A 61,081-nucleotide genomic window follows, 5' to 3' on the forward strand; every position below is an offset into this window, starting at 1 on the left:
TAGGGGGCGTGCAGGAGGCAGCTGATTGATGTTTCTCTTTTATTGATGTTTCTCTCTCTCTCTTCCTCTCCCTTCCTCTCTCTGAAATAAATGAAAACATATTTTAAAAAAATACAGTGTAATTATTTAAAGATAATTATCACATTGCCCCCAAATCTTAACATTCCCACTTCCTTCAAATGCTCCTCTTAGGATATGGTTTGAAGGTCCCTGCTTCAGCATTTTCATCTCTGGTCCACCTGCCTTGGGGTGTCACATCTTCTCTGCCCCCAGAATCAAGCGTGTATGACAAAATGCAGTGGCACTGTCTCCTCCCCTCTTCTGAACTCTTTAATTCCTTTAATGCTGCCAACACTGATGGGGCCACACCCCTTCAAACTCACCAGTCTCCCACGCATTCTACTGTTCAGTAGCGTCTCCCTCATCCTATATCTGTAGGTCAGTGTTGAGGAACTAAGATTAGGAACTTGATTTTCTATTTGTATATATATTGGCCCATTGCTTCCTTTGACTGCCGATTCTGTCATTTGGCCTCTTCCCTACCCCTCTCAGTGCTGTGTCATTAGTAATTCAATCATTGTGTTTTCAGCTAAAAGTGTCAACCAAGAGAGGGAGGAAGACAGAATCACGTGGCACTCCACTAGAGAGCTCCTTTGAACGAACCCTGATCCAAACTCTTTTGGGCCCAGTTGGTGTGGCTCAGTGGTTGAGTGTCGACCTATGAACCAGGAGGTCATCGTTCAATTCCCACTCAGAGCACATGACCCGGTTGGGGGCTCGATCCCCAGTGTGGGGCGTGTAGGAGGCAGCTGATCTCTCTCATCGTTGACATTTCTATCTCTCTTCCTCCCTTCCTGTCTGAAATCAATTAAAATATATTTTTAAAAAAGAACTCTATAATTGTCCTACAAATGACAGGTGCCACATACTCCTCTGTGAAGACCCCAGGGCAGGCTTGGTTATATGTCTTTCTGAAATCCAGAAACTCTGTATCTGCAGTATTTGACTGTTTTAACAACCTAGTAACCCTGACAACAGTTGAAACCTAGTTAACTTGTCCTGACGTATTGTTAGAAGATCCTTGCTGGTTTCTGGTCATCTCTGCTTCCGGTCTGGTAGCTGCAAGTGTCCTCTACCAAAACCTGTAAGAGTTCTGCTCTGGTCGGTTCTGGCTATTGGCTGCTAGGCCCCCATCCCACTGAGCACCCCTTCTCCTGGCCCCACTGCTTCATACCCCAGGTCTCATCTAGTCTTGAGTTCCTGGCCTGATCCCTCCTTCTTGGGCACAACCGTCATAGGCAGCCCTTGTCAGGCCTGGCCCACACTCCCCAGTCTCTCCCTTTCTGTAAACTCCAACCATAGAGGCCTGGGCCCTCTCCATAATTGTTTTCAGCGAAGACTTTATTGAAGTTCTGCACACTGTGGGCCGTGACTCACTAGGAAAAGATTGTAGGGGCTGCTTAGACACACATAAAGTTTTACATACCTAATAAATAATCTGTTGGAGGTTTTTTTGTTTTGTTTTTTTTTCCTGTTGGAGTTTTATAGAGGATGAGTATGGAGGCCCCTGTGATCTATGGTTTTGGAATTTTCTACCACCCCCCTCCCCCCTTTTCTTCAGCTCAGGACATTTTCTGGACTTCAGGCTAGATACTAGAAAAGGCAGGGTTGCTCCACACACCTCCATCGCCCGGAGGCCCAGGAATAGCACCTACTGGCTTGGTCCAAAAAGCTGGAAGGAGAAGCCTCTTAGGTAAGAGCCATTGTTTCCTTTCAAAGCAGAAAACAGAGGGATCGGTTGAGAGCAGAGAAGAAGGTGCCCTCACGGCCCCCAGCCTCTGCTTCCTTCTCAGCATCTCCGGCCAGATTTCCTTTTCAAACTGAGGTGACAGCTCATCATGATAAGAAAGGTCACCCCTTCTGCTGGCCTCACGAAAGCCAGTTGGACACGGACAAAGCTAATCACTCGCTAGACTGAGAACCAATCCGGTGAGTTGTGTTTTACGTATTTTAAAGCATTTTTCTCTTGTAAATTCCCAGAGCCTATGTACGGAAGTGGGCAAGCCCTAGAGGGGTGATGGGAACAGCAGCTGTCAGCCAACATTCTGTCTTACTTTCTGTGTTTTCTGCTACTCTTCCTCAATCCCTAATATTAAAGTATTCAGGGAAGGACGGATACCTAAAGCCCAAAGCTTGAGGCTTAAGAAAGCCAGTTGGATAAATGGCTGCTACCTTCTCCTGGGCCACCAGGTGAGGCTCGGGGACTCATAGAGGCGGGGGTCTCCAGGCACTGATGGGTGATGTGAGGAATGGGGGCATTGTTCCTGTTGGTAAGTACCATGAAAAAGGGGACGAGGCTCTATTAAACATGATTTTAAGTTATAGGCATTGAACTTAAAGTGATCCCGGCACATGGGCAGCTGCCAAGTCCCACCTGCCCCTGGGAATAAAGGGGTTCAGAGCTCAGACACTGAAGAGACTTGGGGCTCAGGCTGCTCACAGTAAATGTCTTTTGGGGGGACTTTTAAAAATTAAATGTATTGGAGTGACATTGGTTAATATGATCATATAGGTTTCAAGTGTACATGTCTATGATACATGATCTGTATATTGCATTGTGTTCCCACCACCCAAAGTCAAATCATCTTCCATCACCATATATTTGTCCCCTTTTACCCTTTCCCCCCTCTTTATTTTTTCCATTACTATTTATCCCCCCTATACCCTCCTTCACCTCCACCCACCCCCTCCCCCTGACAATCACCACACTGTTGTCCATGTCCATGAGTTCTTTCTCTCTTTTCTCTTTTTTTGCTCAATCCCTTTATCCCCCAACAGCCCCCCACCCCACTCTGAGCTGTCAGCCTGCTCTCCATCTATGAGTCTGTCTCTGTTTTGCTTGTTAGTTCAGTTCATTAGATTGCACATTGCTCACAGTCAAATTCAACCTTATTGTGGGTAAATAGTTTGAGGGGGGCTGACCAGAGAATCTCATTAGTGTTCCCTAGATTGTTGTTGAGTACATTTAGCATTTGCTCAACAACCTGTTTTAAAACAAACTCTTTCCTGGCCAGAGTGGCTCAGGGGTTGAGTGTCGACCTATGAACCAGGAGGTCATGGTTCAATTCCCAGTCAGGGCACATGCCTGGGTTGCAGGCTCAATCCTAGTAGGGGGCGTGCAGGAGGCAGCTGATCAATGATTCTCTCTGATTATTGATGTTTTTATCTCTCTCCCTTTCCCTTCCTCTCTGAAATCAATAAAAATATATTTTAAAAAAAGATAATATACCTCATTAATAAAAAACACAAAAAAAGAAAAATAAACTATGAATCGAAACCTGAAGATAAGCTGGAAACTGCCTGTACTTTAAACCTAAGTCACTTTTTGTACCTAAAATTCATTTTGTTGGTCTTTAGTTAAACCACAACCATTCTCCACCCCCTTCCCACCCTCACCCCCCACTTCCCCAGGAGTTTTTTCTGGCAGGGTAATGTCTCTAAGAACTTATGATAAACCAATTAGGGTTTCCTCTTATTTTAGTAAAGTTTATTCATCTTGGATAGAAAGGTCAGGAAAGGGAGAGCAAGGACCAAAAATTATTCTATTACTTTTGGTTGTTGTTATTATTATTATAATTACTGCTGCTATGACAGTATCAAGAGTAGTCACTATCTAATGGATGTGTGGATTGCCAGTACTTCTGGGTTTTATCCACATGAGGAATCTGCATATCGTTGTGGAGGGGGTGGAGAGAATGATAGTAGAGTAAGCAGATTTGTAGCTTGCTGAACATTTATATCAAAAGAATTTTGATTGAGGTCAGCTTGGGGCAAGTCTCTGGTAGAGAGCCATAGGTCTCGATCATTATTTCTCCTATTGAATATTTTTATTAATGACTTGGATGAGGATTCTGGTGATCTTCTGATAAAATCTGTGGATGATTCAAAGCTGAGAGGGAGAAGTCCGAGGATAGAATCAATTGTCAAGAGAATGGATAAAGGCTCTGCCCTGGAGGCCAATCTTTATTTTTAAATTAAATATGTTTTTATTGATTTCAGAGAGGAAGGGAGAGGGAGAGAGAGAGAAAGAAACATCAATGAGAGAGAGAACCATTGAAACAGAACCAATGATCGCCTGCCTCCTGCACGCCTCACATTGGGGATTGAGCCCACAACCTGGACCAGGAATTGAACCGTGACCTCCTGGCTTAGAGGTCGGCACCAAACTATTGAGCCAGGCCAGCCAGACTGGAAGTCAATCTCTTTATCTGCCTTAAACTGAGGAGGAAAGCTAGAGGGCAGCACCCAGGTGGGCACTGAATTGGGGGCTTTGAGGTTCTCCGCTGGAGCTCAGTAAGACAGCAGAGTTTCCAGAGCAGCAGTTCAGATGGGGCAGGCTGGGCCCCAAACCAGACCCACAACTATTGCTATTAATATTCTTATTTTCATTGTTTTTATATTCCCATTGTACTCTGCTGATTAAATGTCTTTCAAATGCCAGCTCTCCTTTGATTTTCATAACAAGAGTAAAATATGTAGAGTGAGCATATTATTCCCATTTTATAGGCGAGGAAAGTGCACCTCAAGACACTGACATTATTAAACTGCAGAGAAGGGTCTGGAACCCCGGCTTCTGATCTGTGTGTTAATTCACCAGATGGGCGGCTATAGGCTGGAGGAAATGGCTGACATCTTATTTCCTATCACCTTGGTCCTGAGATAGATGGGAGGTCAGCTGTGCATGGTGCCTGTAGCTGCCTGGCAAGACCGCTGCCTGTCTCCCCACCCTTCCTCCCTGACCCCACCCCAGCGTCTCAGAAAAAACACTTCCTGAGGTTTATTCTAGCAGGCAGCTTTTTCACGCAGCAAGGACTGATGTGATTTGGGTTTGCGTGACGTTCCTGGTATTTGAAAGCAGAAGCACAGCATGTACAAACCATTCTGTCCTCCTTCAGTCCCTTTGGCCAAAAAGGGGAGAAGGGGGCAGCACTCCTAGGAAAATAGGGTCTTGGGCCAGTTGGTCATGCCTGGTGAGCACAGCTGGGACCACCATCCTGGCGATGTGTAAGTCAGTGACTTGATTAGTTACCAAAGAACTAAAATAGTTGTGGGGGACCTTTTTTCCTGACCAAGGAATTCACTACGGAAAGGGGAAGGAAGGGGGAAGATATGTAAAGGTCGTGCACATATAAAAAGACACTGAGTTTACACTTTTTAAAAAGGTGAAATCGGGCCCTGATTGGTTTGGCTCAGTGGATAGAGCATCGGCCTTCGGACTGAAGGGTCCTGGGTTCAATTCTGGTCAAAGACACATGCCCGCGTTTTGGGCTCGATCCGCAGTAAGGAGCCTGCAGGAGGCAGCCGACCAATGATTCTCTCTCATCATTAATGTTTCTCTCTCTCTCTCCCTCTCCCTTCCTCTTTGAAATCAATAAAAATATATTAAAAAAATAAATATGTACAGTTTACTGTATATCAATGATACCTCAATAAAGATGTTAAAACTTTCAACTTCTTATTACAATTTTAAAAGATAATTCAAAAGAAGTAGTAGTTTCATAATGTAAAACAAAAAAGTAGGAAAGATTTACAATGAAAGGGTGCCAACTGCCCAGTTCTCACCACCTGTCCCCTCACCACAGATAACAGGAATTATTTGTATTGCTATAGACTTTCCAAAAATTAATGTTTACCTTTACTGATTGTAAAATATCTTCATCTTTAGTAAACAGCAAGTCAAAGGTTTACATACCCGTAGAGGGGCAGGTAAGCCCTAGGAGAGCCTGCTACTTATGCCCGGCACTGAAAGAACACATGATGATCGTTTTCACCTATTTCTGAATTTCAGATACTTTTTATTGTTATTTATCTGTTCATATCCTTTGCCCATTTTTCTATTGTATTGTTTTTTAAAAATATATATTTTATTGATTTTTTACAGAGAAGAAGGAAGAGGGATAGAGTTAGAAACATCGATGAGAGAGAAACATTGATCAGCTGCCTCCTGCACACCCCCTGCTGGGGATGTGCCCGCAACCAAGGTACATGCCCTTGACCAGAATCGAACCTTGCTGGGGTCCAACCCCAGCAGGTCCAGGGGTCCCCAAAGGTGTGGACGGAGTCGGCGAAAAAGGAATGACACGGAGGCAGCGTTCAGTTGATCAGTAGCCTAGCCAGGATCTCTAGCCAAGTTCTGGTCAGGATCTCCAGCCAAGTTCTGGTTAGGATCTCCAGCCAGGTTCTGTGTCCATGTTCTCTTGCTAGGTTCTCGAGCCAGGTTCTCCAGGTTCTCCAGCCAGGTTCTGTAGCCATGTTCCCTCGCTAGGTTCTCCAGCCAGGTTCGGTCACCAGGTTCTAGTCAGGTTCTCTTGCCATGTTCTATCCAGGTTCTGTAGCCAGGTTCTGTCTCTAGGTTCTTCAGCCAGGTTCTCTCGCTAGGTTCTGTCTCTAGGTTCTGTGTCCCGTTGTCTTGTTACATCTGTATTTATACCAGTTGATTCCAATCCTATCAATCTCTATTCCAAAGGTTAGGGCATTTCTTATCTCCATTCCAGGGAGTAAAGATTATGTAGCTTAAGTGTGATTGTTCCTGGTTAAAGTGATTAACTACCCGCCTGGCACTTAGTTAAGGGGTTTTATCCCTTCCCTAACTTCAGGGAAAAATCCCTACCTGGGGAAACAACCTTTCTCAGAGAGGTGACCTTGGTTAAAACACATAGTGCTAAGAAGGTGAGCAAACATATTAAGAACAGTATGCCATATACGCCAGGTCCCTTGAAACATATGCTGTGCAGATGTTTCTTTCCTGCAGCAACTGTGTCAAGCAGCAAGGATGGACTGGCTTCCAGCAGAACCTGGGACCCTTCAGTCCACAGGCTGACGCTCTATCCACTGAGCCAAACTGGCCAGGGCTCTATTGTATTGTTGATCTTTTTCTTATTTTATCTCTTTTTTTAAAAAATATTTTTTCTTGATTTTTGAGAGCTTTATACATATTAGAAAGATTTACTCTTTGTTTAGGATGTGAGTTGCAAATATATTTTCCAGTTTTTCTCTTGACTAAATTTTTTTTTGGCAAAGCAGACTTTTCATGGAATATAATTTAACAGTCTTTTCTTTTATGGCTTCTGGATTTTTAAGTCATAGTTAAACCAGCCTTTACCATTCCAAGATTTTGGGGAATTCTTTCATGTTTTCTTCTAGAACTTTTATGGTTTCCTTTGTACCTTTAGATGGTTGGTCCATTTGGAACTTATTCTGGTGCATGATATAAGTTGTAGGATATAGTTTTTCTGCTTTTCTTTTAAAACACTGACATTTATTTTTGAAATAAAGCCTTTTTCCCCCTGCTGGTGTTCTAAAAGTATTAGCATTGAATATGAAACAATGACTAATTTTAGAAGTTTACTTTTAAACTTATGAGTAAGGGATTTATCACTAATTGCTTGAGAAGCAAAAGTTGTTTACTCTACAGTATGTAAGAGTTACCTTTGAAGCCAGCATTTATTTTATTACTCATGGTGTATCCTTTTTTCTTGACAAATCAAAATTTGGTATGTGGGCGGAAATAATTTCCAGTAGATTGCCACAGAAGATGGTTTATAGTGGGGAATGGAGAACACAAAACAACAAAAAGCAATAGGAAGACTCCTTTATGCACGCATTGCTCCTCAACAGCCCTTATCAAAACTTATTGAATCGCAGGCCAGAGAAAAGACTTGTTCTTGAGCTGGAAGCCATCACTTCTTGGCACTGGCCCTGAAGCAGAGAAATCTTTGGTTTCCATAATCTCAGTTCAAGTCTGACTTAGCTTTACCATGTGGCAGTAGGAGAGGGTAGCATTTCAGAAACAACATGCCACGCCGACTTGTGTTGAATGTGTAGGAATCAGCCAGAAAAAAAGGAGGGGGAAGAGTACTCCAAATAGGGGATCAGCATTGGCCGAGACACAGACACATGGTGTGTTCTGGGAATTATAAATTCTAACAGCAAGAATGCAGGGTCAAGGAAGGCAGTGGGTGAGAGAGGTCGATTCAAGAAATGTCAAAGAGCATTTCTTAAGAAATGTCCACTGGCTGGCATGGCTCAGTGGTTGTGTCGATCTATGAACCAGGAGGTCATGGTTCAATTCCCTGTCATGCCTGGGTTGGGGCTCAACCCCAGTGTGGGGTGTGCAAGAAGCGGCCAGCCAATGATTCTCTTTCATCATTGATGTTTCTCTTTCTCTCTCTCCCTCTCCCTACCTCTCTGAAATCAATAACAATATATATATTTTTTTAAGAAAGAAGTGTCCAGGATCATATGCCGCCAATTTGGCGCAAATAAACTCATAAAAAAGGAGAAAAAAGTCCGAATCTGTGGAGAATTTTTATAGGTGTTTATCTGAGCCCAAACTGAGGACAATTGCCAGGAAGCAAGATCTCAAATGCCTTGGAGAATGATAGTTTTGCAGTTTCTGTTATGCCTTAGAAATTAAGGAGGGAATATACTAGTAAGGAAGATTCCATGAGGTCAGAGAAAACAAGGCAGTATTTGGTTACAGGATAGTTAACAAGATTATGTGATCTCTTTTTTTGTTTATTGTCTAAAGTTTTACATATGTCTCCTTCCCGCGCCCACCCCCCTTTGACTCCCTCCTCAGCCATTCCCATGGGGCAAGCCCTCACTACCCAGTGTTTGTGTCCATTGGTTATGCTAATAAGCATGCATATAAGGCCTTTGGTTGTTCTCTAACCCCCACCTCCCCTGCCAAAGGACTATGTGCTCTCTTGAGGGTGGTTACCTAGAAGTTCAAAGGTGTGTTAACCTAGATGCACAAAAAACGATGCACAGGGTCTGCGTAAGGCAAAGATGGACCTTTTACTACAAAAGTTATAGGCCCTGGACGGGTAGCTCAGTTGGTTAGAGTGACGTCCCGATACGCCAAGGCTGTGGGTTCAATCCTTGGTCAGGGCACATACAAGAAGGAACCAATGAATGCATGAATAAGTGGAATAAATCGATGTCCCAGCCCTTCATCCTTCCACTTTCTCTAAAATCGATTAAAACCAAAAAGTTACATGTCTGAGCTTGACCTGTCTGACTCAGATAGGAATTTATGATTAGATCACCCTGTGAGGTTACTTTCCCTAACATCCTTTTTTTTGTCCAGGATACCAGGCTGGAGAGATAAGCAAGGGCTAGAAGGCGGAGGATTGTAAATTGGCTTTCTCTGGAGGGCAGTGGGAGCCATTAGGAGGTTTCCCTGATGAACCTGCGATGTTCTGGAAAAGTCAGCCCTGTCCCATGGCCTTGCCCGGAAAGGCAGGAGGTCCACACTTAGGCTGTATGGATAGAGCCCCTTTGGGGGGCAAAGGAAAGCAGAGGGGTCTTGCTATGTGCCTACGGAGAGAGGCCCTTCCGCTGGAAGTTGGAGAGAGAGAGGAACCCTCTTACCCTGCCATGAGAAGGGGCTCCATACCCAGCCTAACGAGGAGGGTCAGGAAGGCTGAAGCGAAATGACCACTTGCGCCTTTTCTCCCCCCCTTAAAAACTAAACAAAGCAGCTGTGTTCAGTGGCCCCTCAGGAAGACCAGTCATTTCCTGAGGAGATATCAGGCCAGCCCAGGCATTGTTCCCGGTTTCCAGCAATGGCCGCCATTACCTGACCAGCATCGCAGCCCATCTCCTCTCGCTGCGCTGGGAGAAGTCACCAGGGTGATCTTTCTGCCTTTCACAGGGCGGCTCCTCTGCGCTGCATGGGAAGTGTCTTCTGCCCCCGGGGCATGGCCCAAAGGCAGCAGTAACTGCCCGAAGTCTTGCTTTCAGGATGCAGCTGGGGTTGACTAAAGAAGGCAAGATGTGGCTGGGAGTCCTGGTGGTACTTCTGCTCTGTGAGTTTTATTCTCTTTTGACATGACTTACACTTCGTGAGGATTGAAGCAAATGAAGTCAACGTATTTCTTCTGTCTTTTCCAGGTTCGAGCCTCGAGGGTCAAGAGAGCTGTAAGTTGTAAAGTTTCTACCTAGGTTCATTGTGTCTTCCGTGATTCTTAACACTTTTGTCGAATTGCTTGGGTTAACATCTATAACAATTGAGGAAACGTAGTCCAGTTGAGAGCTGAAATTTATTGCTTTCTGGCATTTTTAGAAGGTTTTAGAAAGGACAGAAAAAACTCTTGTTCTAAGCCAAGTTCTAATCAACATGTTCTGGAAGTAGCATACATTTTCTAGATCCTAGTTAACTGCTGTATGTTAGGTTTGGGGAGGTGATTTTTAAAAAGTGAGCAATTGCATAATTTGTTTTTTGTTCTTCTACCATACATCTATCATTGGCATATTCTACCCCCTTCCAAAAGGTTTTGTTCTCAAATGAACTGTAATCCGTTTGTGAGATTCAGGAAGGCAGAACAGAGTTTAAATTGTTGTTACAACTTTTTTCTCCCAAATGACCTAAAACATATTAGGTTTCATTTCTCATACATCCATGAAGCTGCAATTATAACTGCAATATTGTGTGGTTGTGCACAGGGAGGGGGGCTTATCCTTGAAGTCTGTTTTATCATCTCCTTTGGAGCTAATTTTGAAACAAGATAAGTTGGTATGGTTTTGCTTCATCTGGGACCCTATGAAAGAGGGGGTTTGGCTGGGGCTGAGGGCTTAGTGGAGCCCACAGAGCAGGATCCCTTGTCAGTGGTCACTTCAGCCGGCAAAGATTGGGGGTGACCGGGTTGTAGACAATTGTACAGCCTCTGGAGATGATGTACTTGGATGATGCTGGTTTGATGAGCCGGGGCTCAGAGCAGAGGCTCCAGGACAAAGAGGGTCTGGTGTGGCTACTAGCAAAGCCCATCTGCAGGTGTCCAGGTCAACTGCCCATGTGCTATTGCGGGCATTTGACCCCCATGGCAACCCATGGAGGCAGGATATCCATTATCACCCTCATCATCCCAATTAACTGATGGTGTCTCTGCATCTCAGAGAAACAACTGACTTGCCAGATGGAGGGAGAGCCAGTTGGCAGGGCATCGGCACTAAAATCTCCACTTTCCAAAACTCGCCAAATCTGTCTGGAGCCATAGGCCTGCCTCAGCTCTTTACGGCCAGCCTTACTTTGCCTCTGTGAGCCCTTTTCTCAGAGTGGGGATGATAAGAGGATTAACCATGGACTCCCGTGAGGGTGAGAGTAGCTAAAAGGAGGTGCCTGGCCTGCCCAGCATGTGATGAGTGATGGCTTACTAGTCCTGGGTCCTCCCCACCTTTACAATCGCTCCTGCACCACCCTCTCTGTCCAGCCAGCCCGCTCCTGCCAGCTTTCGGCCAACCACACCCTGACAACACTCTTGCCTCTGGGCTTCTGTGTCTCTTGCACATCCTGTTTCCCAGGACCTCCAGACTCTCCCAGCTCCTTCCCCACCTTAGATGGAAGTAAATCACCGCCATCCCATGGTTCATAGAGAAAAATCTTTGTACCTTCTGGGAAAACCTCGGAACTGCAGGACTCAGAGCAGGAGGCTCTCCCACTGCTTCCTCCGCCTTATCTTTCTTCTTCTTCTTCTTTTAATCTTAATTGTTGAAAGTATTACATAGATCCTCCTCCCCCGCCCCCATTAACCTCTTCCAGCCACTCCTGCCCTCCCCAGACTCCTACCCTCACCCCCCTATTGTCGTGTCCAGGGATTATGCATATATGCATACAAGTTCATTGGTTGATCTCTTCCCACGCCTCCACCTTGTTTTACACCTGAGGAAACTGAGGCCCGGAGGCCAGAAAGTACTTGCGCACTGGGTGTGAGAGTGGGGGCTAGGGTCCAGGACTCCCATTCCTTAGGGCACCCAAGACCATGCTGTCAGGCATTGGACATGCATGACCGACTGTTGCAGGCTCGGGAACAGCAGCAGGTGTTAGACTTGTGGGGTCAGACTGGACCTGGGTTCAGCAACCTTGGTACTTGAGTTCTGGCTAGGAAAGAATTCAGAGCCAAGACTCTAAGAGAATATCTATTTATAAAAATCGCAAAGGTAGAAGAAGTAATCTGTAGAAGAAATGGGTTTAGGAGACAAGTTATAGAGGCAAAGGAAGGGCCCTAGGAGCTTGGGACTGAGGGAGGTCATGGGGTGGGGAGGGGAGGATGGGCAGGAAGAGGGAAAGGGAAAGGCACAGGTGTGCTGCAGGGAGGGCGAGCCCGTGGGTCCTCTGTCCCAAGGGTTTTATGGGTGGAGAGTTTAGGAGAGGTCCCAGGGGAAGAGCTCAGTAGAATACTTAGCAGTTTTCCAGGTGTGTCCTTTCAGGGTTGTGGTCTCCACTGATTGATTGGCCACTACCAGGACAGGGGCTCATTATTTAATGCAGCTGGTCCTGAGGTCAGTCCTGGGTGGCTGGTTTGGCTGCTTTTCTGGGCCAGGAGCTGAAATACAACTGAGGCCTAGATGTTATCTCTGGGAGGAAAGGCCCAGGGTCCAAACCTCAGTGAATATGCTGGGGGAGGAAAGGTCACCCTGGAGGTGAGGTCCCACCCTACAACTGTCCATTGCCAGGCACCCAGGGCTTTCTGTCCTGGTGACCTCCTGGACCTGGCCCATCGTCCCTGCCCTGCTCACGCCTGTAACTGCCTCCACACCAGGAGCCTGCTCCACACGGCGGGCTCTCTGTGGTTGAGGTGCTTGGTCAGCCTGGCCTTTTCCACTCCTTTATCTCAGGCCCTCAGCCCACTCGGCCAGCAGGCAGGCCTCAGGGGATGATCTCAATCCCATCTTCACCTTGAAAACAGTGCTGTCTGGAGGGAACTCCCTCAACTTCCCGTCCTGCCCTGGCTGCAGGCTTATCTGTGTCCCCACCCATCCTCCCGGCTTCCCTCCTGATTCAGACAAGACGTCTGCCCCGCCCCCCTTGCCCCCCAGACTAGGGCCAGCCTGTCCCTCTGGGATCTGAGCCCAGGCCTTGCATGGCCAGGCCTTGCATGGCCCCCCAGGATCACAATCTATAATTTGCGCAGTTGCCATCCCACTTTTAGTATCTTTCTCCTCCCCCTTTTTTGGCCTTTCCCCTGCAAACATGATTGGTAGTTCTTATTTTGGGGGGAAAAAGGAAAATCACACACAACCCACCCCCTCCATTTATCTCGAGTCCCCTATCTATCCGTTCCCGTCTCTGAAGGCTGGTTTATATTCACTGTCTGTGCTTCCTCACCTCTCAGTCAGCCCTCACTCACTCACTCAGCACCTGGCTGGGCACTGCGCCTCCCCCCATCCCTCCCCCCCGCCCCCCAGTCTTGCACTGGAAACCTCTCCCAGAGCCTCTGATGCCAAAGCTGTGAACACTCCAGCCCTCAGCTCTGGGGCCCTGTGCTGCCTTTGCAATAAGGCTCCTTCCTTGGCCTCCTGGACCCTCTTCCCTGGTGTTCTCTTACATCCCTGACAAACCCTGGGGGATGTTTGGACTGTCCCAGGGTTTAAACTCGCTCCATCCCCTTGTCTCTGCAGGCTCACAGGTCTTATTCTCTCTGGAGTTGCTCAACCCCCTCTGCTCCTCCACATACTCCGCTGGCCTAGCAGAGCCCTGGCCTGTCCCCTGAGCATCATGCGGGGCCAGTAGGTGACATCTCCTCCTAGTCATCTCCCAGGTCCCTCAAACCAGTCTCATCACCTGACTTTTTTTCTTCATCCTTACCTCTTTCTGCGATTCTCTGAGTTAGTCGGAGACACCTATATCCTCCTGGGTACCTAATCCAGGACCTTATTTTCCACTTTTGTCTCAACCCTCACATTCGATCAAACAAGTCTTTAAACATTTTTTAAATAAAATACATATAACATAAAATTTATTTTTTATTAATGATATTTTGTATATTCATAATGTGCAAACATCACCACTGTCTAGTTCCAGAAACTCCCCCCCTCCCTACCCCCGAAATAAGTCCTTTTGTGTCCGCTCAATATTTCCCAAATCCATCTCTTCCCTTCATTCCCCCTGCTCCTGCCCTCTCTCAGGCCTCCTCAGCTTCACCTGAACCCCTGTCCCAAGCTGGTCTCTCTGCCCAGCCCACAGTGATCTTTCTAAAGCTCTAGTGTCATCCTGCCACCCTTCTCCTAAACCCGTGATGGCGAACCTATGACACGCGTGTCAGAGGTGACATGCGAACTCATTTTTTTGGTTGATGTTTCTTTGTTAAATGGCATTTAAATATATAAAATAAATATCAAAAATATAAATCTTTGTTTTACTATGGTTGCAAATATCAAAAAATTTCTATATGTGACACGGCACCAGAGTTAAGTTAGGGTTTTTCAAAATGCTGACATGCCGAGCTCAAAAGGTTCGCCATCACTGTCCTAAACACTCTCAGGACAGGACCCAGCTTGTCAGCCCAGCAGGCAAGGCCCTCTATTCTGGCACCTCCTACCTGGCTCTCGTGGCCCCTCCGGCCCCATACTCTGGTTCCGGGAACAGTTTGTGCCCAGATTCATTGATTTGTCATGCCCCTGTGTCCTGGTACATGCTGTTCTCCTGCCTGAGCACCCCTGTTCTTGTCCAGGTTAAGGCTTGGTTCAGGAGTCACTTCCTTCAAACTTTCCTTGGCCTCTCCTGGGCAGCCCTTCCTCTTGGTGTTTGCATCTCTGTACTCCAGTTATCTGGGCCTCCATCAGCCGGCCTGGTCCATGACAGTAGGATGATTTTGTATTCACCCTTTAAGCCCATCACCTGGCGCAGGTGCTTGGTGAATGTCTCATTGAAGGAGACTCCAACTGAACTTGGAGATAGTATTTCAGATTTAAATGAGCAGACGGGCCAGCGTGCTCTGTGCTGAGCACTGAAGTTCAGCAGGGACTCCGTGCTTCATGGCTCCTGGTGATTTTCCAGACAATAGTGTGTGGCTTCTCCCTCTCTCCCCCCACCTTTATTTCTGAGTCATTTCCAGGTTGAGGGACACGTGGCTGGCTGAGTCATAATGTCTCATCTTCCCTGGAGCATCAGCTGATTGGTAGCTGAAGGCAGAAGAAAGCAGGCCCCTTGGTTGTGGGTTTGAGGATTTGGCACTGTGGGCACAGGCACCGTACTATGGTGACTCTGTTACTTTGGATTCTTCACCAGCCTTCATCTCCCCAGATTGAAAAGATCTGACATCATTAAAAAAAAATTTATATATATATATATATATATATATATATAGAGAGAGAGAGAGAGAGAGAGAGAGAGAGAGAGAGAGAGAGATATAGATATAGATTTCCGAGAGGAAGGGAGAGGGAGATAGAAACCTCAATGATAAGAGAGAATCATTGATCAGCTGCCTCCTACTCACCCCCATTGGGGATCAAGCCCACAAACCAGGCATATACCCTGACCGGGAATCGAACCATGACCTCTTGATTCATAGGTCGATGCTCAACCACTGAGCCACACTGGCCAGACAGATCTGACCTCTTTAGGCTGTTTCACAACCTTGTCCTTCCATCACAATAGTTCTAGACCTTTTGGGTTTTGTAAGGAGATCTGTGGATCCTCTCTCTATAAAATTGCACACTTGCATACAAGTGGAGGTGGTTCATGGCCTCCTAACACCCATTGGTGAACTTCCAGGGAGCCCAGGTTGTGAACAGTCACTCTGTTGTGTGAATAGTGAGACCTATAGGCTGTAACCCAGTTTGGTTATTCCTGGGCAGCTTATTCACAAAGAGCTATTATTTTTTTATTTTCTGTATTATCTTAATCATCAGGTAAATATTTTTGAAAATTGTTTGGGTGGTATATTTGGTATCTATTGCTGCTTAACAAATTACCCCAAAACATAGTGGCTTAAGACAACAATTTATTACCTCACACCTTTTCTGAGGGTAAGAGATCCAGCAGTGGCTTCGTTGGGTGGTTTTCTGAATCAGAGTCTGTCAGAAAATTGCAGATAAAATGTTGGTCAGGTTACAATGATCAAAAGGCTTGTCTGAAACTGAGGGATCTGCTTTTAAGCTCAGTGGCTGTTCCTTGGCCTAAAAATAAGGAGTGTTAGAGTATCCAGGAGACTCAATAAATCTTGCAACAACCTACTAAGTATTATTACCCCGTCTTACCAATGAGGAAGCAGAGCATAGAGAGGTTAATCACCTAAGATCACATAATAAATGATGAACCAGAACTTGCATGCTTGTCTGCCTGAATCCTATGCTTCCTCCAGGGGCCACAGTGTGGCAGCTCATGTGCTGCATATATCTTAGGGATGTGTTTTATTTATTTTTATTTTTAAAATATATTTGTATTGATTTCAGAGAGAGTTAGGGAGAGGGAGAGAGATAGAAACATCAATGATGAGAATCATTGATCGACTGTCTCCTACATGCCCCCTACTGGGGATTGAGCCCAGACCGGATCATGTGCCCATCACCTTTCTCACTCATCTGCCTGGCACTTTCCTAACCTGAAAATGTAGGCATTAGACGTGGTCACAACGAACCTGGGACCTTTCAATCCGCAGGCCGACATTCTATCCACTGAGCCAAACCGGTGAGGGCAGGGGCATGTTTTACTTGTCACACTTGTCTTGGTGGAATATGAGCAGTTTAGTACCAACTGCCTCATGCTTGACCCACTACTCAGAGTCATTACCCACTTGGCCCCTGTAGACATTTGGGACCCCTGGCTGCGTAGGGTGATGACAAGCCAGTGTGGTGAAGGTCACCAGGACAATGCTGTTTCTCAGATAACAGGAGTCTTCCTTTCTTCCCCTCTTATTTAGCTTTTACCATCAACAGTGTCCACATGGTGATCCTGCCAAAGCAGGAGGTGCAAAACGGGGAGAATCTGACCCTGCAGTGCATCGTGGACATCAGCACCACTTCTCACGTCCGGCCGCAGCACCAGCTGCTGTTCTATAAGAATGACGAGCAGTTTTACAACGTCTCCTCCATGAAGAGCACCGAGAGTTATTTCATCCCCCAAGCCCGGGTCTACCATGCAGGGATATACAAGTGCACTGTGATTCTGAACAACAAGGTGAAAACCACATCGGAGTACGAAGTGATGGTGAGAGGTGAGTCCCTGGAATTGAACGTAGCTCAGGCAGATGAAGCTAACACATGCAGGAGCAAGAACAGTGATTGAATGCGTAGTAACACTAGGCCTACCTGCTCGCCCATCACCTTTCTCACTCATCTGCCTGGCATTTTCCTAACCCGAAAATGTAGGCATTAGACATGGCCCCAACATGCCTGGCTATTTATCACCATCTCGCCTTTGCACATGCTGTTCCCTCTTCCAGGAATACCCTTCTTCATCTCATCTCCTCGTGAATTACTATTTCTCCTTGAAGACTCAGCTCAATGATCTTTTCTCTGACACATTTCCAGACAAAATTGATCTCCCCCAGAGTCCTCGAAGCTCTCATGCTCTCTACATTCAATGGCATTTGTGTAAAGGTCATTGAATCAAGGTTTGACACTGGATTCTGTAGTCAGTCTGCCTGGATTCCAATCTGGGCAAGTCTCTGAACCTCTCTAAACTTTAAAATTCTCATCAGTGAAATGAAGATAATAATAATACCCAGCTCAGGGAATTTTGAGAGGATTAAAAGATACCTGTGGGTAAAGGGCTTAGCCTAATACTAGCACATAATGAGTTCCAGTAAATGGCATTTACTCTTTTACTCGATATTGCAACTATTTCTCACTCATGTGTCTGCTTTTCTGGACTGTAAGAGCATGAGAAAAGAGGTGGTATTTGGTCTATTTTTGTATCTCAAACAAAGAATCTTGCATCAGGCAAGCCCCAGCTTCAGAGGTAGTTGCAGTCTGGTGAGGAAGGAAGACATTTACACAGATAATTACAGTCCAATAGCTATAAGATCTGAGTGCCTTGGGAGCACAAAGGTGGGAGGAAATAATTCTGCCTAGAGGACTTCGAGATGTCTTCCTGGAGGGAGGGACATTGGGTCCAGATCCAGAAGATCATGTAAGAGTTTGCTTGATGGTGAAGTGGCACAAGGGACACGTGGTATCAGCATGAAAGAGCAGAGGCTGAGAAAGAGGGGAGTATCCCAGCAGAATGCCCAACCTTTTGGGATCTTCATTTCCTGTCCCTAAAATAGAGATAACTAGTTACTGACACGTTTCCTGTCCCTAAAATAGAGATAACTAGTTACCGATCTTGAAGGATTATTTTGCTTTAAGGATTAAATGAATAGTGAATGAAGTGTGCTCAGTAACCAAGTATTGAATGAATGAATGGCCCATCATGTATGAGGTACTGGGTCAGGCCATCCTTAGAAAAAAATAACCCTTACAGCAAACAGGAAGCAGGAAGAACCAGTGGGCAAGGGTCCGGTGGCATTTTCCTTTTATAAGTATGCAATCTCTGATCACTTTCTTTTCTTTTTTTCTTTATTTAAATTTTTAAACTTGATGTGCCCTGGCTGGGAATCGAACCACTGAGCAACACCAGCCGGGCTCTGACCACTTTCTTGTCAGTCTTTGAGACTCACATGGGAGAACATGACAGCATCCTCCTCCAGGCCAGTTCCTCCATAGGTGTCAGGCATCTCTTTGTGTCACCAGGGGCAACAGCCACAGAAATGCAAACCAGCCCTTCTTCATCTCCACTGAGGTCAGGGGAGGAACCAACATGTCTGGGCATTTACATTAGTGACGAGGAAAGAGTGGTAGATCAAGAGTTTTGGAAGTGTTTGTTGGAGAGAAATGTGCCGGCAGGCTTTAGAAAATTAGGGTACTTTTTCTTAAAACTTGGATGATTGAATGGACAGAATTAGTAAATTCAGCCCCATGCTTTCTGACAGCTGCTGCCATAACTCATTTCTGCATTTTTGTGCTTTTGTGATCAGGACAGTCATTCAGACTATCATTAGTTCTGGTAATAAGAACTACCATTTATTAGCCTCCCATGAGATAAATGCTTATAAGTGCTTGACACACATTTCATTTAACCCCTGCAATAGCACTGGGAGAGAAGCGCAGTTCCTCCCGCTTACAGGAGTGTACCCTGCGGCTCAGAGAGGTTGAGCTTCGCACTTCATCAAAGGCAAAGCTAGAGTTAGAACCAAGATCTATCTGACTCTAAAGTTGACCTCTAAGCCATGGTTATTATGACAGGTCTTCATTAAACATTTATTGAGTTTTTACTCTGAGCCAGGCCCAGCATCCAGCAGTGAGTAAGACATGGTCCCTTCCTGTGGGGAGCTCCTTCATAACAGTTACACCACAGGTAACAGTAGTGGTATGAATACAGTTCAGGTCTTCTTCCCAAGCAGATAGCCCTCCATCTCCAAACCTGGTGGGTCCAAAAAAAAAAAAAAGATCACTCTAGCCAGTTTGCTCAGTAATTAGAGTGTCGGCCCGTGGACTGAAGGGGGCTGAAGGGTCATGGGTTCAATTCTGGTCAAGGGTAGATACCTGAGTTGCAGGTTCAATCCCCAGCACTGGTCGGGGCACCAATGCAGGAGGCAACCAATCGATGTGTCTCTCTCACATCGACGTTTTTCTCTCTCTGTCTCTCCCCCTCCCTTCCATTCTCTCTAAAAATTATTGAAAAAAATATTCTTGGGTGAGAATTAACAAACAACAACAAAATTCATAAGTGTCATAAGTGATTGGGTGAGGTGGCACATCCAGGAAGAGTCAGGTTTAGGATACAAGCAAGTTTGTCTGACTCCAAGATGAAGTTCATGACTACAAGAGAAATGTGCCGGCAGGCTTTAGAAAATTAGGGTACATTTCTATGGGGCCTGGACAGGACATCTAATCTCAGCCAGGTTCTCCCAGCTCCCCCTAATCTGACCTGGTTTACTACTCGATGTATCTTTCTCTCCAACCCTTTCTCTGTTCTAGACCCTCCACTCACATACCTCAGCCCGAGCAGTTGCCCATGTGCGTGTGTACCCTGAAACCCGGTTCTTAACCCCCATCCCACAACATCTGCCCAAATAACTCCCTTCCTCCAAGATTCCCCTCAGACCCTGTTTCTTTCTAGCATTTTCTCTGAACCCCCAGGCAAAGAGACCCTCCTCCTTTCCTGACTTCTCCATCACGCATTGTCTCTGCAGCACCCTCTGATGCTCAGTTATTTTCAGCTTTGCTTTTTTACGGGAGGCCATGCACAGTCCCCTTTCCCTCCCCTCCTATACCCAAACCTCTGGCTTTGGAGTCAGACAGACCTAGGGTCGAATCTCCACTCTGGGGACTTGATAACTATGAGCCTTGAACCTCCCTGAGCTTCACCTTCTTCATCTGTAAAATGGGCATAACTTTATCTTTTATGCCCACCCTGGAGGTTTATTATGAGAATGAATATAGAGTCAACCTAACTTGCAACTGGCATTCAATAAAGTATAACAACAACCACAGAAATACTAATGAATACTGGCTGGGCTGTTTTGTTTTTAACTGTTTCACTTGGGGAGACTTGTTTTCCCAATGGGATTATAAAGGTTGAAAGCACCAACCACATCTTCAACATATTTTGTACTTTTCAAAGTACCTGGTGTCGTGCTCAATAATTACGTGGTAGGTAGCACTGGGTGTTCTGGGAATAAAAAAAAAAAAGAACTCTTATTATTTAAAAAAATATTTTTATTGATTTCAGAGAGGATGAGAGAAAGAGAGAGAAACATCAATGATTGGCTACCTCCTGCACACCCCACACTGGGGATCGAGCCCAAAACCTGGGCGTGTTCCCTGATTGGAAATCAAACTGTGACCTCCTGGTTCATAGGTTGACACCCAGCCACCGAGTCACACTGGCCAGGCAAGAAAAGAACTCTTAGATGGGTCAACTACAATGACTCACTTGTACCGTTCAATCAAACTAATACTAATGGACTTTCTCTTTCCCCAAAGGAGTGTCCAGTCCCAGAGTGACCCTGGACAAGAAGGAGGCGATAGAGGGCGGAGTCGTGATCGTCAATTGTTCTGTCCCCAACGAAAAGGCCCCAGTACATTTCATAGTTGAAAAAGTTGAACTAGACACAAAAGGTATCAAGCAAAAAAGAGAAAAATCTTCTCAGCACCAGAATTTTGTGACGCTGGACTTCACAGTGGAGGAACAGGACCGTGTGATCTATTTCCTCTGTCAAGCCAGCATCATTTCTGGGAGGCACCTGGAGACCTCTTCGACCACCAGGAGCGATCTGGTCACCGTGAGGGGTGAGAGTCCTGTTCTCTCTCTTTTTTTTTTTCATTCTTTCTGGCTTGCTGGTTTGGTACCAGGAGAAAGAGCCCAGGATTGGAAAGGGGCTGAGGACTTCTGGTTGGGCTGCTCTTCTCAAGACTGTTCGTAATCACGTTAGGTCCATAGTTTTCAAACTTAAAAAAAAATTTTTTCTTGGTTTTAGAGAGAAAGTGAGAGATAGAAATATCAATGATGAGAGAGAATCATTGATTGGCTGCCTTCTGCAGGCCTCTCACTGGGGATTAAGGTTGCAACTGGGCATGGGCCCTGACCAGGAATTGAACTGGCAACCCTCTGGTGCACAGGACGATGCCCAACCCACTGAGTCACATTGGCCAGGGCTATCATTGTTTTTATTGTATGATTTTTAAAAAAGTTAATACATTTTTATTTAAGGAATGTCACATGTTCTGAGTCCTTCCACTGCCTTAGTGTGAGTCTTAATTGTCTTAATCCCTTTTTGTTCAATCCACTTGTCATTTCAGTCAATCTACAATTCTTTTAGTTTTAGAGCTTCTTTATATGATTTTTTTAATGCAAAACCTTTAATATTTAGTTAACCAAATGTATCCATCTTCCTTCCTTATGATATCTCAGTTTTGTGATTCACACCTAAAGTTCCTCCATACTCCAAGATTATGAAAGAAAAAAAATGCATTGATGTTTTCTCTTACTGTTTCTGTGGTTTAAATGTGTTATTTCCCCCCCCTGCATTTAGGTCTCTGGTGCATCTGGAGTTAATCTGAGCATAAGAAAAAACCCTTCAGTTATTAGTGAGCTACCCCAGGGGGCACTGGCTGAGGGTCCTGAGAGATGCTCTCCCTTTTTGGACCTTTATTCAGGAAAGATTATGTTTTTAAACGTTAGCTTTCTTTTGTGAATTTAAATGGCTTTATAGTTAAAAAGCTAATGAATATGAAAATATTAATATCACTTTTGGCATTTTATTTTTTATTTTTATTTTTATTTATTTTTTATTTTTTTTATTGCTTAAAATATTACAAAGGGTATTACATATGTGACTTTTGGCATTTTAAAAAAATATTTTTAATTGATTTTAGAGAGGAAGGGAGAAGGAGAGAGGGATAGAATCATCAATAATGAGAGAGAATCATTGATTGGCTGCCACCTGCATGCCCCCTACTGAAGATCGAGCCTGCAACCCAGGCATGTGTCCTTGAGAGGAATCAAACCCGGGACTCTTCAGTACACAGGCTGACGCTCTATCCATTGAGCCAAACCAGCTAGGGCCACTTTTGGCATTTTTAACAACCCTATCTGTACATACTCTCTATGATCTGCTATTTTTTAGCAGGAGCGAAGGCCTAGCCCTGCTTTTCTTTCTGTCTCCTGGAGATTCCACACCCTGGTGTCTGACACATATTTTATTAAGATGGTGTTTTCAAACTGTGAGCCGTGAAATCAATTCAGTCAGTTACAACCAACATTTTAAAGAAAGGAGTAGAATACACTATTTTTGCATCTGGTTATTTAAATATTTATTTTCATGAAATAGCACTGTCTACACGATTGTCATTTTTGAAAGCTATGGACTGTTTATGCTGAAATTCCAGAGTTGTGTGAAATAGCGCAAGAGGAACCTAGATAATCCTTGGTGGGCGAGGGAAGAGTCTGTTTCTAATAACTCTTTATTCCTGAGGTCATTTGAAGAAGGTTCTGCAGATTAGATTTAGAGAAGATGGTTTAGCCTTTGGGAAGCTCAAGAAAGTTAGAGAATTGCAGTTAAGAAGTTTGAAGATGCAAGAATGAGCGAGAAGGGAGGGACCCTGCTTCAGAGCAGCCAACTCAAAGTTGTTTGAGAAGACAGGTTGAGTTTGTTTGTTTTTAATTAATAAGGAAAATTAGTGGTTGGCAACAAAAAGAGCAGAGAAGAGGAGAAAGTGCCCCTTTCCCTCACCCAGGCTTGAACCTGAGTCCAACTGGCTTGTCCTCTTCTTGTAGAATCCTTCTCCAACCCCCAGTTCTACGTCCACCCCGCGGGGGTGATCATCGAAGGAGACCTGCTGCACATTAAGTGCATCATTCAGGTGACGCCCATGGTCCAGGCATTTCCAGAAATCATCATCCAGAGGGACAAGACCATTGTGGGGCACAGCAAGCAGGGCAATGAGGCCACCTACTCAGTGATGGCCACAATGAAGGAGAACGGCAACTACACGTGCAAAGTGGAAACCAGCCAGATCTCCAAGGTCAGCAGCATCGTGGTCAACATCACAGGTAGGGGTGCTCCTGGAGGGTGTCAGCCTATTGCAGGCTCAAGAAGCGACTGTGCTGGAATCTGGGATGGCCAGTGATGCTGATATTTCTACCCCTGCTTATCCGAATGAATGCACTCGGGTGTGGGGTGTGCCCGTGGGGAAAAAGTCAATGCAGAGCCAGTAAGCAGTTAGGTGTGGTGGTTGAGGGTGCAGATTCTGGCATCAGATCCCAACCTTGCCACTCACCACTTCTGTGACCTCGGGTGACTTACCGAGTGCCTCTTTGCCACAAATCTATGAGATGACAAAGCTCACCAAGAGTACCCAGTGAATGTTAGCTAGTGTTTCTATTATTAGAGCACATTTATCTTTCCTCTGTGCCAAGCACTGTGCTAGAGTACCAGACAGGCCCTATGATAGGGTCAGGCGTGCAAAAGCATTAGCAAACTCACAAATGGTAACAAATCCTCTTTGTTGAGCACAGTGTGACTGGCTTGCCTACTTTCTGATTTCATGATCATAACAATGCTATGAGATCTGTGTTATGATTCCAGCTTTATGGATGTGGAATCTAGAGTATAAGCTGATGAGAGCAGGAACATTACCTATTTTATACAGTGCCTGGCACACAGTAGGAATTCAAAACTTCTTTGTTGCATGAACACATGAATATAGGATGAAAGTGTCTCAGAGAACAGAGAAAGTCAGCATTTCTTTTCTTTTTCTTTCTGATGTCACGAACAGATGTTTATTTTATTCTCGAGAGTCAGCACTTCTTCGTTCCCAAGGGAAGGTGTTCATTCATTTCTTCGTTTGTTCATTCATTTACTGAAAGCCTCCTATGTGATAAGCATTGAGTGTCGCAGCAATAGTCCCCCAGTATCATAGGTAGGCTGCCAACACCCCAACTAGGTGATTGGCATGTGTGCTGGATCCTGCTGGTCTATAGTGTGTGCTAGCAATTTAGTTTATTGTTGATAATAACAAATATTTTGAGGCACATGATGTTTTTCATTGGATAAGACATGTCTTATTTCATTAGAGAAAAGTATTCAATTCAACATATATTGAGCACCTTCTGTTTTTCTGGGAAACCTGTTGGGGATAGAGAGCTGCCTAAAGTCAGACTTTGCCCTTGAAGAATTCACAGACATAAACAGACCTTTAAAATGCAATGCAATGAGGAAGTAAATAAAGGCGTGGCCTATTGCCGTGAGAGCAACAGGGACCAAGTGGTGAACATATGGATTGCTTCACCAGTTAGAGAAGCATCCTTCTCCCTTGGGCCAGGCTACTTTAGGAAAGCATACAGCATCGTTGGACCATAAGTTACTATATGTAGCTGATCACCCACATCCAGATGTGTGTGTCGTGTGGGGCATACAAGTCATTTGGTAGATTAGTCTCCATGGCCCAGGAAAGCCAAGTGTTATGCTTGGTCTGTCCTTTCATGGCCTCAGCCTGCGTGCTCTGTGAGCCTGAGCTCCCTCCTTTCCATGTGGCGCTGACCCAGCACCTCAGGACTGGCAGGTAGACACGCCCATGTTCAAATTCTACCAAGCCTTTGGAAATGTCTGCAAGCCCACTTAATGCATCTGGTTTTCCATGTCCCTGTTACTATCAAGCCTCACTGCAAATAGCTCTATACAGTAATATTGGAGGCTCAAAATAACTTTGTGAACATAAAAATCATTGGATTTGTCGTTTGTCTTTGGATAGAAAAAAGGTTTCTTCCACCCCCCACTGTCTATCTTTTCAGACCCAATCTGTAACCAAGTGCTGACAGGTCTGTCACTTGTTGTCCTGTCTTTCTCAGCTCTACAATCACATCCTAACACTGGCCTCACACCAGGGTTCTCCCTGAGCATCTCTGTCCCAATTCATCCTTCAGCCAGCTGCAGAAGGAGCCCTCGTAAGATGGCCCCTATTTGGCATAACTATTCCTGGACTTCGACTCCTGTAGGGCCATGATCCTTCACTTTGACCCCACCCTCTTCCAAGCATCTCTCCCCACTCAGCCTATTCTTTCTCCTTGGCCACTGAAAAACTTCTGTTGTCCTTAAGGACTAAGCCCCAAATCTCAATCCAGGCTCCCCCAGGCAGAGTCCCACGGTCACACCTCAGGTCCCATTACCCTCTGCTCATACCTTGAAGTCAACAGTCGCTGCAAAGATTTAGCATCTGTCTTCACCCCCTGGTGTGAGCTCTTGAACGACCAGGTCTGTGGGCTCAATTCATCGTAAATCATTGATGCTTAGAACCTGGCACATTAGGAGCTCCATGAATGTCTGTTCATGAGTGAATAAAAGACTGATTCTTCTTAGTCCACGTCATGGCTCTGCCAGTCTGTTTCCATTATCTCCTTTGCAAGTAGACTGTTCCCTAACATTTCCTTCCTAATTGTAAACCGCCTTGGACCCGTCTCAGCAACATGGTTTCTATTTTTGACCTTTTTGTTTACATATTTTTAAATGTAAAGTCATTGCTTTGGGATTTTTTTTTTAATCTAAGTCACTTTTTCACATTTGTTTGGAATCTGCCCAATGAGATTGTAAGGCACTTTAGGATGTCAATTTCTTTGGTTCCTTTTCCCCACTCCTAACCTAGAGCTATGAAAACCGGCTCGGGTGAGGAGTCAACACCAACTATATGGATGGAAGGAAGGGTGACATGTGCCCTAATAAAATATTGATTAATTATTGGGGCACCACCTTACTTGAAGTTTTATTTTATTCCCTGTACAGGAAACTAGGAAGACACTGTGGACTAGATGGAAGTCACTTCCATAACAATGATGATCACATCAATGATGACAATGTTGATTTGTACCCCCAAACCTGTACAGCAGGCAAATTTATAGGCAAAGGTAGAATTCGATTTCCTGATTCCTGGTTGCAGTCTCAAAACTCAAGCCCAAGAAGTTTTCCTGACAGGAATTTTGGGACTCAGTCCCTTTCTCAATATGCAGAGAGTCTCAAGAATTACTGACTCCTCACCCTCGTTGGTTTGGCTCAGTGAATAGACCGTTAGTCACTGAAGGGTCCCGAGTTCAGTTCTAGTCAAGAGCATATATCTCGGTTGCAGGCTCCTCCCCAGCCCAGACCCTGGTCAGGGTGTGTGCAGGAGGCAACCAATCCATGTGTTTCTCTCACATCGATATTTCTCTCTGTCTTTTCCTCTCTCTTCCACTCTCTTTAAAAATCAATGGAAGCCGAAACCGGTTTAGCTCAGTGGATAGAGCGTCGCCCTGCGGACTGAAAGGTCCCAGGTTCAATTCCGGTCAAGGGCATGTACCTGGGTTGCCCACATCCCCATTGGGGGGTGTGCAGGAGGCAGCTGATCGATGTTTCTCTCTCATAGGTGTTTCTAACTCTCTCTCTCTCTCCCTTTCTCTCTGTAAGAAATCAATAAAATATATTTAAAAATAAAATGAAAATCAATGGAAAAATATCCTTGAGTGAGGATTTGAAAAAAAAAAAAAATAGAATTACTGACTCCTTCGTTCATGAAATCAGGGTGCATTGGTTTATAATGTAAACTTTACATGAAGGAGCCAAGTCTTCACATTGGTTAAGTAGTTAATTACTCCTTTCCCTGTAGCTGAAAATAAAACACATACTATAACAATGAAATATTGATCTATTTCAGGAAATATTTAAATAAGGTAAACTGGCCTTTAATAAAAAAGCTAGCAAGCAGAAGGGCCAATATTTAAAATAAATAAATAAGGCAAAGCCTCTTAAAAGTCAACTTCCGTCTTTACTACTGTTGCCATGCAACCTAAATGAGGGTACTAATAACTCCTTAAAGTGGCATGGGATGTGTAGCTCACAACTTGACCCAGGAGGTATCACTCATTCATTCTACTCCCAGAGATCTCCCCACAATGCACATCTGTGTCCTTCCCCTGACCCAGACTCCCCATGCTTCCCACTGCTGTGGGAATGCAATCCATATGTCTTTGGGTGGTTTCCAAGATTCTTCAAGATCCATAGGCCTCCTTTGGCCTCTTCTACTCCCACTATGTTCCAGGGCAACTGAACTTTCAGATGCTTGAACCTTCTGCCAGGTCTTCCACATGCTGTTCCCTCTGCCTATGACCCTTTCCCTCTTTGCCTGGATGACTTCCTCCAAGCCTAGGTCCAGTGGCCCCTCTATGGGCTCTGCTGCAAACACCGTGTTTGAGTAGCCCACCAGACGTCACCGCTCGGAAGTCAGGGACTGTTTCTTTCTCACTATTGTCTCCCCAAGGCCAACCGAGGTGCCCAGCACAGAAATAGCTTGAAATAAATACTTAGGAATAAAATGTGTGAGTGAATGAACAAATAGGTAAATGCATGAATCTTTACAAGTTGTAAAACTTTCCTAATCCATGTCTATGAAATAATTTGGATTAACAAGGGACGCAAACCTGCCAGTTCTTCAATTGCGTGATTATCAGGTCCTTGAGAGGCAAAGGAAACCTTTGTGAAGGAAGTTGGGAGTTGGTTCTGCCAAAAGCAGCTGGGCCAGGGACTCTCTGTGAAGGGGGTTTGGGAGTGGTTCCCAGAAACGTCTCACTCCATTCCCACTCACTGGTTTTTCAGAGCTGTTTCCCAAACCCAAGCTGGAATCTTCCGCCACACATCTGGACGAGGGTGGCAGCCTGAACCTGTGGTGCTCCGTCCCACATACAGTCGACTTCGCCATCCAGAAGGGAGACATGAATGTGTCACGGGCTCAAAATTTCACCAAGACAGTCTCAAAATGGGACAGTGGGAACTACACCTGTGTCGCAGGCATGGGCAAGGTGATCAAAAAAAGCAACGAAGTCCTGATAACCGTGTGTGGTGAGTACGTCCTTGCTGGCTCAGAGTCTTGAGTGGGAGAAAGGGAAGTTGCCACCCTCTCCGATCTGAAGGCAAATCAGACTGAGGCAGGATAAGAACTCGAGGGAAAGGGAGATGAGTGAAATCGAGAGACCGGACAGAAGCAAGTAGTATTTCTGCTTAGAGTACAGGAGAGGGGCGATACAAAGGAAATATCGTTGGCTAAAAGCATTTTCATGGCTTTATGGTGGCTTCATGCTGATGATGTGGCCTCTGAATTGGCAGGATTCTGTCTGCTGGAGCAGGCACCTACCCATAAGTTCCAGCAAGAAACACTGTTTAGTCAACACTAAACTTTAAGGCCGAAGCTCCAGTTTTTAATCCCTATCCTGGCTGACTAGAAGGTCTAGGACTTCTGGTGGGCAGAATGTGGGTACTGGGACCACCTAGAGCTGCATGTCTTAGACTTGATGAATGTGCAAAACCTGGTTACAATGTAGGTCAGGATGGGGCCAGATTCCACATCTCTTACTAGCGCCTTGAGGATGCTGGCTCTGCTGGGCCCTGGGCCACACTTTGAGTAGAGAGGTTCTAAATGAACTCTGGTCAAGCTGTCACTATCACTGTCATTATTTAGTCATGGTCTTTCAGTTTAATCTGTGGCTATGGTTTCTCCAACCAAGATCTTAGTCTGAACTGAACCAGGATCTCAGCCTACTGTTGATCCTCTAGTCATCTAACTCAAAAGGAAATAATGCAAGACACAAATGTGGGTCATTCCATTTTAGTTCTTTTTGTTGTTCTTTGGAGGAGATCATTTCATTATAGAAGCTTTATGACTAAACTAACTTCTAAGTAATGACCTAGTAGGATTCTTGTTTGGGAGGCATGCGATTTCCAATCAGGAGAGGCTGAGGCACTGAGAATTTGTTTGAAAAGATATTCTGTTTGTGTTCTTGGTTTTGTGTTTTGTTTTTAATTTAAATTCTTTATTGTTGAAAGTATTACATATGTCTCCTTTTCCCCCCCATTACCTCTCCCCGACAGCTCCCACCCCCCCAGCACATGCCCTTACTCCCCTACTGTCTGTGTCCATTGGTTATGCTTATATGCATGCATACAAGTCCTTTGGTTGATCTCTTACCCCCCCTCCCCCAGACCCTCCCCTGCCTTCCCTCTGAGGTTTGATGGTCTATTCGATGTTTCTATGTCTCTGGATCTATTTTTGTTCATCAGTTTACATTGTTCATTATATTCCACAAATGAGTGAGATCATGTGATACTTATCCTTCTCTGACTGGCTTATTTCACTTAGCATAATGCTCTCGTTTTTCTGTTTTTAATACTTTTCCTGTGTGCATCCTTTCTCAATATAAAAACAAAAACAAAGAAAATAACCGAATATGGATGTGCATGTATGAAACTATAAACATGTATTTAGAGGGGTGTATGTTTTTCTTGAATTTATATCATCTTTTATTTATAGCATTCATTCCCTTTCCCTCTGTCTCCTCAACACACACACACACACACACACACACTACCTGCCATTTTAAAGGAGGCCTGTATAGGTAGATGAGGCAGGCAGGCACTTAAAATCACAGTCATGACAGAGAGAGTGAAGCCCAGAGTTTGGAGAAAGAATCCCTTGGGTGGGATGTGTTGCTTCAGATTGTTTCTCTCTGTGTCATTCTAGAAATGCTCTCCAGGCCCAGGATTTTTTATGACTCCACGTCTGAGGTGATAAAAGGACAGACCATAGAAGTCCATTGCCAATCCATAAATGGAACCATGCCTATTTCTTATCACCTTTTGAAAGCAAGTAACATTGTGGAGAATTACACCGTAGGCTCAAATGAGCCCGCAGTATTCAAAGACAACCCCACAGAAGACACCAAATACCAGTGTCTGGCAGATAATTGCCATTCCTCCTCTGCAATGTTCAGTGAACCTCTGGTGGTCAAGGTGATAGGTAAGTTGCTGTGCTATGAGAAGAAATCAGGGGCCTTGGCCGGGTGGCTCAGTTGGTTGGAGTGTCATCACATACACCAAAAAGTAGCGGGTTCAATTCCCAGTCAGGGTACATACTTAGGTTTTGGGTTTGATCTGTGGTCAAGGTGTATATGGGAGGCAACCAAGAGATGTTTCTCTTTCATAAAGATATTTCTCTCTCTCTCTCTCTCTCTCTCTCTCTCTCTCTCTCTCTCTCTCTCTCTCTTTCTTCTTCTTCTTCTTCTTCTTCTTCTTCTTCTTCTTCTTCTTCTTCTTCTTCTTCTTCTTCTTCTTCTTCTTCTTTCTTCTTCTTCTTCTCCTCCTCCTCTCCTCCTCCTCCTCCTCTTCTTCTTCTCTCTAAACATATCCTCAGGTGAGGATTTTAAAAAAAGTTATTATGTGGGGTGTGGGCTTTAGGTCACATTTTCAAAGGTTTCGGATTACACAGGGATGGTGTGGACAAGAGAAGTGGGTGGTACTTATGTTATGCCAAGTCCATAAATATAATATGTAGCCAAGCAGGACACACCCAGGTCAATGGAGCCAGAAAATATCTGGGGGCTATTGGTGTGGCCAGTGCCCTCTCTTTTCAGAACCTTTCAAGTGAACATAAGAGTGAAGTATCCTGACTTCAGGAAACTCTAAAGTTGTGCTTTGGGCTCTCTTAGCATTTGCTCCTTTTTAGGTGAACTGCCAGTCATCTGCGTTGTTGACCAGAGCTCTTCTCTGTGGTTGACCCTTGTCAGGCAAAGTCATGTGAGAACCTGTCATTAGAGCTGCAGGCTGTAGTCTCACAGGACATGCTAACAATGGCTTAGGACTCATATACCCATTGTCCTGGGTGGATATTTTTCCTTGAGTCACTATCTGTGTCTCTCAGCCTTAGGAGTGCCATTGCCTGCATCTCTGAGATAGTCTGCATCCTGTTGTAAAAATCATATAAGCCTCCCTTCTCTTCCTCCTCTTTCTTCTGGTTTAATAACTTTTATCTACATGTGCCATGTGGACATCTTGAGTTGGATAGAGATTCCTGCTACTATTAATATATGGTCTAAGAATAGCCATACTTTTTAAATTAACATCCATATACATGAAGCAACTAATGCTTTAGGGCATATTAAAAAAAAGACATATTCTTTGTTTTTAAGTTACTTGTTATTTAGCGCTGGAAATGCCATGTATCTTTGTAAGCAAAGGAACCACACACTCGCGCACACACACACATACTCACACTGGTGCACATGCACAGACTCATGCGGAATAGACCTCCACAGAACACATAAGGAAATGGGTATAGTCAAGCTGAGTAGTCAGTAATCCTTGGGGTGGTAAGTGAAACATCGTGTTTAATCAACACATGAGGACAGGAGGCACCTGTTGCTGCCCTGCTGGACTAACTGGGGGAGGGACTGAAGAATGTGGCTAAGAGGAGAGACAAAATCCAAGTCTGAGTCACGGTGCAGGTGGAGGCTAGCCACGAGCAGTGGTGGTGTCATGATCTTCACCCCTCAATCCCCAACCTCCTGTCTTTTCTCAGTGCTAATCCTTTTCCTGCTTTTCAGCTCCGGTGGTTGAGGTCAAGCTCGCTATCCTGAATAACAAACAAGTGGAGTCTGGGGATGATCTTGTGCTTCGATGCTTCGTGAACAAAGCATCTGGTCCAATCACCTACAAGTTTTACAGAGAAGAGGATGTCAGGCCCTTCTATGTAAAAATCTCGAATGAAACCCAGGCCATGTGGTACAAGTCACCAGCTGGCACGGAACAGGGGGGACAGTATTACTGCACGGCCTCCAACAGAGCCAACCCTGCCAAAAATATCCCCAAAAGCAACTTACTGACTGTCAGAGGTGAGTCACGGTCTCAACAGTGAGATGGAATGTGGCCACCAAGGGTGAGGCCAGCGAGCTCACCATTTGTAAGAGGAAGTGGGTGGGGTTCAGTGCTTACTACTGAGGGCAACGAGACCAATGTCCTCAAATTAAATATAAAAGAGGAATTGGAAGTATTACAAGGAATTGGATGTATTTCACACAGTTGTAATTCCAAATTCTTGGTGGAGAGGTAGCAAATGGCCCACCGTAGGTCAAACATCTCCCCATGAGCCACCCGTGGCCATGGGGATTGGGTCATGCAGAACAGAGATGCTTAGAGGAGCCCACCTATGTGAATAAAGAGGTGGTTTCCTAGAGAAGGAGGAGGACCACACAGACCCAGAAAGGCTACGTTAGTCCTCTAGTTCTTTAAGATGATGCTGACTCCGTAGGAAGAACAATCATTTCTGCACCAAATCTGAACACAGAATCCCTCAGAGGTAGATGCTTGGTATAAGATGCGATTACAGAAGCTACAAATCAGTCTTATTTGTTGCTTAAGGCTAATATTGTTTCTTGCTGGCAGAGAAAAAAAACTATTTTAATTTTTCTTATTTCCAGTCTTTCTTGCCCCATGGAAGAAAGGAGTTATTGCAGTGGTTGTCATCGCAGTGATAATTGCCATCTTGGCAGTTGGGGCCAGATACTATTTTTGGAAGAAAGCCAAGGGTGAGCACAGTTCTTCATTGCCTTCTGACAGGTTGCTCTTGCCAGGAAACTGCTGTGGATGTGAGGGGCTTCATGCAGCCTTAGGGGCGGCTGTGCTCTGCCCCAGCAGGAGCTCAGGAGATGTAACTGACCACAGTTGTTCTTCTCCTTGGGGTGTCACCTTGATAACCAAAGATCTTGGCTTTGGTGGATGTGGAGCTTTTACTGCCCCTGGATTTCGCTAGGCATAAAGGAAAGTGGTTGCTTTCCTAGTTGGGCAACCCAGAAAAAATGAATTCAGGGGGAACTCCCATCTATGTATGGTCAGAAGAAGCCGTCTCTGTGGGTTTGGCCACATTTAGTCCTGCAGATGGCAGAGTGGGGTGAGAGTGTTTTGGAGACACCCCCACATACACTGAATGCCCCCCAATTAATCTGTCTGTTGTGCCGTGATTTCTACCCTGTGCTTGAGGTTAGCCACACATGGAACCTGGAAGGGAAGCCAGGACCACCTGTCGATACTCTGGCATCACAGCCAGTTAGCCTGGACTCAAGGAAAAGGGCCCGGCACCAGTACATTCTGCCAAGATTTGTGTGGGATAAGGCGGTTTTTGTTGGAGCCTTAGTGCTGCTGCTTGGGAAGGGTACAGATTAGATAAGAAGGGGCCTTGTTTTTTTTTCTAGAACAGGAAATCCCTCTGAAAAGACAGGTTCCAGAACAAACCCCTTCTCAGGGAACCAGGCCATCGCAGAACAGACAAGGCTAGAGGACAGACTCGTTCTCGGGCCAGCTTGGAATTCAAAGCACAGGGATTAATGTAGCCTTTACTCTTTGGAACTGTCTTGAAACAAGAAGTTGCCTTTTGCCTGGCCGGTATGGCTCAGTGGTTGAGCATTGACTCAGGAACCAGGAGATTGAAGTTCGATTCCCAGCCAGGGCACATGCCTGGGTTGTGGGCTCCATCCCCAGTAGGGGGCATGCAGGAGGCAGCCCCTCAATAATTCTCTCACATCATTGATGTTTCTATCTCTCTTCCCTTCTTCTCTCTGTAATCAATAATAAAAAAAAACACACACCATATTTTTTAAAAAGTTTCCTTTTTATCTGACTAATCTGGTTCCTGTATCATTGTCTTCATCTCTACCTTGTTCCACTAAAGAAAACAGCTCCTGGCTAACACAACAAAATGTCATATTTCTGGATGAAATGATGTGAAATCTCTCAGAATAAATTTGAGAGAAGGCCTGCTTTTTTTGTTTTGTTTTGTTTTTCCTTTTTTAAAAAGGGGAAATATATTTGGCTTTCTGTTCTCTTTTTATAGTTAGCCAATCTTCAAGAAAGTCAAATATGGTTGAAATGAGGGTTCCTGTCTGTTATAGACATGGACACTTTGTACTGACTTTGGTTTTTCTCTTTCTCTTTTAAAGCCAAGCAGATGCCCGTGGAGATGTCCAGGTCAGTGTGTGTCCGGGGAAGAGAGGCAACTGCTCTGTGAGCACGGACAGACTTGTCTGTAGGGAGAGTCTGGTCATTAGGAAGTGATCAGTGGTTCTTGGGAAACTCTGAATAACAAGGGTGTGAGTAGTATAGGGGTGTGTGTGTGTGTGTGTGTGTGTCCCAGTGAAAGATTGCCAACTGTCCTTTCCTGTGAAGACATAGCTTTATTCTGAGGTCATGTCCTTCCTACACTATTACGTGTGAAATCCCCTTTTCCTTATGAAATTACAATGGTAGTAGAAAGAATTTTTAAAATTTACCTACTTTGCAAAATAGAGTTGGCATATATATATCAGTCGTACTATTTTTACTGTTCTTGAAATTCAAAATCCAAAAGCATGGGTACAAAAGAAAAAATTTTTAAAAAGAGAACAAAAACAAGCAAACAATGGCTTTGTAGCACAGAATGAGGAATTCAGGGGGTTGGGGCTCACTTAGGAAAGGACTCCTGTTGTTACTGTAACCGTTGGCCCTGACACTCCTCTTAACAGCAAAAAGTGCTTGTTAAATAATCTCACTGAAAGAAAAAGTCAGTTTTCCAAATGAGAGCATAAAGTTGGCCTCGCTTTGGAAATCTCTTCCTGGTTTTCTCATGATCTTCCCTTGATTATTTTGTTGGTTTAACATTAGAGCCAAAAAAAGTTGGATATTTTTTCTTTTCAAATTTCCTTTTAAGGCCGGCAGCACCACTTCTGACCTCCAACAATGAGAAGATGCCAGGATCCAGTACCGAAGCCAACAGACCTTACGGTACAGTCACAGTTTCCTGCAGATGCTAGAGGTTTCCCAACTTGCTACCCCTCTTAGAAGCAGGTGGTGGGGATAAGTTCCTAGGGAAGCCCCACCCTCAGGCAGGACAGTTTCACCTAATCAGCCACTCAACGGCAAACTGATAAGCAAAACAGAACAGAAAGGCAGGACATTTTACTCTAATTTCACCACCTTCTAAACATCCGAGGAACGAAAGGAGGACAATAATGGTAATGCTGTGAATCCCCATCCAGGCTCGTCTTCAAAGACTTTGAACACTGTCCGAGCGTAATCACCCTCCCCTTGTAAGAGAGGCAGCTTGCATCTGCGCAGTAGCCTGGGTAGCCAATCCCAGGAGTTCTTCATCCTTTAAGTCTAAGAGAAAATTGCTCAAAGAGGCGACTGTAATTACATCACACAGGAAGTTTTGTCCTGGGCCAGATTTGGAGCAGTTTTCTTTCTTTTTTAGAAGGTTTGGGAGTAGGATGCCTATGTTCTTTTCTAAGTCAGTAACAGTATCTTACAAAATAAGAAAAAGTTCAGAAGAAAAGTACAACGGAAAAGAAAGGAAGAAAGAAAAAAAATTTTTTAAATATAAAGAGAATAAAAATAAATATGTAAATAAGAAAATTTCAGGATATGCCTTTTACAATGCATACTTGAGAGATATGTTTTAAGAATCCAGCAATTCTTTTAGTAATAAATCATATACTTTTAAAAAGTGAAATAAAACATTTGTAGTAACAAAAGTAATGCTCCAGTAAAGAGAAAAGAGCAAATAAATCACTTAAGAAACTACATTCAGAAAACTTTAGTGACTATTTGGCAAAAAGGAATCCAGTGCTATAGAGAAAATACCTTTTTGTGGTAGAAGGTGGGTTCTGCTGGCTATTGTATTATCTATACAGAAACACTGAGATACTTTAAATGAAATGTTGATATAGACATATTAAAATAGAATTTCCCCCAAATATCCAAAATGCAAGAAATAGTCCAATTCTTGGGTTGTCTCTCCATGGATTATTTCAGTTTATAAATATATGTTGGTAATCACAATAGCAATTAGTTCAAATACAGAATGGAAAGCCTTGTGTTCGTCAGGGATAGTATCTATATATATAAAAGCCTAAAATGCTAAGCGTCCATCTGGGTAATGATGACATGTAGCAATGCCCAGCTTCCTCTCCCTAGAGACTAGCCTCCTTGCAGTTTCTTCAGCCCAGGAACATGACTTGCTTTATAGCCAGGTGGAAACATGTTACACTTTAACCAAATGTCTGTGAAGCATTTTCCCGTGCCTCATCTCATTTGATCCTCACAGAAGTTCTGGAGTAGGTAAATAGGAGATTTGGTGGAATCCTATTTTCTTTTCATTAGCCAGAAAATGGAGATTTAGAAAGCTTAGAAACTTGACCTGACTGAAAAGAAGTAAGAGATGGTGGACCTTGAAAATGACTTCAGGTTTTCTCACTGCACAGATTATAGTCAAACACTGCTGCAGTTAAATATTTTACCCTTTGTTCTCCCTGCATGATCTACAATAATAATCTGCTTCATGTTGATATTTACTGCTTTGTTGCTGACAATTACATGAAAGAGAAGTTGGGGTACTTCACTGGGCTGGAAAAAGTTTAGCTAAATCAGAAAGCAGGTCTAATTAAGCAAGTTTATCTTATATAATAAAAGGGTAATATGCAAATTGACCCTAACAGCGGAACAATCAGAATGACCACTCAATCAGTCACTATGAGATGCACTGACCACCTTTTGGTCCCTTTCCCCATCCGGCAGGCTCTGAATGCCTGATGGTGAACAGGGAACCAGGGGTGGGTGGTGGGGGATGCGGGTGGTGCCAGGCCAAGGCCCCCACCCCACCAGTCACCCCACACACAGAGGGCAACCCATGGCAGGGGCAGGGCCTATGAGTGGGTGGGAAGGCTGACCTCTTGGTCCCTTCCTCTGGCCATCAGGCCCTGATCGCTCAATGGCAAACGGGGAACCGCAGGAGGGGAGTGGCAGCGGGGGGCGGGGCCGGCTGTGGGCAGCTGGGGAAGATGGCCCTGATTGCAGGCCAGGCCTAGGGACCGTATCTGCGCACAGATTCTGTGCGCCTGGCCTCTAGTTCTATATATATAAAAGGCTAAGTTGACTCGCATATGCGCGATCCATATAAAGCTCTTGCTGGCGCCAATCGCACATATGTGTTTTCATCTGTCATTGTCAGTCGTGAATTTGGTTGACACTTCTATTATAGAAAAAGGGCGAATAGCGATATTAAAATATTTCTTCTAATTAATTTCCTTTCAATGTGCATGAATTTGTGCACCGGGCCACTAGTTTATTTATAACATTCTGAAGAATTGTTTTTAATAAAGAACAACCTGGGGCGGGGGCAGGCTAGAGGGGGTCAATGGGGAAAAAATGGGGACATATGTAATACTTTCAACAATAAAGATTTAAAAAATTTAAAAAAAATATCAAACATTTGTTTGCCTACTGAGGTGGCAGCCTAGAGGCACTCACTGCCTTTTAAACCTGTTCTCATGGGTCCCCTTCTCCCGCTGGAGGAGGTTAGTGTCCTCGTGTCCTTCATGATTGAGGTGACAGAGCTGTTCCTTTTGCAATTAAGTTTAATTCTCATGAACTTGCTCACAGTGAACAGTTCGGAATCTTAAACCATTCACAAGCAGAAGTGTCCCTCCCACGGGATGGCGGCCATCCCACGGTGTTAGGGAGAGACCACACAGGAGTTGGATGGGGCCCCAGGGAGACCAGGAGGGGATCCAGAACCCAGAGACACTGCTGGGGGAGGGGGGAGTGGGAGGGGGGAAGGATGAAGGAAAAGTTACGTATAGAAAACTAGAATTTCCGCTGACACCCATCCTGATTGTTATTTTCCAAACTAGGTTATGATGAAGATATTGGAAACCATGAAACAAACCCAGTAAAAGAAAAGAAAGGTAATTATATAATGTAGTGGGTTTTTTAAAAAATTAGAAACCTTTACATGAAAAAAGACCCCTAGGAGAAGAACTAAAACTGTTAATACCTGTGGGTGGGTATTTCCCCACCTCTCTTAATGACCCTGTCAGCGGCTGAGAAGTAAAATGGAGACTTTCTCCAAAGACATCTCTAGTGTCATTAATGGGAAAGTGACCTAAATTCCGGTAGGAGAGAACTGGGTTAGAATCAAAAAGGAACTTCCTAAATCAGAATAGACTAGTCAGTGAATAAGGTAGGAGAATCTCCTTTCTCTTGGAGAGTAGAGGAGGAGGTGAGGGTTTTTGTTTTATTTGTTTTTTATTTAATAGCATCAGTGCAAATCATCAGGTCGGACACCTTCAACTTATGTTATATGTCAATTCTGTCTTAGAGAAGCTGGGAGTGTTAAGGGGCTGGTAAAAAAGAAGTGATGGTAAGGCATACAGTTATCTATTGAGCTTTAAAAAAATTTATTTTAAAATATATTTTATTGATTTTTTTACAGAGAGGAAGGGAGAGGGATAGAGAGTTAGAAACATTGATGAGAGAGAAACATCGATCAGCTGCCTCCTGCACACTCCCCACTGGGGATGTGCCTGCAACCAAGGTACATGCCCTTGACCAGAATCGAACTTGGGACCCTTGAGTCTGCAGGCCGATGCTCTATCCACTGAGCCAAACCGGTTAGGGCAAGCTTTAAAAATTTTTAATATATTTTTTATAGATTTTAGAGAGGAAATGAGAGGGAGAGAGAGATAGAAACATCAATGATGAGAGAGAATCATTGATCAGCTGCCTCCTGCACTCCCCACATGGGGGATCAAGCCTGCAACCCAGGCATGTGCCCTGACCAGGAATCGAACCGTGACCTCCTGGTTTATAGGTCAATACTCAACCACTGAGCCATACCGGCTGGACTATTGAGCTTTTACTAACCCTCCCACTGCAGAAACACCAGGGACCCAGGCAGGAGGGCCCCTCCACGTTCCAGGGAGTGCCAGGTTAACACTGCCTCCCCTGCCTGAGATCCCTCTCCCACTTAGAATGGAGATACACCTGTGCTGGCTTCCCCGCAAAATCCGTAATACTTCAATCATTTGAATGGAAATCTCTAGTGCCGCCCAAGGCCCCTGAGGGGATTCTGTCTAACCGCAGGGTGCTGTGTTTCCTTTGGGCAGAGCCTCTGACCTTGGACGTGGAGTACACAGAAGTGGAAGTGAACTCCCTTGAGCCTCATGAAGGTAAACGCCATCACTCGAGTGATTCCCCACACTTTGCTCTCTCCTTGGGTGTAGACGCGCAGGGTAAGGTGGGCTGTGACCCAGGAACAAGAGGCTAGTAGCCCTCAGTCGCTCACAGTGGAGGTAGTCAGCAGACAGACCTGCTGAACATGCCTAAGGCAGGAGCAATGACCCCGCCCTGGCTTTGAGGTGTAACATTTCATCAGTTATTATTTAGCATACTACTAATAATGGATTTGTTTTATTGAGCAATTTACTAAGTCCTAAGAAATGTGTTTTTTGAGACTTTTTGAGATCAGCCTCACTCCTGGGTCTTTGAGCTTTCTTCCAGAGGTACGCCCCCCTGGCCCAAACCCAGCATCCTCCTTAAAAAGCTGCTTGCAGACCGAGCTGTGTAAATGAAATGTTTGAAGGTTGTGAGTGGGTGCTTTGCTATTTAAAGGAACACTTTGGGTAAAGGCTTTTGAAAGTACAGAATCCCTTCCTGTGTAAAGTAGGGGCTCTGGTTTTGGTTTTGGTTTTGGTTTTATGTGCCTCGTTCTCTCAGGGGCAGGCTGGCCTGGAGGTCCCTGGGTCTGTGCTGGGGAGACTGGCCAGGAGTAGGCCGGTGCCCAGCAAACACTAGAACATCCATCTCCGCTGCTGGGAAGCTCACAGGGCTATTGCCCCTCGCTGTCGAGGCTGAGGCCAGGCAGTGTCCACTCAGCAGGCAGGCCTGGGGCTGTTTCCCAGGACAAGTCTGCATAGGTTTAGCCAGAACCACATGGTGATGGCGTGTCTTCTCACCTCTTGCTCCAGGATCTGGGAGGCGTTTTGGGTTCCTTCCTGCTTTCCTCGCTTAGGTTCCCAGTACATGTCAACAGGTGTGTGCAGAGAGCCTTCCAGGTAATGCTGTCCTATACAGCCCTAGGCTGTGAGCTGCATAACTGGGCACTGTTCCCATAGCCTGCAGTGAGAATGGTCCCTAGAGTTGGTGTGGCCCATCTGCACACCCCATTTCCAAGTCCAGACTGGACCTGGGAGGGGTGGGGGCCATGGCCGACCTGAAGTTCTCTTCTGTATTTCATTGTAAAATGATTCACTTGCTGAGTTAATAAATTCAGGGCCCATGATGCATCAGTAGCAAAGGCACCTCCCACGGAGGTAGAGCCTCTGAGGGAGCCAAGAAAACAAGGAACCAAAGAATAAATCATATCAGGTTATAGCAGGTGCTCAGAAGGAAGAGAAGGGGTACAGTGAGAAGGTGTGAAAGGTGATGCCTATTCCAGCTTGTGTGGTCCCTGGAGGCCTGTTTGAGGGGTGGCATTTAAGCTGTAGCCTGAAGGGGCACAAAGAAGGTGGCCCCTCCCAGAGGAGGAAGGACCCAGGAAATGAGAAGGGCAGCATGGAGGTGGCCCAGAGTTTGGCTCGCTTAAGGATCTGCAGAGAGAGGAGGCAGATGGAGCTGGGCGGACAGGATGGAGCCTCCAAGGTCCTCTTTGCATTCTAGTCTCAGCGGATTTGGAAGCCTTTAAGCAGGGAAGTGGCAGGTTCCAACTTCCTTCTTTAAAAGGCAATCCCTGTGGCTGGTGTGGAGGACGGATGTGACGGGGAACAAGAATGTTATCATTAGACAAGAGGGGATGAGCGTGGAGCCAAAGTGCTGGCAATGGATGGATTCCAGATATATTCTGGAGACAGATCACAACACTGGATGAAAAATTTCACAGCCAGGATGGGGGAGACAAAATTCCTTCATGGATGGCCGTGATGTCTGAGATTGGGAGGAATGTGCCCGTGGTGACCACTGGTTAAGTTGGGTTAAATTTCAGGTGCCCAAGAGGAGGCAGCACAGGGGTCTCCTGCTCAGAACTGAGTCTGGGTGGGCTGTGGCAGATGGGACCATTAGGGGGCTCCCGGCAGCCTTCCTTGGTCCAGCCTGAGCCCTTTCATCACTGGGCATCCTGGGGCTCAGTCCGTGGGTAGAAGCTTACTTCCTCTTCAGGGGACTTGGGCTATAGAAGAAAGGAGGATTATAACAAGAGGGCAGGGCTGCCCAAAGATTTTGATTGTGTTTGGAAACACACACACACCCATCTTCTTGACCCTCCATACCCCATTGAGTGCCCAAGCAGATAATGGTACTACCTCCAGGGGGCCAGGCCCTGCCTTTACTCTGCTTCTGGCCCATAGGAGGAGGGGCACTGGAGGAGGTAGAATTAAGGGCTCTGCCTGATGCCCAGGAAGCCTTGTATGTAAGGCCCTGAAGGAGGAAGAAGGAAGCAGGGTTTGGAGAAGGGTTCCTTTGGGAATGTTTCCATGTTAGTTAGTAGTGTCTGGTTTAACTTGCTTAAAGGGGTGGGAGGTGTTGAAGAGAAACGAAGTATTAGGACAGGTGAGGCAGGGCGCCTTCCTTGCCAAGCTGTGCACCTACAGGGTTGCAACCACCCAAGTGGTCACCTTTTCCCAGTTTGCACAACATGCTGTGGGGTTGTGGAGGCCTCAGTAGAGCTAGAATGGGGGTCACGGGTGGAAATGGAGAGTTTCTAGAGGATTCACGTTGCGGTGTTTGGACCCAGCATCTTTGGCAGCCAAGAGTAGGGCTGTGTGGCGGGGGCGGGGGGGGGGGGGGAGGGAACGGGGGGGCGGGGGGGGGGCAGGCCTGGCTTATGCTGCTGCCCCCTGGCTTTCTCTTGGGGAGTTACCAAGCCAGGAAAGGACTTTGTGGATGCAAGGCCAGTGATGAGTAAACTTGACCTGGTCTTGGCCAACCCAGTTCCCTGTCCTCAAGGCCCCCCTCCTCCCCAGTTGGGGTGGAGGAGGGGAAGGGGGCACTGGGTCCACTTCTAACCCTGGCTGGCAGCTGACCAGCTGTCCCTTGAGGGTGGAGGAGGGGCAGGAAGGAACTCGGTAAACCCCGGTTTGCTGCCTGTTTGCTCTGAGCCTAATTGCTGGGAAAACCCCATGAGGTTGAAGCCATCTCTTTCTCTGTTGACAGAGAAAAACAAGCCAAAATAAAGCCCCATCTGGAAATCCCTCTGACAGCGGAGACAAACAGCCTGCTGGCTGGTTTAGTCATTAGCAGGCAGCTGCTGGCAGCAGCGAGGGGAGGGGAGTGATGAGCTGCAAGCTCCCGCCCACCACTGAGCTGGGCAGAACCAGGAGGGCACAGGAGAAACCACTGGGGCACCAAGAAGAGGCAGCCACCCTGTGCCCAGGTGGGCAAGCCATTAGGAGGTGAAAGGGAGTTGAGTGTGGCTCTTCGGGTCCAGAGGGTGATAGTGTCCCCAAGGTAACCAGAGAGACCACCCCATGCACCTGGGGCAGTGGAGTTCACAGGGTGTCCAGGGCCCCAGGCTTGGCCGCCAGGGCCCCCTGCCCCTCCTCCACTTCCATGGGGGGCTGGGTCAGAGGATAAGCTGGCAGCGACCTGGTGGACCCGGACACAGGGTCCTACAGTGCTGTTTGCACACCCATCACCCCGCAGCCTGCAGCTCCTGAAAGCTGGTCCAGTTCACCGTTTCCTCTTCTGTGGTGCCCGGCACACAGGAGCTGTTAGATCACCCTGAGCGAGGGACTGGCCAGGCCTGACGTTGAGCAGAGAGTCCCCTAGGGATGTGGTGGACCCCTGGAGCTTCCCTTTACACCCCCAAATCTGTGTCACGGGGAGAGTGGCGTGGGCCTCTCTGCTGTCCTCTTAGGGGGGTACCTGGTATCTCAGCCGCTCTACTGAGTTCCTGCTCCCGTTCCCTGCCACAGGGGAGTCTCCTTTTTCACGGCCCTAGCAACCCCAAGTGCCTCCAGTTCAGCCATGGGGATCTGAACCACCCCCCAGGCTGTCTCTGGCATTCGGGTCCTGCCACAGAACCCTTGCCATTCAGTGTGGAATGAATGACCGGGATTTTAATCCTAAAACAAAAAACCTCAGGGATTGGGCTGACTGCCAAGACCTTCCTGAAGGCCCTGGGTTTGAGATAGAGACACTTACAGGGGCGTTGACTGGTGCCTTCACTGTCACATCAAACCTTTACAGGTGCCTCCAGGTAGCCATGCAGGTGCTGGGGTTGGGAGGTGCACAAGACCTCAGGCGCTGCCCTGGAGGAGCTCTGGGGCCACGAGGGGAGGCAGTCATGGGGACAAAGAATGTCAGCGTGTAGTGGGCAAGTGTCCCCAGAGTGCTGTGAGGCACAGGGGCCTCTGTAACTGCCTGGGCACAGGAAGGGGTGAGTGTGTGAGGAAGTATATAGGTGTGTGAGGGTGTGTGCTCTGAGTATAGGAGCAAAGCTTGTCCTGGGGCTTAGAGGATGAGGAGGAATAGAGCAAAGAGAAAGGGCCATGCGGGTAGTGGAGGAATTTGTGCAGGATCAGGGGCAAGAGAGGGGGGTGTCCCTGGAACAGGGTGAGTTGAGAGTATCTTGGTGCAGTTAGAGTCCATGGGCATGCCCAGGCCATCAGCCACTGAGGAAGGAAACATCTACATGGCACTGGCTGTGGCAGCAGGAAGGGCTCACCCTGTTGGGGGCTCCATTTCCCCATGTGCAGAGGGAGAGTGCTGGCCACATGGCATCAGATGCCTTTCTACAATGAGGCTTCCTGGTGCTTGTGCAGGTGAAAGGAGCCAGGGAAGCAGCTGGGTTCCATCCTGTTTCCTCAGGGTTTGTGGGTGTGTATGTGAGTGTACGCACGGGTGTTCAGGCCTGTATGTGCATGCTGTGTGTACATACTATATGTGTGTGGACAATGCGTGTAGATGCACTAAGCGTGTGTGTACATGTGTGTATATACAGGCAGTGCATATACATAAACAGATGGCCGAATGGGTGCTCTTGGTCTCCCAAACCCTTGCATCTCCTCTGGGTAGAATCCACACCTGGGGTGGCCCATCTTGCCTGCTGTTTCAAAATAGCCCAGATCAGAGGATCTCAACCCAGTCTCATACTAGGACCCCCTGGCAGCGCTTAAAAAAAATAGCCAAAGCCAGGGCCCACCCCAGACAAATGCAAACAGCAGCTGCAGGGAGGCCCAGGTATGGGCATGTGAAATGGAGCAGCCCAGCTGCCTAGATTTGTAAATGGTCTCCGTCCCAGCTAATCCCTAGGCACAGATGACACTCAGGCTGTAACCTGGACCTCAGGCAATTGGGAAGCTGTAGCCAAGCCTTCTGGGACACAGTGAAGCTGGACACGGGGACACAGGGACAGGGAAACAGGGAGGAGGCCCCCGAGCTGGAGGCTGCAGGCCCCTCCGGTCCAGGGTTCCTAAGGTGACCTATTAACCTCATACTTCCAGCTGAGTGACACTGGTTAGACCAGGTCTTCTAAAGCTGGGAAGTGGCCTGGGCTTAGTGGTGAGGGGGTCTGCAGACGCTCCTGAAGATGGCATTCGTGGGCTCGGGTAGCGGGGTGCAGCCTTGCCTGGGAAACCTCAGATATTTTCCTGCTTCAGTAGTGAGCCGACCTGGTTCTCAGAGGCAGCTATTGACCTGTGCCTGGTCCCTTTCCAGGTCTGGGAAGGAAAGGCACGGAGACAGTGTACAGTGAGATCCGGAAAGCTAACCCCGGTGAGTGAGGGGCCCTGACCCCCAGCCTGGTGGGCACTGCCCCCAGCATCATCCATGAGGTCCTGGGAGTGGGCAGACAAAAGAGGGAGCAAAGGACGTCAAGAAGGGGTGCCACCTCTTACACAGAGTTGACTCTCACCAGGCAAACAGGCGTCCAGCTGCTGGGCTTGTTGGACAGGAGTGGGTGCTGGCACCATTGTGTGCTCACAGGACACTCGGCAGAGCTCTTCTGTGACCCCGAGAAGCAGGGTGGGTGCCAGGCAGTGAGCCTCACCTGCTCCCCATGGGGGCCTGGTGCAGAGCCCCCGCTCCCTCAAGAAGGTCTTAGAGTCGGCACTTTGCTTTGAAGATGGTCAGTGGCTTCAGCCTTCCTGGGAGCATGCGGACCTCGGGGGAGGGAGTCGGATCTGCTCCATTCCCTTAGCCTGCCCTAGACCCACTTCCACTCCCACCTCCCCGCTTGCAGGTGAAGAGCTTCCCCCAGACCGAGCGCAGTGCCTGGCAGGCATGGAACCGGGATGCTCCCAACCATCTCATTTTTTGTATAATTATTGCATTCCATTCTGCAGAAATGAAATCTACAGAGATTACTTTTAAGTTCTGAAAATAAATTGCAACGTAAAAAGCATAAGCATCCTGGGGGAGACAGTTGCTAGAGGGCTATCTTCCTTTGAACAACAGACCTCTATTTAAATGAATTCTTTGGAAGGGAATTCTTAAAAAGGGCTGGGAGACTCGGTAAAGCCCGGCTAATGCAAGTGTGGTCCACAGGCCAGAAGCAGCCATGGTCCCGGGCCCAGCCCGACCCACAGAACCACAGTCGCCAGAATCTGAACCCTAACATGTTCCCAGATGTTTCTGATGCTGACAACATTTGAGAAGACAGGTAACTGTCTTACCTGAAGAGCCTACTTTTTCTCTGAAATAGGAATCACTCCTTAAGTAATTTTTTTTTAACGCTATTTCGTGGCTGGAGCAGAAACTCAGCCCCTTGTAGACTCAGCACTAAATAATTTTTGAAAACCATTTGCTGGGGAATTTTTGGCTTAAGTATCTGATTTTGCATTTTCAATATATTCAGAGCTAGTAAAATGTAAATTTGGAAATAAACAGGCTTTCTCTGTTCTTCTCTCTGTTCGTCCATGTAATAGAAAGAAAGCTAAAGGTCAGGTAGGGTTCAAGGTCGGTCCTGTTTAGTAACTGCAAAAATGTCTCTCCTGCTTTTCTCATGGTCCCAGACATGGTTCCCCTGCAGCTGCTTTGGTTCTGCAAAAGCTCACATTTATTGAGCTTTTGTGCCAAGTGGTCTAGGTTACCTGATCTCTTTCAATCCTCATAATAAACCCCATTTTACAGATGAGGATACTGAGGTATGGAGAGGTTAAAATACTTGCCCGAGGTCACACAGCAAGCAAGTCCCTGAGAACTGGTCCACCCCAGAGCCAGGCTCCATGTTCCTGATTCCTGAGCGGCACTGTCTTTGGAAGGGAAGCTGGTAGGCGGGCAGGCTGCAGGGATAAGGCCTTGGGGTCTGTAGTCACCTAAGGCTATCCCTGGAGGCCCCTTCCAGCTGAGGAAGGCCACGCCCGGTGTGGATTCCCAAGGGTTGTTGTTAGGGGCCCTGCTGAAAAAAGACAGATTAAGGAGAGAAAAACAAGCAGGTGATAAGTGACTTGGTGGAGGGATTAAAATCTGTTGTTTATTTGGCATGTTAACCAAGAATAAAAAATTCATAGAGAAGTGACAAAACAAAGGAAAAGGGGTTCCAGGTAGAGAGCTGTGGGAAGGTAAATATATGGGGGACCCTACTGGGGCGTCAGGCTTATTTGTGAACGTCCACCTCGGCACCAGCTTTTCCGAGTCTTCGTGACCATAAAACTTCCTGGGGCAGGGGGTTTATGGCAGTTCTTAGGTCTCAGAAGTTTCTGCTTTTACTCCGATAAGAGAAACTCTCAGACGGCTTCTTTCTGCATCCGTTGATTCTCTGCTTCCAGCTCAAAATCACTGCTGTGCCAAAGTAGCGTATCTGGGGGAGGTGTATTCTGGTTTCCTGCATCTGCGTTGAGGCAGCTGCTCAAATGGGTTCTCTCGGGGTCCCCAGGCTGGTTCTAGATGCCGGAGTCCTCAGTGCCAGGCTGTTGGAAGGTGACTGCTCCCTCTGGCCTTGGGATGGAATGGACCACAGGCACCCAACCCTGTAGGGAGGGATTCAAGACAGTGAAGGGCCCTGTTGTGTTGGGAGTCATCAACCTCTCCTTCCTCTTACCAGCTGTGTGACTTTGACCCTTTGACTAAGATGCCCAACTTCTTTGAGGCTCAATTTCTTCCCCTGTTAAGTGGAGATGGAATTCAGTGAGAAAGGGGGATGAGACAGGGTCAGGGGAGATGGTGCTAATTACCCACCCCACACATGCAGTCAGTGTATTATCTCTACCCTAGAGTGAGCATTCAGTCTGTTTTAGCTGGAAAAAAACAAGAGGAACTGGAACCCCAGTGCCCAGGGTGAGACCAAAGCCATCTCCCGACTCCCAGGCCAGGGAGCTCGCGTCTGGGCCACCGGGGGTCAGTTGGGCTTGTTTCCCGTCCTGGAAGCCAAGGCACGTCCTGTTTCTGAGCGGTTTCCCGCTCAGAAGCTGTCTAAAGAGGCCTTGGTTGATTCCTCTTTTCTTTTTCTTTCTCTTCCTGTTACTGTCAGACGTTCACTGTTATTTCTCCTGCTCTGCAGAGGAGGACATGGGCCCGGCGGTAAATAACTCGTCCTGGTGCCCAGGCCAGCAGTGGCCGAGCAGGGACTCAAAGCCAGGGAGCTGGCTGCAGAGCCTTCACACATCCTCTCTGTGTTGCCAAACCGATTGACTGTGAGCGTCTACATTTTCCCACTTTTTTGTTTGTTTGGTTGGTTTCCACATTATCATCAGCTTAATCAGAGGATTGCACTCTCTCTAATTCAGGAGCTAAGGGTAACAGCCTGGTCTGGTCTGGTCTGGGTGACTCTGAGTGAGCCATGGAACCCCTCTGGCCCTCGGTCTCTGTGAAATGAGGGGCCTGGGCTCGGATGTAGGACAGGGCTCTCCAGGTTTGTTTAAACACAGGTGGCTTGGCACCACCTCCTGCACTTCCCACTCAGTAGGTCTGGAGTGGGGCTGAGAATAGGCATTTCCAACCAATTCCCACAGCCGCCGCTGCTGCTGCTGGTCTGGGGACCACAGTTTTAGAACCGTTTTCTAGATCAGGGGTGGGGAACGTCCAGCTCGAGAAATCATTGGGTCTGGCCCTGCCAAGGCATTAGGGGTGAGTTGATTAAATATTGGACCAAATACAGCAGGCTAATTTTTAAGTTGATAATTTTGTATGGCCTGAGAATGATGTTATAAATATCCAAATAGCCCTTTGGCAGAAAAAAGGTTCCCCACCCCTGCTCTAGGTGCTTTGAGTTCCCTTCTGATTGTGTTACTCTGAGTTCTGCTCTGCTTCTTGTGTGAAGGGGTAGGGTCTTTCTACCCTCATTGATCCTGGAGGGATGGCTCAGGGTGGACAGCAGAGATGTGTGTGTGTGTGTGTGTGTGTGTGTGTGTGTGTGTTCCACAATAAAACAAAGGCCCTGGTGGGGGAGGGTCTCTGGATAGGTCAGTGAGCAGGCTGAGGGCAGAGCTGAGTCTTTCTGACCTTTCCTTCTTAATTTTTTATTCTTCCCCACCTTAATTCCTCAGTTCCCCAGCGTCTTCCAACGGGCAGCACTTCAGGACTGGCTATTTCGGGAACTGGCTCACAGGGCGTAGTTCTGGCTCTTAAACCCCATTTTTCCCTGAGTGGTACAAAAGCAAACTGCTCTTCTAGATAAGCCAAAGGGCACCGGGCAGGCCTGCCTCCAAGGAGCAGCCCCAGGGCAGGGCTCTGGGTAGGACCTGGCTGAGAAGTGTAAGGATCTCGTAGGCTGTGGGAGGCACAGGTCTTTGTGACCTTGGCTCTAGTCTCCAAGCTCAGCTTTATTTATTTGTTTATTTACTTAGAAATATGTTTTTATTGATTTTTAGAGAGAGGGAAAGAGAGAGGGAGAGATAGAAACATTGATGTGAAAGGAGCGTCACTGATCGGTTGCCTCCTGCACGCCCCCTACTGGGGATGGAGCCCACCACCTGAGCACGTGCCCTGACCGGAATTGAACTGGTGGCCTCTTGGTGCATGGCTGATACTCCATCCACTGAGCCACAATGGCTGGGCTTATTTATTTATTTTAACTGTGGTACAGTATACCTCACACTTGCCATTTTAATCACTTTTAAGTGTACATTTCAGGGGCATTAAATCCATTCACAATATTGGACAACATCACCACCATCCACCTCCACAAGTCTTTCATCTTCCCAAACTGAAACTTCCTCCCCACTGAACAAAACCCCCTTCTCTCCTCAGCCCCAACAACAAGCAGGCTACTCTGTGTCTCTGTGAATGTGACTAAGCTCCGCCTGTTCATCTGTCAAAGGAGGTGGTTGAAAGCATGATCTTAAGTTGCCTTTCAGTTATGACATTCAGAGAGTCTCAGCCTGTGCCTCAGTCAGTCTGGAAGCATCCATCCCCCTGAACATGTTGGTGAGGAGGGAGTCATCAGTCACTTCTACGAGTCACTTAACCCTTTATCCACCCTTGACTCCAAGACCACATAGGTATTGGCCTTTAAGCCCGAGTTTCCCCTTCAAGTCTGAATTAAGTCAGGGATCTCAGGGGCCCAGTTACTGGGTTTCCGCAGCATTCACATTGGCTGGAGTCCTGCTTGGATGGTTCTTTGTACTGTGAACCTGATGGAGAACATCCTACATAGGAGATGGAGACCTGGGGTTTGGTCTCAACTCTGCCCTTAGCACAGTGGTTCTCAACCTTGGCTGCACATTAGAATCACCTGGGAATCTTTTTAAAATCCTGATTTCTGGGCCCCATCCTCCAGAAATTCTGTTTCTTTGTTACTAATGTTGTAGCCCCACCCCATAATAAAGAAACAATTTCCGGAGGATTAGGCCCAGAAATCAGGATTTTTAAAAGATTCCCAGGTGATTCTAATGTGCACCCAAGGTTGAGAACCACTGCCTTAGCAGGTTATATGACTTGACCCCTCATTTCTCCCCCTGTCCCCAGTGGTAGTTTTCTCATTAATTCTCAACACAATGCCCCTGACCCATGCAGAATTGCTGTAAACACCTCAGTGTCCCTCAGGAGCGTATGTGGCCCTAAGGTGGGTAAGGAAGGGCTGTGGTGGGCAGGTGGGTTCTTTAAAATTAGGAGGAGGGGGCCCCAGCCAGGTGGTTCAGTTGGTTGGAGCGTCCTTCCATACACCAAAAAGTTTGCAGGTTTGATTTCCAGTCAGGGCACATATCCAGGTTGTGGGTTTGATACCTGCTTGGGGCATGGATGGTAGGCAACTGATCTCTCTCTCTCTCTCTCCCTCTCCCTCTCCCTCCCTCCCTCCCTCCCTCCCTTCTTCCTTCCCTCTCCCTTTTTCTCTCTCTAAAAATCAATAAACAAGTCCTTGGGTGATGATTAAAAAGCACGGTAATAATAAAATAAATGAAATGGGGAGGAGGGGGGCATCTCTTCCAACTCCATGTCTCCCACTGAGTCATGGCCATGGCCATGCAAGTCTGCTATTCTGTCTACTCAGCGCCTACCATATGTTGACATATAGTTAATCTGACATCTTGTCCCAGCAATTACTCTTAGTCTATGGCAAGGAAACCTCTTGGTCTTTGATCTTCTCCCCTTTCCAATTGTAAGATGATAGAAGCATCGAACAGACCATCCAACCTCAGAGGGAAGGCAGGGGAGGCGTGGTGGTGAGAGATCAACCAAAGGATTTGTATGCATGCATATAAGTATAACCCATGGACACAGACAGTAGAGGGATAAGGGCATGTGTGTGTGTGGGGGGGGGGGGGTGCGGGGGGGGAGGGTGTGGGAAGGACCAGGGAGAGAACAATGGGGGGGAAAGGAGACATATGTAATACTTTAAATAATAAAGAATTAAATTAAAGGGGGAAAAAGATGATTTGTTACCACATGTTAGGGAAGGAAGGAGAGGGGTGCCCAGAACTAGAAAAATCATATCAGAAAGAAACCAAATTGAGAGCTTTTGTGTCTCTGTAATCTTCTGTTTCTTAGGGAAATGGAGAAAATGCTGATAATGCCTCATGGTTTAGATCTGCAAGCTTAGCACTTGAGATTTCCCAAAGTTCTTGTTCCCTTTTCACTTCTTTGCAAATCTGAGTCAGCAGTAGCCGCTCTAGTTATGGCTGATGATTAGGCTGAAGCGGTGATGTAGTGGTCTGAAGAGGTGAGCGGTTAGAGAAAGTAGTCGAGGTTACAGTGTGATGCCTCTCTCCTAACACGTAAGCACACCCGATCTACTCCCGTCCCGTGGCTGAGGACTTCCTGCAGGGTAATTGGTTACTCCCCTGAGCTCTGTGAGTTAGATAGCGGTGTCTGCCCGGGGCTTGTTCCTAGCTCTGGTGCTCTGGGTTGCAGGGGGACCTGGAGTCAACCCCTACCTCATACCCACCACTTCTCTGTCACCGACTTCCTCCTCTCTGTCTGGTCCTGGCTAAGCCAAGGAATGATTTTTCTTTCTCTCTCCTTATTCTCCTAGAGAAATGATGGCTGTGTAGGGAGCCTCTCTGTAAACGCATGGCGGTCCATGGCTCTCAGCAGCTCCCTCAGCCTGGCTGAGCCACGATTGTGTGAACTGTAATTTCTGGCCAGGAAAGTTTACCTCTGATTCGGCACATTTTATTGGGCTCCAGCTAATTCTGAAAATACGTTATAAAGTGGCTCGCAGGTTATCCAAAGCAAAACCCATTAGCCTATGTCTACACTGGATTTTGAAACAGAAGGGTAAAGTGGTTTATTACAATTAGCAACACGGTCAAGTTCTTCCCTGTGAAAGAACTCCAGTCTGAGTGAGATTTCCAGCGCTTCGAGCAGTGGTTCTCAATGTAGGCGACATTTGGCCATGTCTGGAGACATTTTTGGTTGCCATAACCTGGGGGGAGGGGGATGCTACAGCCTGTAGTGAGTGGAGGCCTGGATGCTGCTGGACACCTCCCAGGGCACAGGACAAGTCTCCAATCAAAGACTGATCCAGACCAGGATGCCGAGAGTGCCAGTGTTAAGAAACCCGGCTTATCTGACCGGTTTGGCTCACTGGATAGAGCGTCGCCTGGGGACTGAAGGGTCCCAGGTTCGATTCCGGTCAAGGGCATGTACCTTAGTTGCAGGCACATCCCCGGTGGGGGGTGTGCAGGAGGCAGCTGATCGATGCTTCTCTCTCATAGATGTTTCTGATTCTCTATCCCTCTCCCTTCCTCTCTGTAAAAAATCAATAAAATATATTAAAAAAGAAAAGAAAAGAAAAGAAAAGAAAAGAAAAGAAAAGAAAAGAAAAGAAAAGAAAAGAAAAAAGAAAAGAAAAGAAACCCGGCTTAGAGGAATTCACCTCCCGAGAGCTTCCAACAGCAGAGCTGGTTTTCCTCTCTAGGTGCCCTGTGCCCACCTTGGGAGGTGTCTTGGGCACATCCCCCTGACAACTCCAGGCCCTGAGAAAAGATGCCCAGTCCTGCTCCAGACACTAACCTAGCCTTTTGGGTCAGACAGAGCCCGCCTTCCTGCCTGAGTATCTGCTCACTCAGCCTCCACCTTCTGCTTCCCTTTGCCTGGGATTCAGACGAACAGATGTTTCTCAAGGGGGAGAAACCCAGTAAACCAGGAGTAGCTGGCCATTTAGAAAATAGAACAGAGGGCTTCTGTCCCATGTCCCCTCTGGGAGGGCGAGAGGAGCACGAGGGCCAGTCCTCCGCCCCCCCCCCCCGCCCCGGGGCGGGGGAGCAGGGGGGAAGGATACTGCTCTCCAGATTCTATTTTTGTTGTGGTTCCTCTATTACCAAAACCAAAACAAAACAAAAAAAACAACCCCACAGAAACTTGTGTACAGAAACTTGGTGTATATCAGCAGACTCAAATGTTAGCATTTTGTGCTCAGATTGCTTTAGGAAACACGGACTGAGGCTTTCTCCCTAGTTCGTCTCATTCCAGAGCCTTTGGGGCTTTGGGGGAGCAGGAAGCATGGGGTCCTTTGGATCCTCCCAGGTCAGATTTGGGGTGGGGGTGGGGTGCTGCCCGCCTCACTCAATGTGTGGAAGTTTACACAATGGCTCAGCTTCGCGGTCGGGCTGATTCATCCATTTGGCCATTGCCGCCTGCCTCTGTCCCGGCCAGGACAGAAGGGGCCCCTTAGGAACTGCTGGCCCTGTTCCTTCTGGAGGGGACACACAATGGAGCTGTGATAAGACAGGGCTCGAGGGGGAAGTGGAGTTGTGGAAACAGGATATTTCTAAATTAGAGAAAGAAACAGAGGGTTGTAACAGGTGGGCCCCAAGACTTAGGAGGGACCAGGTTTGAGCTTGGGCAGCTGGTAGAAACTGAGGCCCGTTGGAGAGCTTCCACCAGTAAGACTGGGGACTTGAGGAGGGGTTATGGCCTTCCTGCCTTCACCCCACAGCCATCAAGAATGGCAACCACCCCCAGTTCGCATCTACATCTCCTCTCGGGACCTTCCTCAGATAACAAGAGGTCCCTGTGGCTTCTCCGTCTTTATGCCTATGTCTACAGTCTCTAGGAATCAGCCCCAACATGTGGGTCACTGACCATTCAGAAACTCTGCTATTAGTGGGGGCCTGGTCTTGCCCAATGGGGCAAATCATACCCCTTTCTTACCTCTTGCAGTGAAAACTAACTCTAACTAATGCAGTCAGGGACAATTCAGCCTCCTGTTTTCATTGATTTTTCTTTTAATATATCTTTAAAATTGATTTCAGAGAGAGGAAGGGTGAGGGAGAGAGAAACATCAATGATGAGAATCATTGATCAACTGCCTCCTGCATGCCCCACACTGGGGATCGAGCCTGCAACCCGGGTGTGTGTTCTGACCGGGAATCGAACCGTGACCTCCTGGTTCATAGGTCAATGCTCAACCACTGAGCACACTGGCCGGTCTCATTGGCTTTTCTTACCCCTACTCTCTTCCTGACATTTGGCCAGGGCCATTTTCATCAATGAAGCCTGTCAGGGCCAGCTAGTCCCAGCATGCACTCTGGCAAGAAGACAGTGTGGTCTCCGGACAGTTGAAACGAGTCTCCTCAGGGACAGGGATGTAACAGTCCTGCCCTTCAGACCAGCACTTGGGCCATACATGCCAAGTGTGTCAGCAATGTTTATACTTTCTGCTCCATTGATTCCACTCCGGGAATGGACAGGCTAGTAAGGCATATGAAAATAGCTTTATTCCCAAAGAAGATACTGGCAGCATTATTTAAAATAGCAAAAACTTGGAAAGAACCTAAATTATTAAAGTAAGGAACTGGATAAGTAAATAAACATCCATCAAATGATTATTATGCAGCTGCTAACAATGTTTAAGAAGGTACCAGAAAATGTTTACAAAATCATGCAATGTGAAAAAGATAGGCTATAAAATGGCAGGTACTGTATAATTATAACTCCAAAAGAAGCCTACTGGTAGCAGAAAAGATGAAAAGTGTCAATAGGGTTCAAAGAGTAGAACTGGAGATACTTTTATCTGTTATTTTCTATGGTTTTCAGCTTTGTTCCTAAAATAATAGGTGGTACTAATTTTTTTAAAAACTGTTTAAAATGTCAAGTGAGCCTTGGCCAGTGTGGCTCAGTTGTTGAGGTTGAGCGCTGTCCCATGCAACGAGGGGTTGCTGGTTTGATTCCCAATCAGGACACATGCATGAGTTGCAGGTTCAATCCCCAGTAAGGGGCATGCAGGAGGCAGCCAATTAATGTTTCTCTCTCCCTCTCTCTGAAATCAACACAAACATATATATGTCATTTAAATATCAAATAAGCTGGCCAGGGGCATTCTATGCTTGTCACATAGAGCTACAGGGCCCAGGGGAAGCTGTCTGGGCAAAAGAACCATAAACTTGGGAACCCAGTAAGCTTGTGGGTCTGGCATCTTCTGCATCATCTCCCCCTTTCCCTTCTGGGATCAGCCCCTGAGATGCTGGGGTGGGAGGACCCAAACACGCTCTCTTTGCATTGCTCACTTCCCTGTTACCCTTTGTTTTACAGATTTCATGGAAAACAGATATTCTGTAAGTATACATTTTATATGCATCATTTAAAAAAAATAGTCCATTGAACAGTGAAATATTTCCAGACTCACCCAGATTCTGCATTCCCACTGATTATACCCATGTACTGGCCTCGTCTGTTTCAGACCAGGAGCCCTGGGCCCATGGATATTGGGTTATTAGACCAGCCAGCTTTGCTGGGCCAGTTGCTCTCCCACTGTTTGCATCATTGCATCTCAGCCCAGCACTTGGGCCACACATGCCCAGAGTGTCACATATGAAGGGAGACCCTGGAAACGCCCTCCCAGAGAACTGGGAATCTAGGGCACTTAGCTCCAAACAAGCCAAGTTCATATTTCCTGCTAGCCCAGGGTCCAGGCTTGGGAGGAAGGCTTGCAGAAGTCCAAGTTCAAATGTTGCAAAGACCCATCTCCCCCTGTCTTCCTACTCCCAGCCTTTTTATGAGCCATGCAGCAGTGCAGGAGTGAAGGGCAGCTTGCATCTTCAGAGATGAAGAATTTGCCCCACTAACCTGTTTCTTTGAGGTCTGGGAAGAACTTGTAGCAAGACTGCTGGTAGCCCTTCCAATGGGCCCCCTGGCTTCCTTTCTTTGCCTGAGTCTTCCTTCTTATAAAACAGAGAAGTCATTATGCCTTTGACAGACAGGAAGCGCTGACATTCTTATTGTGGAGGAAAGCTATCAGTTTAAAGACAAAAGGAATGGATGAGTGTCTTTTTCTAACCTAACCCCCCCCCCCAAGACTTCTGAGATCAGAGACTTTAAAAATATATATTTTATTGATTTCAGAGAGGAAGGGAGAGGGACAGAGAGAGATAGAAACATCAATGATGAGAGGGAATCATTGATCGGCTGCCTCCTGCACACCCCCCACCGGGGATTGAACCCACAACCCGGGCATGTGCCCTGACCGTGACCTCATGGTTCATAGGTCAACACTCAACCAGTGAGCCAGCGGCCGGGCTGAAATTAGAAACTATTACATGGGAAGGGCAGGGAGCCCAATTGATAGGTGAGAAAACCGAGACCCAAATTGGCAAAACAGCTTGCCCAGGGTTACCCAGCTAGTTCATAGCAGAACCAGGACTGGAATTTAAGTGTCCAGGCTCCCTCCTCCCCTAGCCAGCCCATGACACAAGACTCCCTCCAAAAAGTGATGTCATTGTCCCAGCCATCATGGCCTGGAAAGAGTGGAAGGTGAGACCGTTGTTCCATGGGCAGTGTGGGACCCAGATAAGGAGACGCTGCAGTAAACATGGCTGTGTCCACCCAAGGCAGGTCTGCTGGACCTGCAGGACCGGCTTATTTACTTTGTCTTCAATCCAAATGGTCTCTCTGGACAGAGGCTCCAAGGTCCAGGACAGACAGAACTTTCCCTTTCCCCAGAAGCTGGCCTGTGAGCCCAGAAATCTGCTCCCAGGATGCTCCCGAGAGCCCACCCAGGGCTGGTCCTGCTCTCCAAAATACTCAAGTCTTTTGGTGGGAGAGCAGGGGTTCCCAGCCGTTGGAAGGAATTTTGAATCTTTAAGTGAAAGCATTTTGTTTATAAGAGAAGCAGGTATAGTTTCCTCCTGGTGGGTGAGGATTAGGAGAAAATTAATTGAATTGCCCAGCAGGGAAATGGGAGGGGATTTCCTTCCTGAAATCAAACCTGGCAATCATTCCCAGTTGTTTAATGGCCGGTGCTTCTGAAAACATATTGGAGGAAATATCTTAACAATGAGATAGCCACTCAGCCAAATACCAATTTAGTATTGTTTGACTTACTTCAATGGCACACTCTGACTTCATTTTCCTCTGCCATTTTTGCCTTGTTTATAAATTGTATTTGTGGCGGAGGGAGGCAGACAGATAACGTGGAAGAGAACACCCAGTCCTTAAGCGAAAGGGGGGAATCTGGGCCTGCGTGGGTCTGGGGATCTTGGAAAGAACCTTGCCTTCTTACTGAAGAAAGGCAACTCCTATTTGCAACTCACCTCCTCCCTCCTGGGAGCCAGCAGGCAGCGAGGCTGCAGTGGGCCTTGCCCAGGAGTTGGGATCAGGAGCCTGGAGTGTGAGATCCAGTTCTCCAGACATCTTTTGGGTGATCCCGTCTTCCTCAAGCTTCCTGATCTGTAAAATGGAGATGATGACAACAACACAAACAATAATTACCTATTAGGAGTTTCTTCAGGGTTAAATGAGAAACATGTGCAAGGTGTCATGCAAACTATCATTTAAAAGCTAGTTTATGATCTATTTTGAAGTTCTTTTCATCAAACGCTGTGGCGATTTGGGTGTGGATGTGGGAACTTCGCCTGGCCTTGAGATGCCCCGTCACAGAGGGGAACAAGGCACCTGCTTACCCAAGGCACAGGATTCAACCAAAGCCAGGCTTTGACATAGGATCAGAGACCCCCATTAAAATTGGACTTTTTTTCCTTATTAGCCACTTATCAGCCATGTCACTGTGGGCAGATTTCTCAGGGCCTCAGTTTTCTCATCTGGAAGTTGTAAGTTTTAAAGCCGCCTCCCCCGGTTGTTGCAGAATTAAATGAGCACCTAGCAGACCTGGTTTATTGGAAATGCTCATAAGGGGCACAGTCTAGAAGCAGGAAGTAGAGATCCCCTCGGGGTGTTCGAAGCAAAATGACCTTTGGCCAGAAAGCAGGGCGATTTCGTCTCTGTCCGTGCGCGGCTGACGGCTGGCTCTGATTTAAGCACAGGCCTTAGGTGTGAGCGTGTTCACCTTTACTTCAAAATCCCCAGGCGCAGCGGACTGTGGCCCAGCCCTTCCTGTCTGTGGGGCTGGTCTGACAGCAGCTGCCCAAGTGCTGGTTTCCCTCGGAGGAGAGCAGAGGTGACTGGGGAGGGACTTGGTCTGGGCCCTGCAAAAAGGCTGGACCAGGGTCGCCCTCCGGTGGAGGAGGAAATGGGGCGGGGGTAGCTGCCAAGGCTGGCGGGCCTCCAGCCCCTGGGCCAGCACAGCTCTCTTGGCCCGCCCGCCAGGGTCTCTCCTGGCAGAGGAGGAGGCAGAGCCTTGGGCTTCCAGCTGAAGCCCCTCAGACCTTCATCTTGCTCCACCTCTGAACTCCCACCGTTTGTTAGGACCTCTTCCACCTTCTAATTCACAGCAGGGTTGCTTGTCAAGAATTCCAGGATATAAAATTGGGGGTGGGGTGGGGGGAGCGTGTCAGGTTCTTGCATCCTCAGCATAGAGAACTGCCTGGGTAAGATAGGGGTCTAGTCACTGATGAGGGTGGGGTTGGGAGGTGACATAAATACCATATGAAGCAGTTAGAGAACAGTACAAGAAGGCATATGGAATGCCTTTTTTTTATTGTTATAAAACATACACAACATAAAATTTACCATTTTAACCATTAAATATTTTTATTGATTGATTGATTTTAGAGTGAGAGAGAAAATGGGAAGAGAGAGAGAGAGAGAGAGAGAGAGAGAGAGAGAGAGAGAAACATTGATTTGTTGTTCCACTTACTTATGCATTCATTGGTTGATTCTTGTATGTGCCCTGACCAGGATCAAGCCTGCAGTCTTGGTGTATCGGGACAACGCTCTAACCAACTGAGCTTCCTGGCCCATTTTAACCATTTTTAAGTGTACAGTTTAGTGACGTTAAATACACTCACGCTGTTGTCCAATCATCACCACCGTCCACCCACAGGACTTTTTCATCATCCCGAACCAAAACTCTGTACCCCTTTAACAACACTCACCCCCTTGTCCCCTAGCCCTTGGCAACCACTAATTTACTCTCTCTCTCTAAATTTGAATACTCTGGGAACCTCATAGGGGTGGAATCATACAACATTTGTTCCTTTGTGTCTGCCCTAGTTCACTTAGCCTAGCATTTTCAAGGTGGATCCATGTTGAAATCTATCAGAATTTCATTCCTTTTTAAGGCAGAATCATATAATTTGAAAACATTCAAGGTTGGTCATCAGTGTTCATTCCTTCATTTTTTAAATTAAAACACAGACCTAGAGAAGGTCCATCTTATGTTAGAGGCAGGGCTGGAGCAAGAAGACAGGTCTCTCTTGACTTCACTAGTCTTCCTCTGTGGGTAAATGTAGCACCCAGGGGACGTAGTGCTGGGCGCACAGTGGGTGCTGGAGGGAGTTGGTTGGTAGTCTGCTGTGCCACAGGCACATGGGCAGTAGAGGCTGCAAGCCCTCCAGAGCAGGCATGAAGCGAGGGGGAAATGAGTGTGGGCGGTGCCGGCAGAAGACAGCCTTGCTTTGGAGTTCCTTTAAGAAGCGCTGTCTGCATTTTGGCATGCCCGTCTTCGGTCCTGAAGGGTGTGACCATAGCTTGTCTTGTGTCTTGTCACTACAGAGAACGGAAGGCTCCCTTGATGGCACTTAGGACTGCGAGAGCGGACACTCGTCCCCGGAAGGACATCCACATTCTAAGAAGAGCAGACGATTCCCGATTCCAAGAGCTCTGTGCACTTATTTCTGAACCTGCCCTGCTCCCACTGAACAAAGCAATTCCTCAGGCCAAGCCACCAGTTCTTAAAGCCATCTTGCTGCCTTGATGTTGTGGGTAGAGAGATACAGCGGGGCTGGCTAATTTCCCACCCGGCCCACCTCCCCCCCAGTCAGAGCATCCTGGGGCATGGAGAGCAGCAGAAGGAGGTTCAGAGTCAGCAGGCCATTGGAATATTTTGAAACTTGAATATTTTGTCTTGTACAGAGATAAAGGACTTTTCCAAGTACCTTCATACACGGAAACCTGGTTTGTCTTTCTGGTTTGGTTTATTTTTTATTTTATTTTTTGTAGTGGATCACTTCTAGCAAATGGCCTGGCTTAGGGGCTAGCTAGCGTTTCTCTCTTTGTCTTCGGTCCCTCGAAGGCCTGTAGTTCTGGGTAGTCCTTGTTCCTTGGACGTGCATAGCACTGACCGGACAGCGGCACCTTGTCCCTCTGCAACCTTGCCCGACACAAATGGGAGAACAACCCTGCTTGGAAGCAACCCCATCGATATGTCAACTTGAAGACAAGGTTCACCCCAGGCAATGCACAAAGCAGAAAATGAAGCTGGACAGCACAGATGTGCTTAAGCTGTTTTTCTGTCTCCTTTCTTTTCCTCTCCCACGCTGAAGGCTGAGCAACAGGAAGATGGTTGCCTACAGCGAATATTATTTTTAATAGAAGAATGAAATGCATATTTTTCTTACTAATTTTTTTTTTATTTATTCCTTGCTAAAGAAATGGTCTCCTGAGGTCTTACGATGTTTCCGATGGTGTCCTGAGCGGGTGAGCGAGAGGCTGCAGCCCTCTCCAGTGGAATTTCACTAGCGAGCACACCACACCGAGACCGCTCCCTCCAGCTGCCTCAGTGACACAGCTGCAGGCACTCTGGCGGGTGCTGTATTCAATAAACTTGATCTTTATTCTTCAAAGACCTGTGAAATGTCATCTTCTGAGAGGCCGTACGCGTAAAGGATATCTGTAGTGCTCAAGGACTCCGCAGGCCTGCTGAAGTCACAGAGAGAACCAAGCAGGTCCCATCAGCAGAGGCCAAGGGCTTCTGTGCCTCACTGAAGTCAGGGCCGGGGGGCAGCCAGTCTCAAACACTGAGTCATTAATATCCATTGGCTGGGGCTTCGGTGTTTGCTGCCCAACTGAAGGCTCTGAGACTGTCCTTGGCAGACAGCGTTGACAGATTAAACAAAAACCAACCAAACCTCCCCAAACCCAGGATGCCCAGTTAAATTTGAATTTCACATAAATGAATGATCGAGTATAAGTATGTCCCATGTCATGTTTGGTACGTATTTATACTATAAAAGTATTCATTGACCTGAAATTTGCATTTAACTAGGATCCAATATTTTATCTGGCAACCCTACTGGTAAAAGACCCTCCCACCCCTTGGGGTCCATGTTCCTCAGCGGCCTCAGACCTCGCGACCCCCCAGGCTGGGTCCCAGTCAGAGCACCACCCCACTGGGCTGAAGGCAGAGGGAGATCTGAGTGAGTCCTGGCTCTGCTAGATTCCAGCTGCAGAAACTTGAACTTCAGAGCTTCAGATTCTTTATCTCTAAAATGAGATTAAACAAATGGTTCATAACATTGACAGGGTTTAGACGCCTTTGAAAATACGATGAAAGCTATAGAGGCACAAAGCTGTACCACACACAAAGTTGTGTCCCAAAAACGTTACACCATTTCCCAGTTTTCAGGGCCATGGACTCAGGTCGGAAGCAAAGGATTAGATGATTTCTA

General features: G+C 46.8%; 1 protein-coding gene across 9 annotated transcripts; it reads left to right on the top strand.

Annotated features, from left to right (window-relative positions):
• Positions 1 to 9,597: 9,597 nt before the first annotated feature.
• On the top strand, positions 9,598 to 60,258 carry PECAM1 (platelet and endothelial cell adhesion molecule 1). Of its 9 annotated transcripts, XM_036339961.1 has the most exons (17): positions 9,599 to 9,872; positions 9,958 to 9,984; positions 16,704 to 16,997; positions 20,812 to 21,117; positions 23,105 to 23,380; positions 27,948 to 28,190; positions 29,866 to 30,141; positions 31,724 to 32,011; positions 32,597 to 32,704; positions 34,112 to 34,139; positions 34,858 to 34,931; positions 37,838 to 37,891; positions 39,092 to 39,154; positions 44,637 to 44,693; positions 45,465 to 45,579; positions 54,831 to 54,853; positions 59,187 to 60,258. In XM_036339961.1, exons 1-15 carry the CDS (start codon positions 9,809 to 9,811, stop codon positions 45,569 to 45,571), a joined length of 2,265 nt encoding a protein of 754 aa, XP_036195854.1. In that variant the 5' UTR covers positions 9,599 to 9,808; the 3' UTR covers positions 45,572 to 45,579; positions 54,831 to 54,853; positions 59,187 to 60,258. The 9 variants fall into 9 exon arrangements, with proteins under 9 accessions (XP_036195859.1, XP_036195863.1, XP_036195856.1 ...); XM_036339966.1 differs by lacking the exon at positions 32,597 to 32,704 and having other exon boundaries at positions 9,598 to 9,872; XM_036339970.1 differs by lacking the exon at positions 29,866 to 30,141 and having other exon boundaries at positions 9,598 to 9,872.
• Positions 60,259 to 61,081: the final 823 nt, after the last annotated feature.

The sequence above is a fragment of the Myotis myotis genome, unplaced genomic scaffold (genome assembly GCF_014108235.1).
Source record: "Myotis myotis isolate mMyoMyo1 unplaced genomic scaffold, mMyoMyo1.p scaffold_m19_p_17, whole genome shotgun sequence".
NCBI lineage: Eukaryota > Metazoa > Chordata > Mammalia > Chiroptera > Vespertilionidae > Myotis > Myotis myotis.

Coding starts and splice junctions, on each gene's coding strand:
- PECAM1 (XM_036339961.1), top strand. CDS start 9,809: ATGCAGCTGGGGTTGACTAAAGAAGGCAAGATGTGGCTGGGAGTCCTG. Junction 37,892..39,091: donor CCCAGTAAAAGAAAAGAAAG/GTAATTATATAA, acceptor TCCTTTGGGCAG/AGCCTCTGACCTTGGACGTG. Junction 44,694..45,464: donor GATCCGGAAAGCTAACCCCG/GTGAGTGAGGGG, acceptor TGTGGTCCACAG/GCCAGAAGCAGCCATGGTCC.